The sequence below is a fragment of the Leucopleurus acutus genome (genome assembly GCF_964270905.1).
Source record: "Leucopleurus acutus genome assembly, chromosome: 20".
In the NCBI taxonomy this organism is placed as follows: Eukaryota; Metazoa; Chordata; class Mammalia; order Artiodactyla; family Delphinidae; genus Leucopleurus; species Leucopleurus acutus.
In genome coordinates this window covers 51595637-51650235 of record NC_139162.1, presented here as the reverse complement: position 1 = coordinate 51650235, position 54599 = coordinate 51595637, and the positions used below count along the sequence as shown (strand labels likewise).

Below are 54599 nucleotides of genomic sequence, written 5' to 3'. Positions count from 1 at the left end.
TTTTTTTTTTTTTGCGGTACGCGGGCCTCTCACTGTTGTGGCCTCTTCCGTTTTGGAGCACAGGCTCCGGACGCGCAGGCTCAGCGGCCATGGCTCACGGGCCCAGCCGCTCCGCAGCATGTGGGATCTTCCCGGACCGGGGCACGAACCCGCATCCCCTACATCGGCAGGCGGACTCCCAACCACTGCACCACCAGGGAAGCCCCAAAACCCACAACTTTTCATTCTCTGCATTCAGAGGGTAGACTCTGCCTCATTTAAATTAATAGCAGACGTGAAGACACACAAGCTCAAAGCCAGATGACATGGGGACAGCCAGATGGATGTAGAAAGGGCATCAAGGTCACGGGAAAAGAGCAGGTCCCCCGGGGGTTGTCAGGAGTGTCACTGGCCACTGGGAACATTTCAGCCATAGGTCTGAAAGCTGAGTGTCACAGACAAACAGGGCTGGATAATATTCAGTCATTTGCACCCCATGTGATATTGGTCCCAGATTGCAGCAGGCAGCCTCCAAGACGGCCCCCAAGAATGTTTGCTGTGTTGGGTCTTCGTTTCTGTGCGAGGGCTTTCTCTAGTTGTGGCAAGCGGGGGCCACTCTTCATCGCGGTGCGCGGGCCTCTCACTATCGCGGCCTCTCTTGTTGAGGAGCACAGGCTCCAGACGCGCAGGCTCAGTAGTTGTGGCTCACGGGCCTTGTCGCTCCGCGGCATGTGGGATCTTCCCAGACCAGGGCTCGAACCCGTGTCCCCTGCATTAGCAGGCAGATTCTCAACCACTGCGCCACCAGGGAAGCCCTCTGAAGCAATTTTCAACAGCTTTATTGAGACAAAATTCACATACCATGCAATTCACCCATTTAAATTGTATAGTTCTTGGACTTCCCTGGAACTGGAACACAGACATGCAACTTCTAACAGTGCTAAATGCAATAAGAAAGAGGATGGGAGGGATGTAATTTAGGTTGGGGGAGGAGTCAGGGAAGGCTTTCCTTGAAAGGTGACAGTAAAGCCCAGATATGTGAGGGGAAGGAAAGAGGTAGGAGGAGAGCAAGGCAAAGAGTACTAGGGCAAAAAAAAAAAAAAAGAGTACTAGGGCAGAGGGAATAGCACTGGGGGTGGCTCTGAGGCTGGACAGCCCTTCGGGTCTCAAGAAGTGAATAGGAGGCTGGTGTGTTTGGGTCTGCCTCCATCTTAGGAAGGGGCCGGTGAGGGCGGGTGTGCATCAGTGTCTGGCCTGCGATGAGAACAAACTAAATATTTGTGCTCATTCCTCCCCCTCCCCAATAGCCACCTCCTACCTTCCTCTTTGCACTTGCAGTTCCCTCTGCCCAAACACACTGTTCCCTCTCCTTTTCTCTGGCTCATTCCCACGGGCCTCAGTTTCATGTCACTTTCTCTCAGATGGTATTTCAGCTATTATCGTGTACTCTCTTGTTTCTTTTCCTGTGACCAATGGAGGGGCGGGGGGAGGGGGGCAGGAGGAATATATATATATTTCCTCCAGATGTTCTAGATTATTCTATCTTATTTTTCAAAAAACTTTGGTCACAACCCAAGAGCTTGATGCCAGCCCTCGGTAATGGCTTACTGTTCTTAGTTTGAAAAACTCTAGAGGACTTTCCACAAGTCCCTGTGACATGCACCTACCCACACCCAAAGTCAACGCAGGGAAGGGGTTGACTTCTTCCGTGCTGCACCCCCAAATTCTGGCATAGGGTCTGGCTGAGCACAGTGGGTTTAATGAACGTCTGTTGAGTGAATAAATGAACTAACAGCAAACCAGGGACAGAGTTAGGACTTCAACCCCACCTGTGCCGTTCCCTAGGACCCAAGAGTTCTGCCCACGTCATTTCCAAAGACTCAGGGAGCTGTGACCCGCCTCCTGCTACCTTCACCTACCCGCTGCTTCCTCTGGGTGGGGCGCGGGCGGGGGAAGGTGACGATTAACCCGAGCCTCCCTTCTGGATGAACCAGAACTCCATTTCCCACAAGTCTCAGGGCTGGGACTACATTTCCCATGAGCCTCTGCTTTCTCCAGGGTCTGTGCCCTTCAGCCACCCTGGCAGATAATTGCATCTTTCCTTATCCCCCAGCCCCCACTTCCGTACTCTTTACCTGCGTATGATAAGTCCACCCTGCAGCCCTGGTCCCGGCACCCCCTCCCTACCACCCCTCCTGGTTTGATGAACCTGCCTCAGTTTCTCCAATGAGCCTCACTGAACCTCTCTCCCTCCCCCTCCCCTCGGGTCGCCTGTTCTGAGCGCGCCGGCTGCGCGTTTTGGACCCGGTGGGTCCTCGACCCCTACTGGGGGCGGGGGGCGGGGGTGGGCCTTCTGGGGATGGGGTGTCTGGGTCGCCTCCGCTGTGTGTAGTGAGACTGCGCCTGAGATGCGCAGCTCCCGCCCAGCCTCAGCCGGGAGGGACGCATCGCAGGGGCTCACTGACTACAGAGACGTCCGCGCGCAGGGTGGGCGTCCGTGCTTCCGGTGTGTCTGCAGCTCGGGGTGCTGTGCGGGGGCGGGGGTGGGGGAGGGTGACCCCGAGACGGCGGCGGCCTGGCACGTGATGTGTGCGTCCTTGTCTGTTTTGTCTGTGTCCCTGACGGACCGAGTTCCAGTCCCCAATCTGCCACTTCCCGGCTGCCTTGGGGCAGATGTCTGCTCCTCGCTGTGCCTGTTTCCTCATCTGTACGATGGGAATGATAAAAGAACCTGTCTCGGAGGCAGATGTCAGGATTTAAAAGTAATATGTGTAAAGCGCTGAGAACAATGCCTGGCTCGCAGTAAATGCTCATAAAATAAATAAATAAACTATGATCATGTTATCTTTTGTATGAGGCAAGTGCCTATGTTGTGTAATGGCTATGTAACCTCATAGGAAATGTGGGTATTTGTGATGCGTGTGTCTGTGTGTATCTTTGTATGTGTTCTGTATGCCTGTGTGTATGTGACCACGGTGGGGTACTGTGTCTTTGTAACCTTGTGTGAAATTTGTGTACATCTGTGATGTGTGTGCCCAGGTATGTTGAGGTACGCAATGTGTGTATCTGTGTGTTCAATGTGTGTGCTTGTGTTGTGTGTGTCTGCATGTTTCTTGTATGTAAAATGTGTGTCACTGTGTATATGTGTATGTAATATGGATGTATCAGTGTAATATATTTATGTGTTTTTTTGTAGGTGACTTTTATAGCTTTGTATAGTCTTTGAATGTGCCGTGCGTCTATATCCATGTGTGAGTTGTGCTTGTACATGTGTATCTGGGTGTGTGACATGTGTCTCTGTGTATTCATGTGAGTGAAATGGGTCTGTGTGAGACGTGTGTGTCTTTGATGTATCTGTATCTATATATGTGTGTGTGTTGTGTGTGTGTAGTTGCATATGTGATGTGCGGGTCTCTCCATGTATCTGCTGTGTGTCTGTGTATATTCGTGCATGGTATACTTGTGTCTGTGTTAGTGTGTGTCACGTGTATGTCTCCGTGCAAGTGATGTCTGCGTGTTTGTATGATGTGCATGTGTGTGTTTATCTGTGTATGTGATGCGTGTGTCTGTGGGTCTTCTTTGTTGCCCATTTGTCTGTGGAATGTCTGTGTTCGTGACTTTGTACCTTGACACGTCACCGTGGTGTCTGTGTGGATCTTTGTCTGTGGCGTGTGTGTCTGTGGATTTGGGCTTTACTTTGTCTGTGGCATGTGTGGGTCTTTGTGATGCATTTGACGTTCCTGCGTGGCCGGGTGCATCTGTGCAGGGGGCCGGCCTGCCTGTGCGTTCTTAGTGCAGCCTATCATCCCTGCGTCTTTGTGTGTGACGTGTACGTGTCCCCGTCTGCCGATAGCTGTCCACCTTTGTATGTGATGTGCTTGTCTATGAGGGTCTCTGCGACGTGTGTCAGCCGTGTGTGGGCTGTGTGTGCCTGCCTGACATCTGCATCGTGGCGCGGAGCACACGTGTCCCTGCTGGTAGCATGTCACAGCAGTGTCCAGGCCAGGCACTGTGGGCCCTGTGTCCCCCCCACACAAGGGTCTGCTGGTCCCTGTCTGTCCCTCCCCCTCCCCTCCCTCCTGGCAGCCAATGCTACTGGGGAGCCAGTTGCCATGACGACGCTCCATCCTCCCTCCATCCTCCCTCCTCCCACCCTTCCTCTGACAGGCTCTCTGCTCCCCCAATCCCGGCTGCCCTCGGGGGCGGGGCCCTCATTCTCCCCCCCATCCTACCCTCTCCCCCCCAGCAACCCCGGCTCCCCAGCTCCTCTCCTCTGTCCGCCTCTCCATCCCTTCATCTGTCTGTCCCTTCAAAGAGGGGGAGGGGGGTACCTGAGCCAGTAAGCAGCCCCTCCCTCCCCCTGTCCTGAGTCTCCTGCCCCTCTCCTGGGCTGGGGGGAGGCCAGGGTCGCGCGGGTCCCCATGGCTGGGGGCTGAGGGCCCGCCCCCCCCTCCTCCCCAGCCGCCACCACCTCCACCTCCCTTCCATCCTCGACAAGATGCCTGCCCCCGGCGCCCTCATCCTCCTCGCGGCCGTCTCCACCTCCGGCTGCCTGGCGTCCCCGGCCCACCCAGGTAAGTCTGTCCGGCCATCCGGCTGTCCAGCGGCCCCCACCCCCACCCCGGCCTGCCCTGGAGGTCTGTCTGCGGGGCTCTGGCCCCATCACCTGTGTGGCGTCTTCCCGCAGCGAGCCAGGGCCTGGGGAGCCGCGGGGACGGTGCCTGTGTTAGCAGGGCCTGTGGGAGGAAGGCTGGGGGCTGGGTGGGGAGGGGGTCCGTTCGGGCAACATGTGTGTGTGCACACGCATGTGTGCAGGTGTGTGCAGGGAGCCCGGGAAGGACAGGGCCTCTGGGAGAATTGGGGACAGAGGGGAGGAATACTGTTTCTAAGGGGGACACAGCATTGGAGGCTGTCTCTAGCTTTGGGGGAGACCCAAGGCTTGCGGAGCTGCCTTCGCAGGGGTTTGGGTTGGGAACAGAGGACATGTGTGTGCTCCAAGCGTCCCTAAAAGAAACAAGCCTCAACCCCCGTAACTAGGAGGTTCCGGCATGGGGCAAGAATCTTCTCCCAGCCTGCAGTTGGGGGCTCATCCTCTTCCCCAAACAGGGGGTAAGAAGGCTGTTGTGGGAGCGTATTTTAAATTCTGAGAGCTCCAGGCTCCACTATTACTCCTCCTTCCCTCAATCCTCACTGAAATTCATCCAAGCCTGGGGGTGAGGTGATGGGGGGGAGTCCCAGGTTGGGGCGAGAGGAGGGACCCCACCCCCAACCCAACCACTTGAGAAGGCCCCAAACTACAACTCCCACAATGCCCTGGGCCATCCGGCTCCTCTGCCAAGGGGCCCTGGTTGCAGAGCATCATGGGAGTTGTAGTGAAGACTAGCTAGATGAGGAGAGGCAAGGAATCCGGGAACCAGGGCCTTGAAGCCGGGACCCCAGCCCAGTCCTGTGCCCACAGATGGATTCGCCCTGGGCCGGGCCCCTCTGGCTCCTCCCTATGCCGTGGTCCTCATTTCCTGCTCTGGCCTGCTGGCCTTCATCTTCCTCCTCCTCACCTGTCTGTGCTGCAAACGGGGCGATGTCGGCTTCAAGGTGAGGTGCACGAGGGGATTCAAGGTCGGGAGGAAGACGCCAGCAAGTCCTTTCCCCCTCAATCCAGGTGGTAGGAGGGAGAGCGGCGTAGCGAGGCTGAGAGCCCTTCAGGCCTGAAGTTATGGCAAGGTCCAGAGCCTTGGGATGGGAATTGGACTGGGATTGGGGGACAGTTATGAGAAAGATGGGGATAGTATTGATGAGAAGGACCATGGCATGTCTCAGCCCTGTGTTCTCCCCCCCTCCCCCTCCCGGCCCCAGGAGTTTGAGAACCCAGAAGGGGAGGATTGCTCCGGAGAGTACACTCCCCCCGCCGAAGAGACCTCCTCTTCACAGTCGCTGCCTGATGTCTACATTCTCCCTCTGGCCGAGGTCTCCCTGCCGATGCCTGCCCCGCAGCCATCACACTCAGGTACTGCCCCGCACCCTGACTAGGGCCTCATGGCCCCACGGGACAGGGTGGAAGGCCCTGAGAGTTTTCCCTCAGGGAACAGGGAGCAGAGGCCCAAGGCAGCCAAGGGGAAAGGCAGAGGTGGGAGCCCCGGAATCTTGGAAGCAGCCTGAAGGAAGTCAGAGAACATCTTGGTAGAAGCCATTGCTTCATCCACAACCAGATTTGGGGATTCTTGTGGGGCAATCAATGGTAAGGTCAGCCTAGATCTTAATGTCAGAGGTAGCCGATGGCAGGCTGAAGTCATGTCATAGGAGCTTGGGATGCCAAAGGGAAGGACAGATTGGACGTTGGAACCTTGTGGGCAGCCAATGAGGAGGCAGAGATCCCATCGTGGAATGTTGGGGCAGCCAATGAAAACAGATTTGTTGTGTCTGCTTTGACCCCAGTCCCCACTGAATTGAGGGGTGTTGTTGGCACTTGGGAGGGGAGAGAGGCTCAGGTGCCTCTCCCTTTTGCCCCCCACCAGACATGACCACCCCCCTGGGCCTTAGCCGCCAGCACCTCAGCTACCTGCAAGAGATTGGGAGTGGCTGGTTCGGGAAGGTAATTAAGTGGGGCTGGGGGTGGGCGGCGGAGGGTGCATACGATCCAGGGCGATGCTCCTGTTCTGTGTCATCCCCCCTGCTCCCACCACTACTCATCTGCCCCCTGCCTCGTCCCCCTGCCCCCCTCAGCCCACCCATTGCCCTCCCCTCTGTTCACCTCTCACCCACTCCCGTCCACTCCATCCCCCCGCCACCTGTCGGTCAGCGCCTCCCTCCTCACTCCATTGACCACTCCGCCTCGCCATCCGGCTCTCCACGCGTCCGTCTGTCCATCCTTCCACCCGTCCCTGCGTCCATCGGACTCTGGGCCTGTGAGTCTCTAACCCCGCGTCTGGTGGGAGTACGAGGGTGGTGGGATTTGAAGGAAGAGGCTGGAAAGAGGGGGAAGATGGGAGCCTTACAGTGGGGTGGAGGGTGGTCCCTGGGATGGGGCTGGGGAAACCACAGGCGCTGCCTCCTGGGTCCCCCTTGATCAGGTGATCCTGGGAGAGATTTTCTCGGACTACACCCCAGCCCAGGTGGTGGTAAAGGAGCTCCGAGCCAGCGCAGGGCCCCTGGAGCAGCGCAAGTTCATCTCAGAAGCACAGCCGTACAGGTATGGGGACTTCTCGCTGGATGTGGGGCTCGGAAGGCCCAAATATCTGAGTTTGTGCCTCAGGGAGGTAACATTGGGAAGTGGGAGGAGTGCAGTGTGGGGTCAGATCTGGATTCGAATCGTCCATCTACCTTTTCCTGGCTGTGCCACTCAGTCCAGAGAGTTTCCCTCCCTGAGCCTCAGGTTCTTCCTTGGGACAGAGCCGGGGAAATGAAGGCAGTGTGATGAAGGCGAGGGGACAGCACAGAAGCTGAGCTGGAGACCTGCCCCTCTCCACTCTGAACCTCAGTATTTTCATCTGGAAAGTGAGTCCAGGAAGTCTGAGCAGCCTCATGTAGAGGGCAGCTGAGAGGATGCGAGATGACCCTGTGTTAGGCACTGGGTACCTCATGGTGGTTCCCTTCCTCAGGCCCCTGCTTGTGCGTGAGGAAGGACCGAATCAGAATCACAGACCAGGGTCCTCCCACCTCTGCCCCCATTTGACTGGGAGGTCTGGGAAGGCCGGACCCTGTCCCTCCCTTGCCTGGTCTCCCCTCCACTCTAAGGGCTTCTAGACAAGAATTAAATAAACATTTGTTACATGAATGCCCTGTGGGGTAGTGAGTGCCCTGTCATGGAAAGGGCGCATACACGGGGACCTCTTATCAGAGGGTTGTAAAAGTGAGCTTTGCCCAGAGATTTTCTTAGCCCCTTCCTCTGAAACCTCCCATGGTTTTCTGTGGCCTGCAGGACAAAATCCCACTGGTCCCTACAGCCCACAAGCCCTGTTCCCTTCCTGCCACCAGCCCTCTCACCCCCTGCCACGCGGTCTCCCCACTGACCCTCCCACATGCCAGCTTCTTTCCTGCCACAGGACCGCCGTCCTGCTGTTCCCTCTGTCTAGAATATCACTCCTGCCTCACCCAGCCCCAGTTTCAGATGGTGGGAACCCTCGCCCTTCCTGGGTCTCAGAACAGAAAGGCCTTCCCTTACACATACACACTCACACACACACACTCCCTTTCTCCCTCCCCCACCTAAGGAGGACCCTGGAATGCTCCGTCCCGAACCAGCCCGAACCAGCCACTCCCAATCAACTTGTGTATTTTCTGCATAACACGTATCCTAGTTTGTCATTATTTCATCCTTTTACTTGCTTCCTTGCCTGTCTCTCTCTAGGCCCGTGCTGGCAAGCACTAGCCACCTATGGCTATTTAAATTCGTCTTAAATAAAATGTAACCAAGTTCAAAATGTCTTTCCTCAGCTACCTCTGTCACATTTCGAGAGCTCAGTTGTCACATATGGCCGGTGGCTCCCGTGTTAGATCAGATCTAGAGGTGAAATGACTTCTGTGAGGTTACACACTTGGGAAAGAAGGAGACAGGATTCAGACCCCCAAGCCTGACTCTTGCCCACAATGTGAGGATAAAAGAGGGGTATCCCCCAGTGTTGGAGGGGACAGTGACAATTCTTGAGGAAATGATGTTGAAACTAAGGGATGAGGAGGACTTTGATGAGAGGAGAGTGTTCTCCACAGAGAGAAGCGTACATGCAAAAGGCCTGGAGCCTAAGCAGGCACCTGTGAGTTTGGAGAGCGGTACACAGGCGTGAAGAATGATACTGGGGAAGGCAGAGGGGCAGGAAAGACCAAGGAGTGAGCCAGGCTCTGTCCCAGGGTACCAGGGAGCCATGGAGGGTCATAAGCAGGTGGGCATCGGGTCAGGGACAGACTGGAAGGGAGAGACTGGAGGCAGGGAGGCCGGCAGGAGGCTGAGAAGAGAGTCCAGGAGGTGAGGAGGCTTGAGCTGGGGCTGTAGGGAGGGCAGGGGAGGGGGAAGAGTCAGGGGGCAGGAAGAAAGGCTGAGGGGGTGGTGAGCCAGAAGGAGGGGCAAGGAGGTGCCTGGGGGTCTGGCTCAGGGACTGGGAGACAGTGGGGTGGTCCTGAGGTGGGGATGTGGGGAAGGAGTAAGGAAACTGAGACCAAAGAGGTTGAAGCAACAGTTTGGTTTTGCTGGGAGGTTGGGGTGGGACAGAGGGCTGGGGTGGGATGGAAGGGGCTGTTTCCTGACCCAGGCAACCCCTTCCCCTCGCAGGAGCCTGCAGCACCCCAACGTCCTTCAGTGCCTGGGCGTCTGCGTGGAGACACTGCCCTTTCTGCTGATTATGGAGTTCTGTCAACTGGTGAGGGTCTGGGGCAGGGGAGGCAGAGCCGGGAGCTGGGCGGGGTGAGGACTCAGGGCAGTTCCTAGGGATCTGCAGCAGTGACATCATCATCATCATCATCATAGCAACACCTGTGACCAGCACTGCCATCTCTGTAGATGAGTACTCACTCCCCAGGTGGTGCACCCTGAACTAGCGCATGAGGTGGGTGGGTGCTGTTCCTGTGCGCTTCTAAGCAGCAGGGGAAACTGAGGCCCAGAGGGGGCTGCCCACTGAGGGCAGAGGTCATCCCATCCTCGCCTCGGATTGCCTGGTGTGGGTGCCTGGGAGGGGGCGGTGGTGCTGACCCCTCCCTGCCCTCTCTCCCAGGGGGACCTGAAGCGTTACCTCCGGGCCCAGCGGCCCCCCGAGGGCCTGTCCCCTGAGCTGCCCCCTCGAGACCTGCGGACACTGCAGAGGATGGGCCTGGAGATCGCCCGCGGGCTGGCACATCTCCACTCCCACAACTATGTGCACAGGTGGCAGCCTGGGAGCCACCGGGAGGAATAGGGGGGAGGGGACTACTTAGGGGAAAGAGGCCAGGCTACGGGGGTGGATGGTGAGGCCACAGGGGAGGGGTTTAAGGATGGAAGGAGGCCTGAGTGGGAGACACAAAAAGGGGGGAAAGCCCAGGAGGGTCAGGGGGAAGAGGCGGAGTCAGGAGAGTAGGGGAGGAGTCAGGAAGGGAAGAGGGGGTCACAGAAGAGAGGGAGGAGTCAGGGGAGGGGGAGGAGTCAAGGTAGGAGAGGAGGAGGGAGGAAAAGAAGAGGGAAGGGGAGCAGTGCGGGAAAGTGGGCGGGGTCTAGGAAGGGGGGGCGGGCTTCCCCAAGCTACCCCCTTCTTACTTCGCCCCTCTCGCCCGCCCCCAGCGACCTGGCCCTGCGCAACTGCCTGCTGACCTCCGACCTCACCGTGCGCATCGGAGACTACGGGCTGGCGCACAGCAACTACAAGGTGAGGGCTGGCCTCCATCAGAGCTGGGAGGGGACGGGGGGCGTTCCGGCCTGCTTGACCGCGCCCCGTGCCGCCCACACCCAGGAGGACTACTACCTGACCCCCGAACGCCTGTGGATCCCGCTGCGCTGGGCAGCGCCCGAGCTCCTCGGGGAGCTGCACGGGACCTTCATGGTGGTGGACCAGAGCCGCGAGAGCAACATCTGGTGAGGGGCCCGGGCCGGGGACGGGGGGGGCCGAGGAGGGCAAGGAAGGCAGAAGGGTCACAGGTTCTACGGATGGGGCAACTGAGGCCTGGAGGGCAGGCCCCCTGGCCCGTCAGGGCAGGGCTCTGACCTTCCTCTGCCCTTTGCTCCCCGCAGGTCCCTAGGGGTGACCCTATGGGAGCTGTTTGAGTTTGGGGCACAGCCCTACCGCCACCTATCAGACGAGGAGGTCCTCGCCTTCGTCGTCCGTCAGCAGCACGTCAAGCTGGCCAGGCCGAGGCTCAAGCTGCCCTACGGGGACTACTGGTGAGGGCGGGGCCTGACCCCGGACCCCTGACCTTCCACCTCCCACCCCAGGATGATCCCAGAATCCCCTGCGTCATTTCACACTCTCCCCCCTCCACAATTGCACCACTTGCTGCCAGCCCTAGAATGGAGTGGGGACGTCCCCACCCCTTCCGCCAGCATCTGCTACTTGGAACGGGGAAACTGAGGCATGGAGTGACAGCTGGTGTTTGAACCTAGTTTCTCCAACCCTAGAAGACCCCTGCTGCTTGCTTGTCTCTGATTCCACAACTTGTAACCCAAACGCGAAGGCCACCTTAACCCTCATTTCTGCACATGTGCCTTGCTGTCCTCTCCTCTTCTAGGTCTCTGTCTCCCTCTCTCTGGTTTCTGTTCCCCCCTCTCTCTGGGTCTTGGTCCTCTTCTCCCTGGGTCTCTGCCCCCCACTTTCTCCTGGTCTCTGCCCACCCCCAGTGACCCCCCGCCCCCCAGGACTCTGCCCTACTCACTCTTGCCTCCTCCCCCTCCCCCAGGTACGACATCCTGCAGTCCTGCTGGCGGCCGCCTGCCCAGCGCCCCTCGGCCTCTGATCTGCAACTGCAGCTCACCTACCTGCTCTCCGAGCGGCCCCCAAGGCCCCCGCCGCCGCCGCCACCCCCCCGAGATGGTCCCTTCCCCTGGCCCTGGCCCCCGCAGCACAGCGTGCCCCGCCCGGGGACCCTGTCCTCTCCGTTCCCCCTTCTGGATGGCTTCCCTGGGGCTGACCCGGACGACGTGCTCACGGTCACCGAGAGTAGCCGTGGCCTCAACCTTGAGTGCCTGTGGGAGAAGGCGCGGCGGGGGGCCGGTCGGGGCGGGGGGGCACCCACCTGGCAGCCGGCGTCCGCACCCCCGGCCCCCCACGCCAACCCCTCCAACCCCTTCTACGAGGCGCTGTCCACGCCCAGCGTGCTGCCGGTCATCAGCGCCCGCAGCCCCTCCGTGAGCAGCGAATACTACATCCGCCTCGAGGAGCATGGCTCCCCGCCAGAGCCCCTCTTCCCCAATGACTGGGACCCCCTGGACCCAGGAGTGCCTGCCCCCCAGGCCCCCCAGGCCCCCCCCGAGGTCCCCCAGCTGGTGTCCGAGACCTGGGCCTCCCCCCTCTTCCCGGCGGCCCGGCCCTTCCCGGCCCAGTCCTCAGCCTCCGGCAGCTTCCTCCTGAGCGGCTGGGACCCCGAGGGCCGGGGCGCCGGGGAGACCCTGGCAGGAGACCCCGCCGAGGTGCTGGGGGAGCGGGGGGCCACCCCGTGGGCCGAAGAGGAGGAGGAGGAGGAGGAAGGCAGCTCCCCGGGGGAAGACAGCAGCAGCCTTGGGGGGGGCCCCAGCCGCCGGGGCCCCCTACCCTGTCCCCTGTGCAGCCGCGAGGGGGCCTGCTCCTGCCTGCCCCTGGAGCGGGGGGACGCCGTCGCCGGCTGGGGCGGCCACCCTGCTCTTGGCTGCCCCCATCCCCCCGAGGACGACTCGTCCCTGCGGGCGGAGCGGGGCTCCCTGGCCGACCTGCCCCTGAACCCCCCCGCCTCGGCCCCCCCCGAGTTTCTGGACCCCCTCATGGGGGCGGCGGCGCCCCAGTACCCCGGGCGGGGGCCACCTCCCGCTCCCCCCCCGCCGCCACCACCTCCTCGGGCCCCCGCGGACCCGGCCGTGTCCCCCGACCCCCCCTCGGCCGTGGCCAGTCCTGGCTCAGGCCTGTCGTCTCCGGGCCCCAAACCGGGCGACAGCGGCTACGAGACCGAGACCCCTTTTTCCCCCGAGGGAGCCTTCCCCGGTGGGGGGGCAGCAGAGGAGGAAGGGGTCCCTCGACCACGGGCTCCCCCCGAGCCCCCCGACCCGGGAGCGCCCCGGCCACCCCCAGACCCGGGTCCCCTCCCGCTCCCGGGGGCCCGGGAGAAGCCGACCTTCGTAGTTCAAGTGAGCACCGAGCAGTTGCTGATGTCCCTGCGGGAGGACGTGACAAGGAAGCTCCTGGGGGAGAAGGGGGCAGCCGCCCGCGAGACAGGGCCCAGGAGGGCGGCGAGAGGCCCCGGGAACCGAGAGAAAGCCCCGGGCCCAAGCAGGGGCCCCACAGTCCTGGACAGCGGGAAGCAAGCCCCAAGCCCGCAAGAGGGCCCGAGCCTCCCCGTGAACGGGGTGACAGTGCTGGAGAACGGGGAACAGAGAGCCCTGGGCGTCGAGGAGAAGGTGGCGGAGAATGGGAGCCCGGGGTCCCCAGAGAGAGAAGAGCAAGTGCTGGCGAATGGGGAGCTGCCACCCCCAAGGAGGGAGGAGAAAGTGCTGGAGAATGGGGGCCCGGGGTCCCCGGCGAGAGAAGAGCAAGTGCTGGTGAATGGGGGCCTGACACCCCCAAAGATCGAGGAGGTGTCAGAGAATGGGGGCCTGAGACTCCCCAGGAACCCGGAGAGGCTGCCAGAGACTGGGCCTTGGAGAGCCCCAGGGCCCTGGGAGAAGATGCCCGAGAGTGGGGCTCCAGCCCCCATGAACGGGGAGCCAGCCCCAGAGACCTCGCTGGAGAGAGCCCTGGCACCTGGCGCAGTGGTCTTGGCCCTGAACGGCGGGGAGACAGCCCCTGGCCCCACTGGCCTAGCCCCCAGGAGCGGGGTGCTGGAACCCGGGACCGAGAGGAGAGCCCCCGAGACTGGGGGGGCACCGAGAGCCCCCGGGGCTGGGAGGCTGGACCTCGGGAGTGGGGTCCGAGCCCCAGTGGGCATGGGGATGGCCCCCGGCGGCGGCCTCGGAAGCGGCGTGGACGCAAAGGCCGGATGGGTCGACAGCACGAGGCCACAGCCGCCTCCACCGCCACTGGAAGCACAGCCGACGAGGCCGGAGCCAGCGCCCCAGAGAGCCAGGCCGGAGGCAGCCTCCGAGGGAGAGCCCGGGGTCCCAGACAGCAGAGCCGGCGGAGACACAGCACCCAACGAAGACGGGGACCCCCCCAAGCCCGAGAGGAAGGGCCCCGAGATGCCACGACTGTTCTTGGACTTGGGACCCCCTCAGGGGAACAGCGAGCAGATCAAAGGTGAGCAGGCTGCTGGGAGCACGGGAGCGCGGTTGGGGGCCGAGGCCCAGCTCCTTCCAAGATGTAGGGTGCAGTTGAGAAGCTCAGGCTCCCAGGTACCAGACAGGTCAGCCTGATGGTGACAAGTGCAGACCCTAGAGCCACACTCCCTGGGCTCAAATCCTGGCTTTGCCCCTTCCTAGCTGTGATCTTGGACAGGAGACCTTCTCTGTGCCTCAGTTTCCCCATCTGCCAAAAACGGATGACAAGGATAGCGCCTACCTAATAGGATTGTGAGGGTTAAACGAGTTAGGACTTCCAAAGCCTTTGGCCCAATGCCTGGCACTTCTAAGCACCTGCTGTTACATCACAATTCACATCAACTAGGGGATGCAAACTCAGATGCCCACAGGGGTCAGACAGTATAAGGGAATGAATGACAGGTGGGAATGAATGAATGAATGAGAGCTGGGAGACGTGGGGTAGGAGTTAGGGAGGAAATGCAGCTACTTCTCAGCTCCATTCAGGAATGCCCACCTGGTGTTGCCAAATCTGCTGCTTTCCCCCTTTAAGCCAGAGTTCTGGGTGTATTAATGGTTGAAACCACTCAAAAGAAGCCTTTCTGTGGGCTGGGCTGCCAGTGCGTGATCTCTGGTTTAAACTTTCCAACAAGCTGAGGCATCTATTCATTGTGCCAGGCCTCCTGTGCACCAGGCCCTGAGCTGTCCAGGGCTGAGACCCAGGGAGCCTCAGACCCTGCCCTGCCCACCCCAGTACTGGTGGCTTGAAAGCCTAGTAGAAAGGCCTTTTCTGGAAACTGAGTTTTGATAGGAACACAGGAAATAGTTTGTCATAGAGAGGGGACAATTTAAGAGAAGATAAATGGAGAGTAAAATAAACAGCCCCTGCTTAGATGTGGACATAGGGACTGTGGTTCCACTGGAATCATCCAGAGGCCTGATTTCCTTAAATACTGGTATGAAAGTTATAAATGACTGGGCCTGTTTTATATTGGCAACCTCACAGCCACACTTGAGGGAAGGGTTATTCTCTCTGTTTGCCAGAGGAGCCTGAGGCTGAAGAGGGAAAGGTCAGGAAGGGGACTGAGCACAGAACCTTCCTTCCTCAAACCCATGGCATTAGAACACTACCACTTCCTCAAGGTTGTTGTGGGGAGTTTGCAACCAGCTGTGTCAGGAAAGACCCTGGGCAGCATGAAAATGACAGGGGATGAGCAACTAAGATGCCTCAGAGGATCTGAAGCGGGGGTGGGGTGGGTCGGTGTTGTTGGGTGCGAAGAGCATGCTTTTCTTTCTTTTTTTTTTAAATCCAGTGAACTCCTACTCATCCTTCATGACCCCACTCAAATTCCCCCTTCCCTGGGAAGCCTTCCTGATTTCGAAAGACTGTCACCCTGTCCTTCCTCTGGGTATCCACAGCCCTTGATAGCTTCCTCTATAAAGCCCCACTCCACCCCATCACCTTGAGATGGGTGGTCAGGGAAGGCCTCAATGAGGAGGTGACTTCTGAGCAGACATGAAGGAAGTGAGCCAGGTTGACATCTGGGAGAAGGATGTTTCAGGTAGAGGACACTGAGATGGGCATTAACTTGGCATGTTCATGGAATAGCAAAAGGCTGGTGAAGCTGGAGTTGAGTGAATGAGGGGTGGAGAGTGACTCGGTCCACATACATCTTTCTCCTTGCCCTGCCCTGACCCTCTTCTCATCCCCACCATCGCCCCCCACAGGGCCTGGCACACAGCTCACTTATGCAGTAATGGAGGAATGAGTGGCCCCTCCATTTACCAGTGAGGAAACAGAGGCTCAGAGAGGTGGATCTGCTTGCCCAGGGACACACAGCAAGAGAGCAGGGTAGGCTTGGGATTTGAAGTGAGGTTTCCTCCTCCAGGGACCTGAAGTCCTTCCCCCCCCAGCAGGCTGAGATCAAGGAGTCTTAGGGCAGGGAAAGGACCTGGAGATGGCTAGACACCCCAATTTTCTGGCGATTGAGGGCCAAAAAGGGAAAGAAAGTACCTTGGTCAACATTGTCTAGCAGGGAACATTTATTCACAAATATTGACTGAGTACTTCTATGTGCTTGGGGTTTGGGGACGCAGCCAGAATGAGCCCAACTCAGTCTCTGTTCTGTGGCAAGGCAAACATTAATCACACTGCCACAGAATTACAGTTCTATACTGAGATCAACCGCTAGGAAGGCGAGGTGCTTGGTACTATGGGGTGCAGAGCGGGTTGCCTGGCCTGACCTCTTGGTAGATCTCCAAAGGCTTTGAAAGTCCAGACAGAGCTGGACGATGAATAGGACTTGAGTTAGATAAGGAAGTTCCAGGCAGAGGGAACAGCCTATGCAAAGGCTCAGAGGTGGGAGGAATGGGGATGTGGCCCATGTGGTTGGATGGAGGTCAAGCCAGAATGAGGTGGGGACAGAACCAGGAGAGGTCAGCACAGCCAGGGCACTCGGGCCTGGTGGCCCCGGGAGAAACTGGGGCTTTGTGCTGTGGGAACTGGGGAGCCACGGGGAGGGTTAAGCACTGGAGTAGGGGGAAGACCGCTACCCTTCTGCTTGGAGACCCCCAGTGCAGCCTTTTGGTTCACAAGGGTGGAAACAGGCCCAGACTGTGGCTGAGATTACCTAAGGACACAGAGTTAGGCGGGAGGGCATGCCTCAGTTTCCCCAGGAACAGGAGCTCACCGGGTGTCTCCCCTCGCAGCCAAGCTCTCGCGGCTCTCGCTGGCGCTGCCGCCGCTCACGCTCACGCCGTTCCCGGGGCCGGGCCCGCGGCGACCCCCGTGGGAGGGCGTGGACGCCGGGGCAGCTGGCGGGGAGGCCGGCGGGGCGGGGGCGTCGGGGCCGTCGGAGGAGGACGGGGAGGACGAGGACGAGGACGAGGAGGAGGACGAGGAGGCGGCAGCGGCGGGCGCGCTGGCGGGGCCGCGGGGCCCCGGGAGAGCGCGGGCAGCCCCGGTGCCCGTCGTGGTGAGCAGCGCCGACACGGACGCGGCCCGCCCGTTGCGGGGGCTGCTCAAGTCTCCACGCGGGGCCGACGAACCCGAGGACAGCGAGCTGGAGAGGAAGCGCAAGATGGTCTCCTTCCACGGGGACGTGACCGTCTACCTCTTCGACCAGGTGGGCTGCCCCCGCGCAGGACCCCGGGGCTAGGTCTAGGGAGGGGCGGGGCCTGGATGAAGACCACGCCTAGATTGGGGGCGGGGTCTACAGGGTGAGGGCGGGCCAGGGAATGGGGCGGGACTTGAAGGACCAGATGAGGCCTTGAGTGTAAGGGCGGGGCCAGGGAACGGGGCTGGGCCTGGAGGAAGGCCGCGCCTCAAGTAGGGGCGGGGCCTGCAGGGTGAGGGCGGAGCCTGGGGAGAGGCTGGCTAGGGAAATAGGGCAGGATGAGTCCTTGAGTGTGAGGGCGGGGCCTGGGGATGGGGCGGGGCCAGGGGAAGGGCCGAGTCCAGAGCAGAGGTGGGGCCTGGGGTGGGGGAAGGTGCTGGAGGGCTAGGGAGAGGCCTGGACATGAGAACGGATCCGGAAGGAAAGCGCGGTACCTGGTGGTCAGAGGCTAAGGAGAAAGTGAGAGGATTAGGGCGTGGTCTGTAAGTGGGGGCGGAGCCTAGTGAAGTTCGGGATGAGGTTTCTGCACCAGCGCTCTAATGTTGTGGAGGCCGAGGGGCCGGCTCAGGATGGAGGGGATCTTATCCACTAGGGGTGGGCCATGGATAAGCTGCAGGTAGGGCTTAAAGAGATGCTGCTTGTGTAGTGTTAAGATACTAAGTGCAGTAGTGGGTTCAGGGATGGGACACAGCTAATGAACTGGGGCGGGGCTAAGAGAGATGGGTTGGGGATTGTGTTAAAAGTAACTAGCCTGGGAGGTTAGTGTTGAAGAGAAAAACAGGGCGGTGTAGTGCTTGTGGACTGGGGCCGTGTCTAGATGAACCTGGGGCAGGGCATACTAAGGTTCTGAGATGAGTGAGAACAGGGTCAAGAGCTGAGGCCTAGGGCACTGAAACAAACTGGAGCGGGGCCTCTTCAGAGGGCGGGGCTTAGGGGCTCGCGGGAGGGTCCGGAGATGCTCAAAATGGGTTAAGGGTTTGGAGGACCATAGGAGCAGGTAGTTGTGGGGCCCGCACTTGGACGCCTGTGGCCGAGATCTAGGACGTGAGTAAGGGTCATGGAGACGGGACGGGACTTACGGAGACAGTCCTGGGTTAGGGGCTTCCGTGGAGGCAGCGCGTTAAGGAGCCGGGAGAGAATTCCTGCAGTGGACTGCTTAGCTGTGGGCGGGACTCCGTGGTCGGGGGAGGAGCTTCAGGCCGGGGGAGGTTAAAGCTGGCCTGAGGCTTCGAAGGCAGATTAGGGGATCTTCAGAGAGAACGATTGTAAATTGGGATGCCTGAAGCCCCAGAAATGTTAGCGGGGTTTGTTGCTTGTTGGGATGTAGTGAGTGCGATGTGACGGTTCGCCCCCTCTTGCCTCCCCTAATATGCCTTCATAGGAGACGCCAACCAACGAGCTGAGTGTCCAGGGCCCCCCCGAGGGGGACACGGACCCGTCAACGCCCCCAGCGCCCCCGACGCTTCCCCACTCCGCCACCCCCGGAGATGGGTTTCCCAGCAACGACAGCGGCTTTGGTGAGGGCCGGGGCGGGGCAGAGTTGGGGGCGGGGTCTATGGGAAGGGCAGCGTCGGGGCGGGGCCTGCTGAGGGGCGGGGTCGGAGGGCTGAAGAAGTGACTGAGAGTCTGACCGCGTCCTCTCCTCTCCCTCCTCACCCGCCCCCGCCCCCAATGCTAGGAGGCAGTTTCGAGTGGGCGGAGGATTTCCCCCTCCTCCCCCCTCCAGGCCCCCCCCTGTGCTTCTCCCGCTTCTCCGTCTCGCCTGCGCTGGAGACCCCGGGGCCCCCCGCCCGGGCCCCCGACGCCCGGCCCGCAGGTATCGTGCTTCAGACCCTTGGTCCTGCCCCACGTCTGCCAATCTCTCCCCATCTGTCTCTCCCACTTTCTTGTCCCCATCTCTCTGAATTTCTTTGCCTCTCTCCCAGTTTCTTCCTTCCCCTCTCTCAGTCTGGCTGCTCACCAGTGAAACCTCACCCACCTCTGGAACCCGCTCAGACCAAGAGGTGTCCATCAGATGGGCTTGGGCAATCACGCCCTTCCCTGAGCCTCAGTTTCCCTTCTGTAAGGATCCCCTCTGAGTCTTGCCCATCTTTTTTTTTTTTTTTTTGGCCACGTCCCTTGGCATGTGGAATCTTAGTTCACCGACCAGGGATGAAACCCGCGTCCCCTTAACCACTGGACCGCCAGGGAAGCCCCAAATCATTTCTTTCTTTCTTTTCTTTTCTTTCTTTCTTTTCTTTTTTCTTTTCTGTCTGTCTGTCTTTCTTTCTCCCTCTCTCTCTCCCTGCCTCCCTCCCTCCCCCTCTTTCTTTCTTTTTCTTTCCGCTCTTTGCCCCATCTTTGTGCTAAGATTCCTGTCTGGTACCTGATGGATCTTGATCCCATCTCCTCTGGGGGGCATAGGTTGATCAGAGGCAGACAAGAAGCCAGAGGAAACCAGGGGGCTCAAAGCTGGTTAGTATGAACCAGAGCAGAGAGGACATGGCCAGGGAGCACCATAGCAATAACAGCCAGCACTCTCACAGACCCTAGAATGTGCTTGCAACATCTTACCCCATTTAATCCTCCCTATGATTCCATGGGGTGTATTCTAGTCTCATCTCCATTTTACAGAAGAGAAAACTGAGGCACAGAGAGGCATGAGGAGCCGGGGCACAAACCCTGGCTGCCTGGCCTCTGAGTCTGTGTCCACTCCAGTAGTCAGCATTTGTCAGGTACCTTTCTTGCGTTTCACTTACGCCATAATGCTAATCCTCACCACCACCTTAGGAGAACATCCCTGCATACAGGGCTTGCACTGGGCCAGGCGGGTGGAGGTGTTCCCAGAGGACAGAACTAAGTAGAGGGAAGGTGCAACTGGCTCTTTTCAGGGGGGACTCCGTACCTGCTCCCCTACACTGTGCCCGAGTTCAGGTGTTAGCCCTGCCACTTCTTGGCTGGGTGACCTAGGGCAAGTCGCTTTCCCTCTCTGTACCTCAGTTTCTGTAGAACGAGGAGGATAACAGGATCTAACTCCTAAGTTTGTTAACGGGATTGAATGGCTTAATCGTCCCCTTGCACGCTGCAGTGGTCTTTAACTGGTAGCTGTTACTGCGTTTAATGAAGTAGATGCTTGCATCGGCTATACTGGGCTCGTGGGATTCCGTGCTGGGCAAGATCAGTGAGCCCCCCTCCGCCCTACCCACAGCACTGCCCCACAGTCCCACAGTAAGTGAATAAGTGCCAACTCAGGGTTGCTGAGAAAGCAGATGACAAGAGGAAAGGGCTTTGTGTCCTCGGTGATAGAAGGGTCCTTTAACCGGGGACTTGAAGGGTTGGTTGTCGTTAACTAGGTGAAGGGGAAGGGGACAGCGTGCTAGCAGACAGGACAGCTTGCAGAGGGCCTGAGGCAGGAGAGAGCTTGGCTGATTCATGGAACAGAAGGGAAGCGGGTGTGTCTGGAGGTTACTTGCAGAGTTGGGTGGAGGGGGGTGGGTGTGGGAAGTGAGAGAGAGCAGGACAGACCCCACAGGGCTTGAGGGTAAGCTGAGGGGCGGGGACTTTGTCCTGGAGGCACTAGGGAGCCACGGGAGGAGTGTGAGCTGGGGAGGGGCAGCATCAGCCCCGGGTGTAGGAAGACTTCTCCCGGGCCTTGTGGGGGCCAGTGGAGGCAGGGAGGCTGGGGAGGAGGCCAGGCAAGGCTCCAGGGGGGAGAGGAGAGGACATACAGAGTCAAGGGCAGGAGGGATGGGCTGAGGGTTGACCCTTCACTTGACAACATCCTCAGATTTCACCCCCAAATGTCACTTCCTCCCAGAGGTCTTCTCAGAGGCCCCCAAGAGGACAGGGTGAGGTGGGTTCCAGGGCGTGGGGACACCAGCCAAGTGTTGAGTCAGGGCTGAGGCCCATAGGGCCAGCAATCCAGGATGACTTCACCTTTGTTCACCTGGAGAGGAGAGGGAGGGCCCGATCACACAAAATCCCAAATCCCTTTACTCAGTCCTTAGCTATTCCGCAGCTGGGCTGGGAAGCTGCTGAGCCGGTTTCAAGACCACGGCTGGGGGGTGGCTCTGCCCACTTCACACACGTTCCCTGGGTGCTGAGTGATGCCAGGAATCTCAGAGTTTCCCTACTCCTTTGAAAAGGACACGAGGGTCATGCTCCCCATTTAAAGGGAGGGAAACCGAGGCTCAGGGACTGGAAGTGAGGGCAATGACTTGACCCAGGCCACTCAGGTGAGGAGTGGGAGGTGGAGTGGGAGGGTGCCCGGTGGGTAGCCCTGGTTGAGAGTCTCCACCCCACAGACCTTGGTTTTCTGGATCTGTTGTATGGGTGGGAGGCTCTCCTTCTGCCGGGAGAGAAGGGATCATGGTGGGAAAGTCTGGTGGGACGGCACTTTCTGCAGGGCCTCTACTGGGCGCTGGGGATGCAGCAGTGACCAAATGCAGTCCCATCCTCTCTGATCTTCCAGTCTAGAGGGGCAAGCAGACAGGAAGCTAGCTCTTGGACAATGACTGAGATTATCCCAGAGGAGAAATGTGTAAGAAAATAACTATAGTGGAAGGGAATTCTCTGGCAGTCCAGTGGTTAGGACTCAGTGCTTTCACGGCCGAGGTGAAATCCCTGGTTGGGGAACTAAGATCCCACAAGCCATGCGGCGCCGCCAAAAAAAAACAAACAACCCCTGTCCCCACTATAGTGCAGTGAGATAGAATGACCTTGGGGGGTGAGAGGGACGACTGCTTGACTGAGAATGGCCCGGAGAAGACCCCTGAAGAGGGGGCATGGCGACGGAGGCCTGAGTTCTATGGGAAGGGCTAAGGGCATGCTAGGCAGTTGGAACAGCCAGTGCAAAGGCCCTGGGGTAGGACTGTGCTTGGAGGAACAGCAAGGAAGCAGAGCACTGTGGCTGGAGCAGAGTGAGTCGGGGGCGGGAGTAAATGACAGAAAAAGGACAGAGCAGATCAGGTGGGGTGCTCCCCATGGTGAGGGCTTGGTTTTCACTCCGATCGGCAAGCCAGAAGCCATGAGCCTTTCTGCCCAGTAATTCCATTTCTCTCTCCTCTCCCTCCATCCTCAGGCCCCGTGGAGAACTGACTCCCCGAAGACTTGACCCCCCTGCACCCCCAGAAGAGGGGTTGAGAGTAGAATCCTCTGTGGACGATGGAGCCACTGCCACCACCACAGACGCCGCCTCCGGGGAGGCCCCCGAGACCGGGCCCTCCCCCTCCCCCACCATGTGCCAAACAGGAGGCCCTGGCCCTCCGCCCCCCAGCCCCCCGGACGGCTCCCCTGAGCCCCTTGACCCCCTCGGTGCCAAATGAGGCAGGAAGCCCCTCACCCCTCCCTGGAGAGCCGCCTTTCTCGGAACTGAACTGAACTCTTTAGGGCCTGGAGCCCCTCTGCACAGTGGAGGCCCCTCCTCACCCACTCCCAGCCCCAGACAGGGGCCGAAGGCTTCAGGGACCTGGACCCCCCCATCTCGCGTCTCCCCTTTCCCACCCCAGCCTGGCCCCTGGAGGGGCCTCTGGTTCAAACCTTCGCGTGGCATTTTCACATTATTTAAAAAAGACAAAAAACAACTTTTTGGAGGAACGTGGGGCATGTGTGTGTTTCGGGAGATGAAGAGGGGAGGCTGCAGGGACCGGGTGCTGTCCAGGAGATATGGCCATCCTCACAGCCCCATCTGACAGGAACATCGAGGCTCAGAAAGGCAGAAATGCCTGTGTGGCAGCGAGACCCCCGGCTTCTCCACTTCTCTGGATCTCAGTCTGGTGTCGGCATCACCAACTTCTGCTGCAGCCTCAACTTACAGTTCAGGAGGTGACGAGGAGCCGGCGAGGGTTCGGGAAGGTGGCAGGTTATGGTCAGAGCTGGGTTTCTGCAAGGTGGCCAGAAGCTGTCCCAGGGCCGGTGCTGGTGAGGAAAATGCTCAGAAATGACCTGCCAGCACCCACACTGGATCATGGCCACATCCCACACACCTCAGAACGGCACTGCCTGTGCCTCGAGGCACAGACCCTCTGCCTCGAGGGTCAGAATCTATCTCCCTGCCCATGGTAACTGTGCCTCAGTTTACCTGTTTCTTCATGTGACCACCCACCTGTCTGACATTCTCTTGCCTTCCACCTAATTGAACCTCTCCATTCAAATTTCTCTGTTTTTTGTCCCTTTATCTCCCTATTTCACCCGGTCCCAGTTCTGTCTTTGTTTTCCCATCCCATGTCTTCAGCCTCTTTCTTCTCATCTATTTCTTCATCTGAGTATCACCCCATCTCTACTTCTTTCTCCTTGTCTGCGTGTCCCCGTCACCTTCCTGTCTCTATTATGTCTTTCTGCCACGGGTTTTTGTCTCGATTTCTTTTTTCTCAATTTGTCCTGGTCTCTTGACTGATTCTGTCTCCATCTTTGTCTTTTTTTCTTCTGACTGGGTCTGTCATTGCACCTCTGATCTCCTGGCTTCAACCTGTCTTCCTCCCACCCCCACCCGCCGTCACCTTGGTACCAGATTCATTTGTGTATAGGAAGGAAGCAGTTTGGATGAGGGAGGAGGGAAGGGGTCAGGAGTGGGGACCCAGCTGGGATGCTGTGTGGACTCCTGGCTTAGGAATTAAGATGATGAGAGCATTAGGGTCACACGTAAGTTGTGGGCGATGGAGAAAGAGCGAATGAGAGGATTAGGTTTTGCCTCTGTCCCCTACTGCCACTTCTGATAGATCTGGTGGTTCTTGAACTGATCTTGTAACATGTCTGCCCAGGGTGGGTGCTGCATGGAACCCAGCCAGGTTAGGCAGTGAGAGCCTAGGCTCCTGGGTCTGAGGGAGGAGGGGGCTGGGCGCCTGGACTTCCTGGGTCTGAGGGTGAAGGGGTGTATTAGCTCACTAGGGCTGCTGTAACAAAGTTCCACAAATTGAGTGGCTTAAACCAGACTTTATTGTGTCAGTTCTGGAGGCTAGATGTCCAAGATCAAGGTGTCGGCAGAGTTGGTTCCTTCTAAGGGAGAATCTGTTCCAGGCCTGTCTCCTAGCTTCCAGTGGCTGTCTGGCAATCTTTGGTGTTCCTTGGCTTGCAGAAGCATCACCCCGATCTCTGCCTTCGTCATCACATGGCCTTCTCTCCTTGCATGTGTGTCTCTGTGTCCAAAATGTCCCTTTGTATAAGGACGCCAATCAAGTTGGATTAGGGCCCACACTAATGACCTCATCTTAACTAATTGTATCTGCAATGCTTCTATTTTGGAATAAGATCACATTTTGAGGTTTTGGGAGTTAGGACTTCAATATATGGATTTGTGGGGGACACGGTTCAACCCGTAACAAGGGGGTTGGGAGTATGGGGTCCTGGGAGAGGAGGGAGCTGAAAGCCAGAATTCTCCATCCTTGGGGAGAAGACGGATTGGGGGCAAAACTGAAGGACAATTCTGAGGAGACTGGAGTCTGATTTTAATGTTCCACAGGCATCTCCAGCTTAATTTGGCTAAAACAGAACCACTGATTTCTCCCCCCATAAATCCCCTCTTTAGCCATCTCAGTAAATGACATTACCATTCACCAGCTGCTCAAGCTAGAATCCCAGAGTTGACCCAGCCCTCAGCAAGTCTTGCTGGCTCCTCTTCCAAGAGGACTCTTGCGGGTCCGGGTCTCTCCAAGTCTATGGCCACACCCTCTTACACCAGAATGACGGCACAGCCTCCTAACTTACCTCCCTGCTACTGCCCCTGCTCACCTCCAAGTTACTCTCCTGCAACAGCCAAAGGCCCCCTCCTGCAACATCAACCCAAATACATCACTCTCCTGTGTCATGACCTTGGATGGCTTCCCATCAGCTAAGAGGACAAAGTGCTAACATGGCTGTCCAGGCCCCAAATGATTGGGCCCAGGCATTTCCTCCATTTCCCATCACCCCAGCCCCACTCCACCAGCACCGTACAGGCACACCAACATGCTGTCAGCTACTCGGGCACAATGTGCCTTTTCCTGCCCTGGCACATGCCGTTGCCTTTGCCTGGAATGCTCTTCTGGGGCATCTCCACTGAGCCAGCTACTTACCCACAACAGGCACTCGGTACCTATGGGCTCGTTCCATGGAGGAGAGCAACACAGGGGGAGACCCTCCATCTCCCCCTGGTGGAGATGGTGGGACTCTCCATCGACCCAGGACCTCATTTCCCATGACTTTCTTGGGTCAATGACTCCATTTCCGTGGAATTTTTGAGGAGTTGGGAATTCCATTTCCTCATTTGGGAACTTCATTCCCCATCAGCCCCTGGGGTGGAAGAGGTCAGGCAGGGCCTTGTTTCCCAACCTGAGGAAGTGGGGGGCAGGGGATCAGCCGAAGGGAAACCCAACATGGGAGTCTTAAGAAACTACATTTCCCAGGAGACCTCCAGAATGGCTCTCCCGACAGTGGGGCGGCCAGCGCCGCATAGCTTGCTGGGAATTGTAGTCTGGCAGTCTCCCGGGAGGGCTGGGTGCACCACCTTGGAGTTGTTAAGCGATTAGGAGCTTTCACACCCGCTGATGTCTGTGGCCAAGGGCGGGGCCGGGTCAACGCCCGAGACCCGGGATCTTCCACACCCCACTGGCAGCACTCAACAATTAGGAGTTAGATCCCTTGGGGACACGGAGGATAACTGCAGTTCAGGCACGCCCTGGGACGACAGGCTTCCCTTCCAGCAGGGGCTTGGTCCTGGGCCTGTCTGGAGTTGTGGTTTCTCGTACTAAATCCTCCTCAGCTGCAGATCTGGACGTAGGAGAGAGACGGGGTCTCCCGACACCCTTCTCGGGATCCACGTGCTTTTGTTCCTTGGGGACACCACGCACACCCCAAGCTGGAAGGCAAAGGGGGACAAGCCTGGACCTGGGGCTCAAGGGTACCCCACCCCCAAGGTTTCACCCTCAAAGAATGCGGTCCTTACACTTCTGTAAGCTGTCAGATTCCCGGGAAAGGAGATGTTATAAAAATGCCGGTTCTCAGCACTACCCCTGCGCGGTGTAAAATGTCTTCCAAAGGATGATCCTCTAGTGGCTGAGAAACCCGGTTCAATTGGCCCAGAGTCCCACCCTCTTGGCCTCAAAGCCCCGCCCCACCTACACTGGTCCCAACCTATTCCCGACACCACTGACCTCTAGCCCAGCCGATCAGATATTATCTGTTGCCCCTCAAAGACCACAAGCCCATGAGAGCAAAGGTGGGATGAGTGTCTGCCCGGCGCCTGGCTGTCAAGTAATGTCTAGAATGAATGGCAGACCTCGTCCCGGAAGCTCTGCATACCTGCATTCTCAGCACCCTTCAGTTCTAATGCAACGCTCACGCCAACCCAGTTAAACTTCTTCCTTTACTCCACCCCCGCGGGCTATGGGTGAAACCAGAACTGAGCCATCCAGGAGACGCCGGCTCGTTCAGCTGCACGGACAGCACCCTTGCTTCACGCGTTACCAGGCCAGCTCCACCAAGCACCTCAGCTCCACCAACCCCAAGAGATGAGGGGTCCGCAGGCCGCGAATGGTTAAATAATTCATAAGATTACCAACAGCGTATTAATTACAAATAATGAAAGAGGAGCTAGAGGAGATGAGTTTTCCAAACGGGGAACCGGGATCCGCAGCCCCAGGGCCCGGGGGTCCGGCCACCCGGGCAGGGCAGCTCCGTAATAAATAATAGAGTTGGGGGCAGGGGGTCAGGGCTGCTCCTGCTTCTTCTTGACGGAAATCCGCTTCTTCCTCGCAGCCAACATCTCATAGAACGGGTCCACGCTCACGGCGGCCCTGCAGAAGGGGCGGGATCCCAGGGTGAGGGCCGAGGGGCCTGGGCCCCCAGCCACCCCCTCCCCAAGGACTCCGGGGCGCAGGCTCACTGGATGGACTTGATCCACTCGTCCTTCTCCTCCTGCGTGGGGGCCGAGATCCGGTACACCATGTGGTTCCCCTCAACCACCCGGCCATCTGCCTCTGTCTTGCAGGCTTTGATGAGCTGCCCCTTGTTGTTGCGGATGTAGAGCTCGAAGCAGTTCTGGGTAGACACGAGACGATGGGCAGCTGGGAAGAGCCAGCCCTGGGGCCAGGGGAGACCCCCCGACACGGCAGGACGGGATACAGGGAGGGTCTTACTGGTTTCCGGGGGTCGTCCACCTCGCGGATGCTCAGATTCTCCAAGGGGATGATTCCTCGGGGCTCCTTGTCCTGAGACAACGAGTTTGACCGGATTCAGACTTCCAGTCTCCCCCCCACCCCCCAGCCCCTGCCTCCCGCAGACTCAGGAGTCCGGCCCCCTGCCCCTTGGCCCCGCCCTCACCGTCGTGTACTCAAAATAGTACAGGCAGTTGTCCGTGAGGATAAACCAGCGCCGCTTCCACGTCTTCACCCGGCCCCCTGGAAGGGAAGGGGGGTAGGGGGCCTGGGCTCAACAGGGGGATGGGGCCTCTGGGAGGGCGGGGACGGGGGCGGGTGGGGGGTGAGAGACAGAGCGAGCACAGGGAAGGTGGGGCTGTCAGGGCCTCGGACAGAGCGATGCGTGGGAAGACGAGCAGGACAAGGCGTGATGTCTGGGCCCCGGGAACCGGTCCACCCCCAGCCTGCGGCTCTACACTCTCTAAGCCTGTCTGTCGACTCGGGTCAGGGCCCTCAGCCCCCCAGCTATGGGCCCGAGGCCAGGGCAGCCCCCTCCCCTGTGTCATGTCGGGGAGCAAGGACGGGCCGGCCTTGTACCTACCTCCTGGGGCAGACAGCGAGAAAGCAGGCAGGACCAGGCGAGAAGGGAAGGCGGAAGAATGGGGTGCCCCCGAGAGCCGCAGGGTTGGGGAGGGAAGGGATGCGCAGGGGGTGGCACAGAGATTGACAGAAACAGCAGAGAAACACGCAGAGAAGGAGGGAGGGAGGGAGAGAGAGGGAAGAAAACCAGTTACATCCACATGAGGGAGGAATGGCCTGACCCTCTCCCACCCCGGGAGGCTGAGGATGCTGAACCGCACTGAGGCGGCCAAGAGCACCTCCCTGCGCTCCGGCCCAACCCCTAGGGTGTATCCCAGGCCAGGAGGGCCTTCCACTGCCACGGTGAAGATGTCTCTGTAGGGAAGTCATCCCCACGAGGCAGAAGACAAAACCCCCAGTCAGTGGGCCAAGGTGGGCTTGGGGACTCATGTCAGCACCAGTACAAACTGGCTGTGTGACCTTAGGACAACCACTTGCCCTCTGTGGACTCCAGTCTAGAGACCCACTCCAGCCCACACCTTCCTGCTTCAAAGTGACCTGCTTCTGGGCTCCCTGTGATCCCACAGGATTAAACTGCAGTAATAATGACTTCTATTAACCATCTTTGTGAATATAACCACCACAGATTCCCTTTCCTGTATTTCAGTGTTTAAGAGGTGCCTTCTTCTAATGACCTTGTGACGTGCTCTGGTCAGAGATCTGCGTCCAAGCCCACCTCTGCCCCGTGGCTGCTGGACAGTGACCAAGCCTCAATCTCCTCATCCAAGAAATGGGAAGGATTCCTACTGCTGGGCGCGGTGTGGAAGAGAACCAGTTCCTCAGGAAGCTGCCCCTCCTGCTTTTCCTTCCCACCCACTCACTGCCAGGGGCACCATTTGGCCTTCCTTGAAGAATCTAAATTCCTCCCAGACTCCGCAGACCTGTCGGCCTCCTTCGGAGCTGATTCAGGAATCCATCCACCCCAGCAAGTTGTCTGGAAGGAGTGATTCGCATTTTTTATGCACCAGGGACCTGCTACTGTGGCTGGAGAAGCGATTCCTCCATTTAGGAGCAGAATTCCATGCGGCGGGGGAGGCAGTGTGGATGATGAGATGTGAACGGAGCAAAGTCCTGCCCTGACCCTGTGCCAGGCTGGAAGCTTCCTCTGGGCCCTCCCACTGTCTGGGCTGCCTTCAGTCGACGCCGGGACTATAATTCCTCACCAGATTCTCTGTCTCCCTGGGGCAGTCACTCACTGCTCCTCCATTAAAAAGCCACCGCTGGGACTTCCCTGGTGGTGCAGTGGATAAGACTCCGTGCTCCCAATGCAAGGGGCCCGGGTTCCATCCCTGGTCAGGGAACTAGATCCCACATGCATGCCGCAACTAAGGAGCTCGCCTGGCGCAGCCAAATTTAAAAAAAAAAAGCCACCGCTGACCCTCCCAGGGCACCTACTACAACCAGGCCCAGCTCCGAGTCAATGGGCCATGCACTGGAACCACCTGGAGAGCTTTCAACATGACTGATGGCCTATCCTGCCCCCAGCGACCCGACTTCACAAGTCTGTGGACTGGCCATTGAGGTTTTCGGGTGAATCTCTGGGCAGCCAGGGTTGAGAACCACTCCAGTCCTCAGCCAGCTGTACCTGTCAGACCTCCGCTAACTAACCCTGAATTTGCCGGTGCCACGTGTTCCAAGGGTCGCTGGCCCCTGCCCCAGCCATCCCATCGTGGCCAGGGGCTCTCGATTCACCTAAGCCAGCCTGGGTGCGCCCCCGCCCCCCACCAGGAACCAATCCAACCAGCTGAGAAGTCCACCGGGGTACTCTGAGACCCTTTTCCTCATTTCTGCAGGCTCTTTTCTGACTAAGGGAGATGTTCTGGGGAGGTACGACGCCCCTAGAACAGCCACTACGCTACTGGGCTGATGAGGAGGTGACATACCGTGGGGATAAATGCAAGGGTGTCATAGTCGGTTTGCCTCGGACCCCCAAGAGTTCCCTCCAAGTGAGGTAGCAGGCTCCCAGGCATCCCAACCCCTTGGGCTATTTTCTGTTCACTACAGCTGTGAGCATCCTGAGTGAACACTCTCCCCCCAGATGGGGACCGGGCGATCTGGTTCTCGGCTGCGTCCTCAGTGCCTAAACCAGGGCCTGGCACAAAGAAGGGGTTCCGTAAACATGTATGGGTGAACACAAGGGGTTAGGGAGCGCTGAATACAAGCCCGGCCCTGGGCTTGGGCCCAGCACACAGGGCTGAACTCATTTTCGGCCCATTTTTCAGATGTGGAAACTGAGGTTCAGAGAGGTGGAATCGCTGGCCTAAGGTCACATAGCGGGTATGTGAGAAGCTGAGTCCACAGCCTGGGGCCCACTAACCTCCCCCCTGCAAAGGCAGCCAGCAGAGTCAGCAAGGGACGTACCCAGCTTAAGGAGCCAGCCCTCCCGGTCCGGGTTGAAGAAGGTGTGGGTCAGATCATTCCCATCATCCTCAGGAATCTTGAAGGGCTCATTTCGGATGCTGTCGTAGAGGTTCTGAGGGGCAAAGGCATGGTCAGCAATTCCAGGCTTCTGGGACCCTCCCAGGGCTACCTGGCAGTGGGGAGGGGGCTCCAGCAACCAGGGAGCCAATGAGACCATGGGTGGGACGGCAGATGGGATGGTGCAGGGAGGGAGGAGGCCGGGAGAAAAGGGAAGCAGAGGCAGAAGAGTGGAGGGAGCCCCAGGGAGGAGAAAGAGGAGGAAAGATTAAAAAAATATGTGGAAACACAGACATAGGAAAAGCTGCTAGGTTCTGAGCGAGACCGACAGGCAGGTGGAGAATGGGACACACCAAGACCCTGAAAGAGTCGCAGAGCCAGAGAGAGACAGAAAAGAGAAAGAAAGAGACAAGACAGCCAGCCAGAAAGAGAGAAAGAGGAAAGAAATGGACATGCTGGCATGACCACGCTGTCCACGGGCGACGCGATGATCCCGGGCGGGGAGTTCAGGCACTAGGAGACCCGCAGGGAGGAGGGTCTGCGGCAGGAAGAGGGACAGGGCTGAGGGCGCTGGGGGAGGGGGGGCCTGACCCTGAGCAGCTCCTCAGGCAGGTCCCCGCCCTCATTGATGCCCCGGTTCATGGCCACGAAGCGCTCCAGGCCCGGCTTGTCCCGGACGTTGGGGTTGTGAAGGCTGGTGTTCAGCATGATCACAGCGAAGGACAGCACGTAGCACGTGTCTGCATTGGACAGTCAGGGGGTGATGACTGGGGCATATGGGCCCCCAGGACCTGAGAGGTCAAGCCCCCAGCTCCCTCCTTCCCCAGGACCCAGGAGCCTGCACCCCCACCTGTGGACTGGAAAACCCCCGGGTTGCACAGGCAGTAGCGCTGGGCAAAGGCTTCCATCATCCGATCAATCTTCTGGGCTTCTCCAGGGAGGCGGAAGCTCCAGAGGAACTGCCTGCGTCAGAGAGGGGCCGGGTGTCGATGCCAGGACTGGCAGGACCCGCTCCCCACTCTCAGTCCCCGTGATAGGAACTGGCCAATGAGAGCTCCACGCTTGTGGCCAATCTGACCACTGAGCATCGGCCATGAGACTTTTGGTGGATTTATATGGAAACACCCTCCTTCTTTCTACTAAGGTTGCTGAACGGGTCTGATGGTTGCTAGGGCCTTCTGCTATCATGTGGGAGGAGGGTCTGTGGCGAGCAATGCCCACACCATGGGGAGCACAATCAAGAGAAAGAGAAAGTTGTCCTTCTGACAGCATTTGAGCACCTGGATACAGGTATGCCGGGAGGAAGCCCCACCGTGGACTTTGGTGTCATGTAAAGGCAATCCATTCCCTAATTTTTGTTGCTGTTTTGTTTTGAGTAGGGATCATCACTTGGAAAGAAAGCCCTGACAGGTACCTTCCTGCCCTTCCAGCCTCGTCCCTCTCACCTGAGGGCCTGCACCAGATTGAGGTCGGTGAACTCATGCAGATCCACGAAGGCGTGGAGCACTGCCAGGTTCAGCTCTTCCCTGGGAGGACAGGGACAAAGTCACGTGCAGGAAGGGGATGGGGAGGTGGGCGTGGGAGTGGACAGGAGGCGAAGGAGTGGGGAGGCTGCGCCCCCTCTTCTGCACAGAGGCTACCCCTGTAGCCGGTGAAAGTTTTGGCCAAGCCCCCGTCACAGGCCTGGCACCAGGGCAGGGATACTCAGAAGGCTCTTGGGAGGACTGTCTGCCTCGAGAACCCTGGTGTGGCTGGACCTCTATTCAGTGGGGAGAAATGCAGCAAACACGTGCTCTGCTGGCCATCACCTCTCTCTGATGAGCCCCAGGTTCCACAGATGCCCTGTGGAGATGGTCCCCCATCCCCCATAGGTCCATGGACAATCCCAGTGCACTACAGATGTCCACAAAACAATCCCCACAATGCCAGATATCCGGACCATCTCCATGCAGTCCAGATGTCCACAGACAATCCCCAGAAATCTAGAGGTGACCCCCAGACTCCCCAAATAGTCCCTATGCACCCCAGATGCCCACAGACGGTCTCTGTACTGCAGATATCCAGAAAGTTCCACACACCCTAGATGTCCACACAATCCCTAAGCATCCCAAACGTCCACAGATGGTCCTGTGCACCTCAGACAGTCTCTACACACCCCAGACGCTCACAGATGGTCCTGTGCACCTCAGACGTTCAGACAGTCTCTACACACCCCAGACGCTCACAGATAGGAGGTCCCCATGCACCCTGGATGTCTAGACGGTCCCCGCACATTCCCAACATCCAGATGATCTCCATGTACCCCAGATGTCCATAAATCCCTAGGTACCCCCGGATATCCACAGTTGGTCCCCATACACTCCCAACATCCAATCTCAGGCACCCTACCCTTCTAGGTGGTCCCGACACACCCTGGACGTCCACATATGGCCCTCATGCTCTCAGATGTCCATGGGCCCCCTGTGCTCCCTAGATATCCACTGATGACCCCCCCACTTCCTAGCGGTCCACATCATTCCCATGCACACCAGTTGTCTACACACCATTCTCACGCTCCCACGCCACCCACAGATGTTCTCCACTGTCCCCAGACCTAAATGGAAGGTCCCCACATTGCCCAGATGTCCACAAAGGTCCCACACCCCCCAGATGCTCACAGATGGTCCCCAGGTTCCCCAGAAGGTCCCAGGCTCCCCCAGACTCCTGTCAGCCCATTTTGTCAAAATCCAGTCATAAGGCTGATCTATCAGGGCCTCTTCTCGGGAGGAGTTGGGTGCATGGGGCCGAGGTGAGAAGCCAAGCAGGAGGTGGTGGGGGGGCGGGGGGGGAAGGGGGCAGGTCTCACCTCTCCCCCAGGTAGTCCCCGATGGCCGTCTTGTTCAGGCCTTCGCCCTTGTACAGGAAGCGGGCGATCTCCTCGGGTGTGTTCTGCAGAAGTTCATTCTCCACCAGGAACTGGATCCCCTGGGGGGTGGGAGCTGGGTCTCAGGGCTGGGTACTCAGAAAGCCACGCTCCTCCCCCCACATCCTCAGAAACCAGAGCCTCCAAAGCCACCCCCACCCTCAACGGAGTAGGGCCGAGTTTTACTTTCAGGCTTTTCCCAGGTCCTTAAATACCATCCGTCCCACGTCTTAGCCTTTGCATCTACTGTTCCCTCTGCCTTTGCCTGGTTAATTCCAGCGCCCCCCGGAAGCAGGGTCTGGCAAGGAACAGCAGCTCCATGAATGTTTGCTGAATGATTGAACTACCATTGCTTTGGACAAGAAGAATAAAGTTGGAAACTGTTAGTAGACAGCAGTCCACCAAGGGCTGTGAGGGCCAAGCCTCAGGCTGGACTAAGGCTTTCTCAGGCTCTCCTGATGCCACGAGGACCACCACTGCGGCTATCTCACTCTGGATCATGGTATCCATGTCTAGGGGCTCCCTGAGGGCAAGGCAGGGTCAAACTCTTCTCTGGGTCCTCAGCATTGCCTAGCAGAGGGGCAGGCCCGAGGGAGGCCTCAGGAAATGGGTGTAAAATGAATGACTGAATGAACGAACAAACATCTTCCCTCCACCTGGTGAACACTAACTCATCCTTCAAACCTGACCCGAATATACCCTCCTCAGGGAAGCCCTCCTTGATGCCACCAGGCTTGCTGCCCTGAGTGTCCACAGCCCTGGTACCTCTCTCTCTCTCTCTGTCATGGCACTCGTCAACCCTCTTCTGTACACGTCTCTGTCCATATTCCCTACCAGACTCAAGCGAGCTCCACCTGGGGACTCCAGGCGACAAAAGAAGTGGGCCCTAGAATATGAGCAAAAAGGGGAAGAAGACCCCCCCAGGCGGAAGCTCCAGCCCAGGAACAAATGCAGCCAATATCTGAATCCAGGGATCAGGACCAAGTCCGTGCACCTAAGGTAGACCTTTAACCACCACACTTCTGAACAGAGATGCCAGAATCCCCCGTCTGGATGTCTGCCTGGCTGATCCCAGCCCTGTGGCCCCAAGCACCTTTTTGGGGTCCATATTGAACTTCTTCCTGCCCATTGCCATCTTCCGGTTCCGTTGCAAGGTCTTGCTGCAGGGACAGAGAACGGAGGGTGGAGGGTCAATGCCTGGGCATCCCTGGCCCTGGCCTGGCCTCGTGACCCCCAGGTTCCCTGCCCCAGCCCTCACCTGCCCTCATTGGCCTCCAGACCCTCCACCTCGCTCATGGCTTCGCTGAGCTCCTCGCGCAGGCGCTGGATCTCCACCAGCAGCTCCTGCTTCCGCCGCCGGATGTTCTCCAGCTCCATCCGCTCCTCCGGAGTCAGGTCCGGTGGTTCTGGAGGAGGGGATCAGGGGTGGGAGGTCAGTTCTGGGGACTGGGAGCGTGGACTTCTGAAATCTGGGGGAGGACAGGGCTCCTAGGTTCAGGGGCAGGAGGAGAATGAGAGTCCAGCCTCCTGTCTACTGGAAGACGGGGTACAGCCTGGACTCCTCAGTCCAGGGGACGAAGGGCTAGGAACCTAGACTCTTTAGTCCTGGGGGAGAAGGGGACTGGGAGCCTGAACTCTTAGGTCTGTGGGGAAAAAAGGGCTGGAAGCTTGAACTTCGGTCCATTACTTGAAAGGAGGCTGAGGCCTTGGTTTTCTGCCTCCATTCTTGGCGAGGTAGCTGTGGATCTGGGTGTCCGGACTCCTGGGTCCATGGAAAGTAACTATGGCAGGCGAAGCTGATGACAGCTTGCAAGAGTTGAGGAAGGGGGCGGGGCATCGAAGGCCCCCGTCCGCCCCTTAGCGGAATCTGTAGCCCCCAAGATCTCTCCTCACCCCAGCGTCCCCAAAAGCCCCCTTCCCTCTCCCAGCAGGCACTGGGCTCGTCCGGCCCCTCCAGAGGGAATGGTTCCTCCCCGGCCTCGCCTCCGCCGCTCCCACCCCCTCCCGCTGCCACCGGAAACAGGCTCGGCCCAAACAATGGCCTGGAACGCCCCACTCTCCTGCCCCGCCGGAAGCCCGTCCCGTGCCCCACAAAAGCGAAGTGACGACGGAGCCGAACAGCTTCGCAGGGCGCGCGCCGGGAAGAACGCTCGCGGCAGAATGCTGGGGCCGAAACGCTCCATCCGCTCCCAGACGGCCCCGCCCCTCCCCGACTTACCATAGACACCGTCCTCCATGGCGGCTAGGAAGGCCCGCGGGGAGTCCGGGGCGGTCCCGCCGGTCGGGCCTGGATCCGCGTTGGCCCGCGGGCTCGGGTGAGCCCGCTCAAACGCCCCGGGAGCCACCGCCGCCTCCTCAGCGCCAGTCCTCAGCGCTGAAAAGACTCTCCCTTCGCCTCCCAACCGCCCCGCCAGTAGGGACCGCCCCTCGTTTTGACACCGCCAAATCCACGGCGGGCCCTCTCGTCTGCTCCGCCTCCGATACCGAAGAATCGTCCTCCAGGGCCAATAGACGCGCAAGGAGTAGACGTAGCAATGTCCGGCCGGAGGTAGACGGTCTGTGGGGCCAATCGAAGTGCGAGCAGGGGCCGGGCCCCGCCTCCGAAACTAAAGAAGGCTCTTGGCTGGCTTGCTTACCAATGAGAAGCCTCGGAAAGGAGTTGCGTGGAGGTGGGACTAAGCAGAAGCAGAGAGAACTACGCCTGCGCAAGGGCTCTGGGCCCTAGGATACCAGGTCAACCGAGCCCCGCCTCTAGCAATACGTTGCTAGGGGGCGGTCCTTTGTTGGGCTTGTTGCCAGGGGGCGGGGCCACGACCCTCGGTTATTTCCGTGAGCCACACCTCCTAGCCGGCCCAGCTGGCTTTTGACTGCAGCGGTTGCCACGCAACCGGGAGTAGCTTTGGCTCAGCTTTCTTTTGGCTTCCTTCCTCCGGGTACTGGCTCCTCCGATCTCCAGACCCATTTCTTACCCTCTCCCTTGACCTCCCCATCCACCTCAGCCTCTTCAGAGTCAAGGAGTGGTGAAACAAAAGACTTATTTTTTTCTTCCAAATGCTGCGCTTTTTAGTCTCAGTCGTGGAGAACGGGACAACAGAGGAAGGCCAAATACAGTGAAAGCACAGGCTCCGCCTTCCTGCCTCAGGCTGCCTCTCAGTCTCCTCTCTCTCCCCCCAAAAGTCCTCCCCTTATTTTAGCATCCTTCTCCGCTACAATTCCCCTTTCCTCAGCATCCTCCCACCTCTGATTCCTTCCCTCTTCTCAGAGTCCTTTCTGTCTTCTGTGACTCGCTTCCCCCTCCTCTCATACTCTTGCTCTTAAAATCCTCCCTCCTCTCCAAGTTCTCTTGCATCTGAGGACATTTCCCCTCCCCCACCTTTCATTCCCATTCCTTGCAGGCAAAGCGCGTGCAGGGGTCTGGCTCGGAAGGAGATATTGGGCACCCCCGAAAGGGGCAGGTCCCTTATCAGGTCTGAGGTGGTGTCTGGGCCTGGTCGTCACTCGCCTTCCCTGAGCTAGGCAGGTGGGGACACATTCCGGGCCAGGACCTGGTTAAGCTGACAGATTAGCCACGGAGCCTCCTAATCCCCTCAGTGACCTTTATGAGTGGCTCAAGCTCTGCCCTCCCTAGCAGGAACCCAGGTTGCACCAGCCCTGACCCCACTCTCTCTCCTTCCAAACAGAACCCTTTTCCTGTCCCTTCACCCCCAACCTAACACCCTTCTTCATGCCTGGGTTTCCTTTGCCCCCGATACCTACCCCAGCCACCCTGAGCTGGGGTAGCAGCCAGTTAATTAATCCCATCCGGTTATTATGTGGGGATTCTTCAGGATAAAGGGAGGTGGGGAAACCAGAAGGGGGACCTGGGTTGATGCAGCACTGGGGCAGGCTGATGGGTAATGACAGTGCCTGCCCTCAATCCTGGGACACAGGGGTGGGAACGTGTCCTCCCTGGCACTGGCTCCTTCTGCGGCTGGCTTCTAGCCTGCTGGGCACTTAGGTAGATAGCAGCATGGGGCAGGGGCCAGATCCAAGGACCTGTATGTACCCCAGAAGCACACTCCCAGACACACCATTCCATCACAGGGCTCCCAACGATCTAATCTGGGGGACAAGTCTCCCCCTAAACACATACATTCCCCTGACATTCAGAGGTACCTCCTCCTTCCCCTGCCCCCAAGCTGGACCAGAGAGGAGCTGATTCTGGCCCTGAGCCACAACCCTCCCTCCCCCTTGCCTGCCCTGTCATTCAGACATCCAGGTTCAGACCTGGCCTCTGAGAGCATCTCCCATCCCTGTTGCCCCCAGAAGACCAGGCATTCCAGCACCAGGGAGAGCTAGGGTATCTCTAGGACCCTCACCCCCATCCAACGCTCAGTGAAGTGAGGAATCATCCTCGGGGAAAGGCCCTTGGAGAACTTCAAGTTCCAATACCTCGTTTTTACAGATGGGGAAACTGAGATGAGGAGAAGGGCGTGATTTGCTCAAAGTCACACAGTTAGTTGAGGCAGAGCTGGGGTCTAGAGCAAAGCTTCCTGGATCCTTGCAAAGCACTCCATTCCACTAACTCAAGCTCAATTTCTAACCCTACTGTAGGAACACAGGAAAAAATAGATAGATATCTTTATTTATATTATATATATATAATACACATATGTATAACATCTTTAAGAAATAGACACACATCACTAGGTGGAAGATTCCAGAGCACTGCAGACTCACCAGCCTTGGGCCTCTCCCTTCCCTTGCCCAATAACTAGCCCTGTCACCCACAGGGTCTCACCCGAGCCCTCACCTTCTAGGTCAGCCCAGCAATGCTGCCCGTCAAGTCCCGAGTCCACCTCCTCAAACTGCCAAGTTCTAGGAGCTGATTAGAATTTCCGGGTTTTGATAACGGACAACTCTGGATCCCTGGAGCCTTGATTCCTTTTGGCATTACAGAACCACAAAGCAGTCATCTATCCTCATTGAGAGTCTCCCCTCCACTGGGCAAACTGCAACCAGCACACCTCAGACATCAGAATTGCCAATCCTTCCCTGACTCTGTGATCAATCTAGAGCCACAGAATCTTGATTCCTCTGGACATTCTAGAATGGCACTTAAAAAAGACACAAAGCCTGTGGATCATGTAGAGCGTTGATTCTCCCCCTCGGTTCGATGTTCTAGAGCCAGTGGTCTGGAGTTATCGCCTATCAAGAACTCCCAATCTGTCACTTTAGTCCTTCTAGACCTACAGACTCTCCAACTGTTTTGTGCATTCTAGAAACATAACTCTTTAGTTTCTGGAGTAGTCCAATCTCTGGTCACAGCTGTTCTAGAATCCCCAGTGCTTGCCTCTGTGGTCAATCTGTATTCACAGAATCTCAACACTGGGGTTTTCTGCAACCGCAAAGTCTTTTCCTGACTTGCAGTCAACATTCCTTGTCATTGGTCAATCAATATAGCCTTGAATTCTTGGGGCATTCCATAACTTTCCCTCCTTAGGTCGTCTAGAAAAAATGACTTGCTATGTGGTTGGCTGAGTCGAGAAGAAACAGTCCCTTGAATCTGAGGTCAATTCAGACCAACAAATTCTTCATCTCTGCTGCTGCTTGAGAACAGATGACTTCTTCCCCTGGAGGTGGGCTGTACGATCATTTCATGATCCTGCTTGACAAACCAAACCAGCCACCTAGAGGAATCTAGAAATACCAGTCCTTGCCTCTTCGGTGGTCTAGAATTCTGGATCCCTTACCTCTGGGGAGACTCAGGAATTGGGCTGACAAAGGGGTCTCAGGAGGGAGCACAGAATTCAGAGGAATTAAGGTCCAGTATGTTCATTGGTAGGTCCACTAGATGTGGCAGAATATCACCAGCTAATAATTTACCCAGCAGGCCTGTTGGTCTTAGGAAACACCTGCCCTCATCCCAGGAGAGGGCCCAATCTCTCCATCTTGCTACCTCTGGGAAAGGGGTACAAATAGGGGGGTACCAGCTTGTATCATGGGGGCAAGGTCAGCGCCAGGGTTGGTGTGAGTACTCGGGGGCTGGCAGCCCTGTCTTCTGCCTCTGCCGCATCCCCCTCCTCTTCCTCCTCTTCCTCGTGGCAGCAACTCAGAGCAAGTTCATTCTCATAGCAAAATGCTGCCAGAGAGCCGGGGAAGCCAGACTTGGGGCTGTGGGAAGCACGCTCTGCCCGTTCGTCCAGCTCCTTGGCGCTGCAGACAGGTGTCCCTGGGACTTCGTAAGTGCGATGGAAGTGGCGATAGTCAACCTCGTACTGGGAGCCACGCTGGAAGAGGACCGGCTCAAAACGATGTCCCCAGAGCAGCTCACCAGGGAGGTAGGAAGAGCGACACTGTGTGGTCATAGCTGTGGCCTCGACCATGCCCTCGAGAATGACCACCAGCTCAAAGTCAGCCCGGGCCAGCTCGGCGCGCCCTAGTTCATACAGAGGACTGGCGGAGTCGATCTCATGCACGATGGTGATGGGAGACACAAGGAAGATGCGATCGGTACCACCATCAAAGCCCACGTCCACATCCTGGTGGTCCAGCGGTATGTACTCACCCTCCGGGGTCACGCGAGGCTGTAGCAAAAGGCGAGTGGCCAAAGACAGACATTAGGGAGCAGAGAGATAAATGGAGACAGAGACAGCGAGAGGAGGGGAGAGAGATGCAGAGAAAGAGGAGGGCAGAGACCAGTAGGTGTTGGGGTGTGGGGAGAACATGGACCCAGAGAGAGGGGGATGGTAAGCCAGAAAGAGAGAAGGACAGAGACCCAGAGAGAGGGAGATGGAGGTCCAGGGAGGAGAGGACGGAGGCCCAGAGACTCAGACAGGGATTGAGGAAAGAAATCCGAGAAAGACAGGGGAGAGAAAAAGAGAGGGAAAGAATGACATTCACACAGAAATCAGCAAGACAGAAACGGAGTTAAAGAGACAACAGAAGATAAGAATGACATCCAACCAGCAACTGGAGAAGGAGGAGAGGGATAGAGAAATGGCTTTCAATATATGGCCAGAGAAAGATAAACCAGGATGGCAATCTAGGTCCAACAGCCTATGTCTCACCACTGCCTCAGGCTGGCCTCTGGGCTATCTACCCACACCCCCAAACCAACTGCCTCCATCCCCTTGTGTGTCTGTGTATTTGTGTGGGGTGGGGGCCTAAGCCCAGGCCAGGTGTTGGCAGTTTCACCCCATCTACCCACTGGTTCCATACCCACTTCCCAGGCCATGTCAGCACCCCAAAGACTTCTGGGAGAGACAGTGTCCCTCCTGGTCGTGAATCCTGGTGTTTCAGTCAAGCAGCAGACAGAGGTGGGGGGGCTGGGGACTCATTCTCTTGCCACTGTCTCCGAGAGCCCCCAGAGGCTGCTGGGAGTTGTAGTTCCCACCACAACCCCGTCCTCCCTCTCACCCGAGTCCAGCCCCAGACCAGAGTTCTTAAGTGTCTTTACTTGCAAGGCAAGGGCAGCTGCTGCCCCAGAATTTGCTTGGGCAGTTTGACCACAATTCTAGAAACACAATTCTAAGACACCTTTATCAGGGCGCTGGAAGGAGTCGCTGCCCCAGGGACCAATGGGAATTGTAGTTTTTTGTTTGTTTTGGGTTTTTTTTGTTTGGTGAGACGCTAAAATTCAAGAGTTTCCCAAACACTGCCCTGTACTTCTCTGAGCAGGAGTCTGGTGGGAGAGTCTAGGCCCCTGAGGTGGGGAATGAAGTCTCTCACAAATGATGCCCAGAGGCCATGGAGAATTGTGTTCCCTGACTCTGCAGGTGTGAGTTGAGTTGCACCCCGTCCTCGGGCCTACATCTCCCACAAGCCCATAGGGGTCTGGCCTCAGTCACAGGTCTCTCTCTGTACCACAATATCTGCTGAGAATCGTAAACCTGAGCCGTGGCTTACACCACCACAAAACTACAACGCCTCCTCAGACCACCCCAGGTGGGCAATTTCCCTGCCCCCAGAAGTTTCTGGGAATTGTAGTTCAGAGCCTTTACCGTCCAGGCGTGGACCTCGCAGATCTGGATTTCCCACAATTCGATAGAGGGCCCATCGTCAATCCACAGGGAGCTCCATACGTCTCAAAATCTGTCTGAAGTCTAGGCCTCCAGGAAGAAATGATCAGAGACCTTTCCCTTGGGTTTACATCTACAACATCTCGGGGAGCCATCCTCAGCCCACAAGGTGGGGCGGAAGGGGCCCTGCCCCCAGGAGGCTGCTGGGAATTGTAGTCCAGATCCCCTCCAGGCTCCACGCACACCTGTCCCTTAGACCTACAACTCCCACCATCCCCCAGGACACCTACCCCCTGAACTCGTGAAAGGGCCCGCCCACCAGGGGGCGTGGTCTCCCGCCGGGACTGTCTCGCACCTGCAGCAGCTGGGCCCGCACGTGGGCCTCGACGAGGTGGCTGCGGCGCAGGTTGCCGACGCGCCACATGAGGCAGAGGCGGCGGTCGCGCAGCGCCACGACGGCGTTCTCGCTGAAGATCAGTGTCTCGTTGCGCTTCTTGGGCTTGGCCATCTTGGCCATGACGGCGCCCACGACAAAGGCGTCCAGCACGCAACCGGCGATGCACTGCAGCACCACAGCGGCCACGGCGGCCGGACACTCCTCGGTGACGCTGCGCACGCCGTAGCCAATGGACGTCTGCGTCTCCAGCGCGAAGAGGAAGGCGGCCAAGAAGCTAGCCACCTGCGAGAAGCAGGGGGCGGTTGGCGGGGGGGCTGCCAGGTCGCCGTGCAGGGAGGCGATGAGCCAGAAGGCCAGGCCGAAGAGCAGCCAGGAGGCGAGGAAGGAGCAGGAGAAGAGCAGGCACATCCAGCGCCAGCGCACGTCCACGCACGTGGTGAACAGGTCGCTCAGGTAGCGCGCGCCCTGGCCGCCCAGGTTCACGAAGCGCACGTTGCAGTGCCCGTCCTTCTTGACGAAGCGCCCGCGGCGCCGCCCCACTTGCGACTGCGCTGGCGCCCACCCGTTGCGGCACAACTCGGGCCCGGCCTGCTCCTCATCTCCCGCCCGATTGTTCGCCGACTCCAGGGCGCCGCTCAGGCGGCGCAGGGCCCTGGCCAGGCCCATTGGGCGGGGACACCCCCTCCACTTGGCCTAGCGGGGGGCGGGCGCCCCGAACCTGCGGGGACAAGAAACGGGCAGCCACGTCAGGGCTGCCGGAAATGGGGGAGCTCATTGGCCATCATGCTCCCTGGGCCTTAGTGGCCTCATCTGGCAAATGGGTGGAAAATCAGAACAGTACAGCATCAACACTGGTGGGGGAATTCCCTGGCAGTCCAGTGGTTAGGACCGTGCGCCTTCACTGCCAAGGGCGCAGGTTCCATCCCTGGTCGAGGAACTAAGATCCCGGAGGCCGCACAGCGCGGCCAAAGCAAACAAACAAAAACACTGATGGTAATACTATAGGAGATGGTTGTGTAGCAACAACAGGAACACAACTATAGCCATAGCAGTACTGTGTTACAGCAAGCACTACAGTAACTAGAGCGGACATTTATACAGCACCAGACACTGTTGTGAGCACTTTATATAAATTTAGATATTTGAACCTCAACAATGTAGACGTTATCACCCCCATTTTACAGATGAGGAAACAGAGGTACAGAAATAAGCTGGGATTTGAGTGCTAGCAGTCCAGCTCTGGAGTCCATGCTCATAAAATAAAGACTAAGCGGTCACAAAGAAAACAAACTTACGGTTACCAAAGGGGAAAGGGGCGGGTGGGGGTGGTGGATAAAATAGGAGTTTGGGATTAACAGATACACACTACTATATATAAAAGAGATAAACAACAAGGACCTACTATATAGCACAGGGAACTATATTCAATATCTTATAATAACCTACAATGGAAAAGAATCTGAAAAACTATACATATATAACTGAATCACGGCTGTACATCTGAAACTAACACAATATTGTAAATCAACTATACTGCAATAAAAATTTTAAAAATTAAAAAAAAAAAAAAAAGGGCTTCCCTGGTGGCGCAGTGGTTGGGAGTCCGATGGCCGATGCAGGGGACGTGGGTTCGTGCCCCGGTCCGGGAGGATACCACATGCCGCGGAGCGGCTGGGCCCGTGGGCTATGGCCGCTGAGCCTGTGCGTCCAGGGCCTGTGCTCCGCAACGGGAGAGGCCACAGCAGTGAGAGGCCCGCGTACCGCAAAAAAAATAAAAAATAAAAAGACTAAGTGGTAACTGCAGCTGTGACTCCAGCTTGGAGAGATGAGACCAGGCTCTGAGGTCACCTATAGCTCAAAAGCTCAGAAGGCACAAGCAACAGAAGGGAAAAAAAAAGATAACTTGAACTTCATCAAAATTAAAAACTCTTGTGCTTCCAAGGACACTAAGATGAAAGTGAAAAGACAACCCACTAATGGGAAAAAATAGTTGCAAATCGTATCTAAGAAATTTGTATCTAAAACATACAAAGAGCCCTTATAACTCAATAAGAAAAAGACAGCCCAATTTTAAAATGGCCAAAGGATCTGAATAGGCATTTTTCCAAAAAGATATACAGTTGACCCTTGAACAACATAGGTTTGAACTGCAAGGGTCCACTTATACACAGATTTTTTTCAATAAATACTACAATAGTACTACATGGTCTGCAGTTTGTTGAATCCTTGGATTCAGAACCATGGATACAGAGGACCAACTCTAAAGTTATATTTTCTACTGTGCAGAGGGTCAGCACCCCTAACCTCCATGTTTTTCAAGGTTCAACTGTACAAATAGTCAATAAGTATAGGAAAAGATAATTGACAACATTATGCCATCAGGGAAATGCAAATCAAAACCACAGTGAGATACCACTTCATACCCATTTAGGATGGCTATAAAAATTAGAAAAAACAAAACCAGAAAAGCATTAACAAAGATGTGGAGAAATTGGCACCTTCCTATGCTACTGGTGGAATGTAAAATTACACAGCTGGTGTGGAAAATAGTCTGGCAGTTCCTTAAATGGTTAAACATAGAGTTACCAATTCCACGCCTAAGTATCTACCCAAGAGAATTAAAAATAAGTGTCCAGGGGACTTCCCTCATGGTCCAGTGGTTGGGACTGTGCTTCCACTGCAGGGGCCTCAAGTTCGATCCCTGGTCGGGGAACTAGGATCCCGCATGCCGTGCAGTGCAGCCAAAAATTAAGAATAAAAACCAAAACACAACAAAGTGTCTACACAAACACTGTTCACAGATATTCATAGCAGTATTATTCACAATAGCCAAAAGATGGAAACACCCAAACATCCATCAGTTGATGAATGAATGAATAAAATGTGGTCTATCCACACAGTGGAATACTACCCAGTAATTTTTAAAAAATGGCATGATAGATGCTACAAGATGGATGAACCTTGAAAACACCATGCAAAGTGAAAGAAGCCAATCACTAAAGACCATATATTGTGTAATACCATTTATATGAAATATCCAAAATGGGCAAATCTGTAAACTGAGAAATAAGACTAGTGGTGCCCAGGACTGGGGAGATGGGGGGATGGGGGAGGGATAGCCAGAGGAATGGGGTTTCTTAGTGGGGTGATGAAAATGTTCTAAAATTGATTGTGGTGATGGTTACACAACTCTGAATATACCAAAAAAACACTGAATTGTACACTTTAATGTGTGAATTGTATGGTATGTGGGTTATATTTCAATGAAGCTGTTACAAAAAAACAAAAACATACAGTAAAACCCAGGCTTGGCCCTGACTCTCAAATCGTGAGGAAACCTTTCTAAACCTGTTTCCTCAGCTGTAAAACGGGGAAATTGGATTTCATCAAGGTCAGGAAAGGTCTTTCAGTCATATAGACCCAGGGCTCAACCTTGACTCAGTTGCTGACCCACTGTGTGCCTTGGGACCACTGGCTTCATTTTCTGGAGCCTCAGTTTGCTCATCTGTGGAATGGGGATTTAAAAAACAAAAAACAAAAAAAAACCTTGAAAGGAAGAGGAATCCAGAAGAAAGAACTTGGGCTTTTGAATCAGGCAGTTGTAGGTTGAATCCCAGCTCGGGCACTTACTAGCTATATGACTGGTGGCAAGTCACATCCCTTTCTGAGCCTCAGTCGCCTCATCTGAGAAATGGAGGGAATCTTAGCAGCTGAACTAGGAGGAGGGAGAGGAAGAGGGGAGGGGCCAGGCATGAACCTGCAGACCTCACTGCCCTCCAGCAGCTGCAGGGTTAACATCTGGCCCTGTGGTGGAGGGATTTCTGGGACCTGTCTGGGCTAGGGGTTAAATGTTTTGCACATCAGTTCCATCAATACCTACCAAGCACCTAGGTACTATAAGCCCCCTGTGCCAGGCTCTGGGGATCCTCATGGGCTTCTTAGCAGGGCTGGGGGCACTCACTCCAAGGAAAGCGAGTTGTTAGTTGATGTCAAGTTCAACATTGACAGGTACCCACTCCCCTGCCCAGAGCTCTGCACTTGCTGTCCTTGACCACCCAGACAGCTCCGCCACGTGGGATTTTCTTAGGCCCATACTGCAGAGGCAAAGCTGAGGCTCACGTCAGAGTGGACCGCGCCTGGCTGTGTTCAGCGCCCATGATGTGCCCCAACTCTCTTCTTTTCAGCCTCAACTATTCTGGGCATTAGAGATCGTTCTTCCAGAAACGGGAAACCGAGGCTCGTCGCTGAAGGGGGCAGGTCTGAGGTCAGAATCCAGGCTCTGACCTCGACATTTGCAGCCCTCTCCTGCCTGGAAGTCCCCACTATGCACTAGTCTCCTCTCAGGGGCCACCTGATGGATGACATGATGGGGGAGGGGCCGCGGGGGACCGGAGGGGCCTCCTCACACGCAGTCACCCATCTCTGACCACAACCCTTGGATGCGGGGACTTTGCTTCTCACAGTAAAGCAAACTGAGGCGCCGAGGTCCATCCCTCGTGCCAGGTCCCTCAGCCAAGGAACAGCAAACCCTGAACTCCCATCCAGCCTTCTCGGTGCCAAAGCCTGAGTGACAGACCGGACCGCAGACTACCCGATCGCACGCTCCTATTTCCTGAGCACCGATGTCCCGGGCCTCGCCAAGCTCACCAGGTATCTGCAGCCCGCCCACTGCACTCCACCAGACCCCGCCGCTCACCTTGGCTGCTCAGGATTCTGGGAGGTCAGGATCATCACTCCGGTTCACAGGCTGGGGAGTGGGCTCAGAGACCTGGCCAGACCCACAAAGTGCCAGGGGTGGGCTGCTGCTTTGGTCCTGAGCCTTTCCAACCCAGGACTCTGCTTTCCTAAATCCTCCTGTGCCACCCTCAGCCCCGTGAGGCAGATGTGATCTCGTCCATTTCATAAAGCAGACAGGAGGGGCCTTCACCTCTGGGGGGGTCCTGTCTGCATCCAACGCGGCCCAGTTCACAGGCAGCACGTGGGACTCGGCCTCAGGGCACACACACCTCCCACCAGCAACGGCAGGACCCCAGAGAAGAGGACCCAGAGCTTGAAGTCCTCCCCCCCACCTCCCCCTGACCTGGGAGAGCAGCTTAATGTTTCCATATAAAGGCGACACGGGGCTTAAGGTGCATCAACTTCACGTCAAAGTCACTGTCTAATCTGGGGCTGAGAAGCCCCGCCCCAGGTGCCACCCCCCTCCGCCCAGAAGCACTTTCACACGCTCCCTGAGACCCTGGCTGTCCCCTCACAAGCCCCCCACCCCCCGCTCACTAGTGGGGTCTGGGCAGCAGGTTGGAGGGTAGAGATGGACAGGAGGGGATGTGGTGTGGAGACTGAAGACAGACGAGGGTACAGAGGCTCAGAGATGGGCAGGGAGGGCGAGTGTGGAGGGGCAGCCCTGAGATGGAGGGAAGGACAGAGACCCCCCCCAGGGGGTCACAGGAACCCAGAGGGGACAGAGGCCCGGAGAGAGAGGGGGACAGAAAAGAGGCAGGCAGCCTAGGAGCAACCGAGCAAAGAGAAGTGGAGACACAGGAGCTGTGGTGACAGAGCCAGATGGGGGACAGAGATGGGACGAGACGAGACGCAGGATGGGGGGGACGGGGGAGACAGTGAAAACAGGCAGAAAACGGAGGTGGGCTCAGAGCTGGGGGGAGTGAAGCTGGGCGGGGGAGATCGCTCTGGGGCTGGAACGTGTCACTGAGTGGGGAACGGTGAGGACGGGCTGCAGGTGCCGGGGCAGACCCCCGAGCAAGGAAGGTGGGGGCGGGGACGGCTCTCCGAGCCAGGACCCCGGCCCTGGGGCTCTGTGCAGAGACACGTACCTGATGGGGCAGCCCACCCCCATGCCCTCTGCCGGGGGCTCTTCTGTTCGGGCCGACGCGAGCCTCTGTGGGTGCTGAGGTGCTGCGGCCCGTCCTCGGCCCCAGGGGCCTTGTGCCGGGTGCCGACCTCTGTGTCCACAGGAGGATCAGAGGCCTGGCCCGAGGGGGGGCAGGGGGTGGGGCCAGCTCCGAGCCGCAGAGGGGGAGCCAGGGAGGATGGCCAGGCAGGGCGGCTGGGCCTCGGCCCAAGCAGGCTGGAGAGGAGGCGGTGGCAGAGGAAAGACACAGCGGGAGGGGGCATGGAGACAGAGCTTGGGGGCCAGGAGATGCGGGAAGATGGGGACACAGATGAGGGAACAAAGAGATGGTGAGAAAGCAATCATGAGGGCAGTGGTGTAAAGACAAGAGACACGGGGGGCGTTCCGCCTGAGGTGAAGCCTTAAAAAGTTGGGAGGCACACCTGAGATCCCCCCCAGAGACCTAGAGTGAGTTCCAGACGGAATAAGACATCGGGAAGGCAGGACCGGATAGCACCCAATGGGCTGGGGGTCGGACCCAGTGGCCTAGGGACAGCTGGGGGCCAGGTCCTCCGTCCTCCTCATGAGGCAGCGGGCAGAAGGACGAGTCTCACACACTCCAGGCCTCATTCTGGTCCTTTATTGCCCCTCAGGAGCCCCCAACTCTTCCCCCCTGCACGGTGCCTGCCTTTGGGAGGAGGGGAGAAGGCCCCACGCGGCCTCTCCCTGGGAAGTCGTGGCCAAACCCAGTTGGCAGGAAGCCAAGGGCCAACTTCTGCTGGAGGAACCCACTCCTTGAATTTGGTCCAGCCACTGTAAAGCAGCTGAGTTCCCTGGGGGAGGCCAGTGGCAGAGGTCAAAGGGTCACGCCAAGTGCTGCAGCTGACTAAGTGTCCACAGCAGCACAGGCCACGCCAGGCCCGTCAGGGAAAAAGCCAATGGATTCTTCTGACAGGTCGTGGGGGACGGGGTCACTGGGCTAAACCAAGGTTTGGGGCAAGAGGGGTCACCAGAGTCAAGCCCACTGGTCTTATAGGGCCATGGGTCAAACCCAGTCCTTTGGTTGGAGGAATCGTGGGAGCAAACCAAGCCCTAGTTTTAGAGCCACGGATCAAACCATATCCTTTGGCAAGGGGGGCACCGGACCAAACCGCGTCCTTTCAAAGAACAATAAGTCAGACAGAATCCATCACGGCAGCCGATGGGCCAAACTAAGTCCTGCTGGAGAAGCGCTGGCCAACGGATCTGAACGAGTCCCTTCCAGGGGAATGAACTTCAACTTCAGTCCCCAAGTGGAGGGCCAGATAGATGCGGCCCGGCTGGCCTCAGACGCTGATGGTGCGGAAGACGGTGAAGCCTGACAGGGCGGTGCTGACCAGGAGCCCAGGGCACTGCGGGTGCCAGTGCAGCTCCTTCAGAGCCGTCTCGCCCTGGTGCACGAACAACAGCTGCTGGGGAAGGTCTGCCAGCGCAGGGTCAGTCTCTGCGTCGCCGGCCTCGGGGTCCCGCTCCACCGCCAGGTCCCACTGTGTGATCTGGTCGTCTGCACCCGAGGCCGCGAAGACCCCACTGTCCTGGGGGTGCCACTCGACTGAGGTCACGGGGGCCACATGCTGCTTGAAGGTGGCCACCGGGGAGCCAGACTACGGGAAGATGGGAGTCAGGGCCTCTGAGCCCCTCAGCCTGATGCCTGGGGTGACCCAGGCAGAGACTCCCACCCCTCTCCAGCCTTAGGGTTCAACCAGGGCTCCACCCCTTAAGCCCCCCACAAACCCACGTTCTCTGAAAGGGACAGAGCGCAAAGTACAGCTGGTAGTAAAGCTGTGATGTCCCAGGGGCTGCTGGGAGTTTGGTTTCACCTGCAAAGAAGCCCCTCCCAGCTCCAGGCCACAAAACCCCAACCCTTGCTCCTCCCTGGGCCTGCCTCAGTTTCCTTCCCTATAAAAGGAAGGCGTGGTTCTGCAAGTGCTCTCTGCCTGCTGGTTCTAGAAGGCCTTAAAGGGGGCAGCGGCATGACTCCCAGGCTCCAGAGAGAGCTGAGGCACAGAACGACACTTTTACTAAAGCGAAGGTGCTGGTGGGGATTGGTGTCTCTCTCATTTGGAGAAATGGTTCCAATGTTCCAGTGGCCAATCCACTTTGGCCCTGTGACCTGGCCATGCACCTGCCTGGGGGGCTGGAATCCATTTCTAGAAACTTCCCCAGGGCTGATTCTGTAGAACTCATTACACTGGGGGGAGTAAAAAGACAATCCCGGGAAGGCCCAGAGGTGTACGAAGTCACGGCTTTGTCCAGAGGGAGGGCAGGAGCTGCAACTTCTCCTGCCTGGAGACCCTCTCAGCTCTGCAGAGTCAAAGCTTAGCTGGGTGGTCACATCCTCCCTGCTCCCGTCCTTTCTGGCCCTCAGTTCCCCCTCCCAAAATGAGTGAGCTGGGCTCTGCTCTCAGCTATAAAATCCACGGAAAGAAAAATGACCGTCTTCTGAAGCCCTTGAGTCCCTGGGCAGCACGGCCGGCGCATGGCTCCCTGCGGGCAGATGAGAACCGTAGTCTCCGCCACCCAGCCCCTTCCCTCGTGTCAGATCTCCAGATGGTAGAGGGAGCGACTCCACAGCAGCCCCAAGCCTTCCTCTCGCTGAGCCTGTTTCCTCATCTGGACCCCAATTCAGAGGGCCTTCCCAGCTCTCGTGTATAAACCATCTCAGGGGGGAAAACCCACAAATCCTAGTGGCCTCCGGTAGCAGGAGCTTCTCCCGCCCCAGGTGTCCAGCTGGGACAGTACCTTGAACTGCCGCAGGTCCCAGACCTTGAGGGCTCCGTCATCCCCGCCGCTGAGCAGGAAGGGCTCCCGGCGGCTCCAGCTGATGACGTTGACATCCCCATCGTGGGCGGTGGCGGTGGTGAGCATGCAGGCCTTGCTGGGGGCGGCCCGGATGTCCCAGATGCGGACGGAGGCATCGGCTGAGCAAGAGGCATATACCTGCACGAGGGAGAGTCGGAGGCAAGCTGGCGCGCCCGCCCCACTCTGGAGACCGGGGTCCAGTGGTGGGCTACCCTCTCTTTCAGTGACCCCCTCATTAGGACCTGCCCCCCTCCCCACGCCAGGAGTCCAGACCCTGGCCCTCCCTCACCGTGTCCTCGGTTGGAGACCACTGCAGGTCCTCCACGGAGCGTGTGTGGCCCACGAATGGCCGCTGGTCCACATGCCAAGAACCGCCGTCCGTAGGCGTCCAGAGGTGGATGTTCTTCTGACAGTCACCGGTCAGCAGGCGCCCTGTGAAGGGGAGTCAGGACACGACCCTGTCCCGCCTGGCCACAGCTCACTCCCACCTTAGCACCCACCCCTGCTGTAGACCCTGCTCCTACCCAGCCCTCAGGGCTAACTGCACACCCCAGGGACTCACCAGGCACACGAGGGGACCAGTCGAGTGCAAAGCCCTCACCCATGTGGCCAGAGAAGGCGAAGATGGGCTTCACGCGGGCCTGCTCATCCCGGAGGAAGGTCGCTAGGGCCTGGTGGTCATCCACCACCTGCAGAAGCCGCCGCAGTGCAAACACCTCCACCTGGCCCTTCTCTGACCACACCCCAGCCACTGGCTCCTCACCCAGCCACGACACCTGGAGGGGAGGGAGAAGGGGAGCGGAGGTGAGAGGGACAGGAGGCTCCAGGTGGCAAGCACAGCCCCTAACATCCCCCAGAACCAGAACTGCAGCTCCTCAGACCCGCCCCCCACCCAGGGCTGGGACTACAACTCCCAGAAACCTCTGCGGGAATGCAATCAGGGCCTGCAAGAGCAGTTTGGTACCCGGGACAACTCCCCACCCTGCGGTAGAGATGATGGTGTGGGGAGGACAAAACTCCTTCCGGACTCCCAGGAATCGAGGCTGTTATTCCACTAGCCCCCAGAAGTGTGTTCAGGCTCCTGGTCTCTGTAACTGTCTAAATTCAGGCTGCTCACAGGCCTGTCTCCGGATCTCTCTGCCTCTTTACCTTTGCTCACTAGGAGATCCTGTTCAGCCTCAAGGCTTCCAGTAGCCCCTAGCCCTGACCTCTCTCCTCAACTCCAGGCTCACATCGAACTGACTGTTTAGACATCACAAGGCCAAAGCCAAGTTCCTAAATGCCCACTCCTACCTACTCCTTCCTGGAGGTCCCACCTTGGGCCCCAAACGGCAGGACTCATTCCCCACTTGTCTCTCCTTCCTTACACCCACCACCTATGCTGGCTCCACCCAAAATGCCACACTTCCAATCCTTCCTCAGTACCTCTGCTGCTGTCACTCGTGTTACTACCAAAGTCACCCTTCCCTGCATTCCTGTACTGGCCTCCTCACAGGACTGTCCTTCTGCCCTTGCCTCCCTGCAGTCTATTCTCAATACAGCAGTAAGAGGGATCCCTTTAAAACACAAGTCAGATCCCTGCCATCCTTCACTCTAAACCCTCCAACGGTTCCCAATTTCTCCCCAAGTAAAAGCCAAGTCCTTACACTGGCCTACAAGGCCCTAAACAATGTCTCCTCTGTGCCCACCTGCCAAACCCTGTCACTCTCCCCCTCATCCATTCAGCACTGTTCTCCCCAGCTTCCCTCAAAACTCCTCAGTATGCCCCAGGGCCTTTGCACTTATTTCCTTGCCCGCAAACCTCTTCCCACAGATATCCTTGCCTCACTCCCTCATTTCCTGTGGGTCTCTGTTCAAATGGCACCTTATCAGTGAATGCTTCCTTGACCACACTATTTAAAGGGGCAACCCCACTCCAGAAGACCCTAACTCCCTTACCTTGTTTCATTTTTCTCCACAACACTTAGCATCTTTGGACATACACACATATGCTTAGTTTCTTCTTGTTCCCTTTCCCACTGCTATGTAAGTTTCAAGGAGCCAGAGACCTTTTGCACCCCGTTAACTCCCCACGGTCTAAAACAGTACCCGAGACACGGTAACACTTTAATGGAAATACTTCTCAAGAACTATGAGCCCAGCACTGCTCCAAGTACTGTACACGCAGCATCTCATTTCATTCTCACATCAACCTGATTAGAAGGGGTTGTAACTCGGAAGCACAAAAGTAACCCCCAAGCCCACAAGAGTCCCTGAGCAATAACAGAAAACATATATCTCAAGTTATAGCCAAGTGCTGTTTCTAGACACCTGAATAACTTTCAGTTATTGAAATAACGCTTTATGTCATTTCAGTTTATCCTCACACCGGCCCCATCAAGTAAGCTTTGTGACTCTCACCGTTTTACAGAAGAGAAAAGAACATTAAAAAATACCCCTCTATTAAGAATCTGCCTTCCAATGCAGGGGACACAGGTTCGATCCCTGGTCGGGGAACTAAGATCCCCGTGCCGCGGGGCAACTAAGCCCCCGCGCTTGCTCTACAGAGCCCACGCGCCTCAACTGGAGAGCCTGCCTGCTGCAACTACTGAGCCCGCGTGCTCTACAGCCCGCGCCACAACTAGAGAGAGGCCCTCGCGCCACAATGAAGGATCCCGTGTGCCGCAACTAAGACCCAACACAGCCAAATAAATAAGTAAATAAATAATAAATTTAGTACAAATAATGTTTGCTGAAAAAAAAACACCTTATAGCATCTAGCACATAATGACAATTACTATAATATATAAAACTATGTGCCAGGGCTTCCCTGGTGGTGCAGTGGTCGAGAGTCTGCCTGCTGATGCAGGGGACACGGGTTCGTGCCCCGTTCCGGGTGGATCCCACATGCCGTGGAGTGGCTGGGCCCGTGAGCCATGGCCGCTGAGCCTGTGCATCCGGAGCCTGTGCTCCGCAACGGGAGAGGCCACAACAGTGAGAGGCCCGCGTACCGCAAAAAAACAAAAACAAAAACAAAAACAAAAAACCTATGTGCCAGGTGCTTTTCTAAGAGCTGAAGGGCGTGGGTGCGCGGGGGCGTGCTCCAGAGAACGCAGGGCAGGCTGCTGGTGCTGTATTTACCCGAACTCTGTTGATGCCGCCATAATGGGGCACCATCGCCAGCTCCAACTGAGGCTTCCGCTCTTCTTCATCCTCTTCATCGTCCTCCTCCTCCTCCTCGTCACTGCTCTCGGATGGCGGGGGCTTTGTCCCATGCAGATTGTGCATCCGAAGCATCATCAATCTGGGGGAAGTGTGGCATGAATGCGGCACCGGGTGCCAGGATCCTTAGTAAGGAGGATGGGAGGAGGCTGGAAACCCCGACTTCTAGGTCCTGAGGAAGAGGGAGCTGGAGGCTCAGGTCACTGGTCCTGGGAAAGCGTCAGTTCTTACTCACCTGTTGCTTTGGGCACTCTCGGCCTGGGTCCCAGCACACAGATAAAGTGTAAGAGGAAGCTCGGTCCGGTTGTCTCCCAGCTGATCCCGGACTATGTCGAAGCTGAGACAGGGGGCGCCTGGGGATGGAAGGAGAAGTTGGAAAATTAGGATGGGACAGAGGGATCTCAGTCCTCTTGAGTGTGATGTCAACTGTCTTACACCCCAATCTTCTCTTTCAGAGTGCCTCTTAAGTTAAAGGCTCAGGACCAACTGCCCCCTCAGGACCCAGGATTCCAGTCCCCTCCTTCCCCGGGACCCAGGATTCCAGGTGCCCAGGCCTACCAGTCTGTGCTCGGTGGTACAGCACGTAGGCCTCCTCGTCCATGACCAGCTCCTCGCCTTCGCGCAGCGGAGGTCCCCGGCCGGGTAGGTAGACCTGGGCCGGGCCCTTGGACCCTGCGTCGTGGGACTCGGCGTCCATAGGCTCCCCGGTTTCACACGTGCGCCGCCGACCCTTGCGCGCAGCCATCTTTGGAACCTCCCGCCGCCGGCGCGAGGTAAGAGCGTCACTTCCGGGTCTCTCTTCCCTTCTTGTGAGGATCCTCCCTACTGCGCGGTTACCTTGGAAACCTCCTCGTTCACCAATTAGAGAGGGCAATGGGGAGAAGGGTGAAGGAGAGCTAAGGTAACTGCGTCCTGGCCTGGATAGCGAGGCCTGCAGATCCGGGGAAACTATACCCTCCCCATGACTTTGGGGCGCTCTGCCGCAGAGCAGCGGCAAGGCCTCCTGGGAGTTGTAGTTCTGCAGGAGGCCTGTTTTCCTCATCAACTAGAGGAGCTCCAAGCCCCGACTCTCTCCTCCACCTTTGACTCCCAGCCCCTTCTTTCCACTTAATTAATTATTCGTGTATGCAAATAAGAGCCCTTACTGGCAAGGAGACTAGGTTTCTGCTTCCTGAGGACCCATAAAGCCGGTTTCTTCTCCCCTCCTTGTTATGAAGGCTTTAATTTACTTCAAAATGATTAAGTGTAGACAGGATGATATGTGTAAATCAGCTGGTTGAATCTACCCTCTAGGGGCAGTCAGTTG

General features: G+C 57.5%; 4 protein-coding genes across 4 annotated transcripts; 1 reads left to right on the top strand and 3 right to left on the bottom strand.

Annotated features, from left to right (window-relative positions):
- Positions 1 to 2419: 2419 nt before the first annotated feature.
- LMTK3 (lemur tyrosine kinase 3) lies at positions 2420 to 22265 on the top strand (the record flags this gene model as incomplete). Its single annotated transcript, XM_082861920.1, has 16 exons — positions 2420 to 2466; positions 4441 to 4553; positions 5438 to 5571; positions 5833 to 5983; positions 6492 to 6568; positions 7047 to 7165; positions 9239 to 9326; positions 9678 to 9826; positions 10217 to 10301; positions 10386 to 10507; positions 10664 to 10813; positions 11326 to 13847; positions 16556 to 16971; positions 18344 to 18479; positions 18641 to 18778; positions 22072 to 22265. The coding sequence occupies exons 2-16, from the start codon at positions 4478 to 4480 to the stop codon at positions 22263 to 22265; spliced, it is 4557 nt and encodes a 1518-aa protein (XP_082718046.1). The 5' UTR covers positions 2420 to 2466; positions 4441 to 4477.
- A 4194-nt stretch (positions 22266 to 26459) lies between these two features.
- On the bottom strand, positions 26460 to 35363 carry CYTH2 (cytohesin 2). The gene is made up of 12 exons (XM_082862530.1): positions 35228 to 35363; positions 34268 to 34415; positions 34103 to 34169; positions 32953 to 33071; positions 31553 to 31633; positions 30958 to 31070; positions 30699 to 30847; positions 30051 to 30162; positions 27235 to 27311; positions 27051 to 27122; positions 26798 to 26952; positions 26460 to 26708 (listed from the first exon to the last, which is right to left on the bottom strand). Exons 1-12 carry the CDS (start codon positions 35244 to 35246, stop codon positions 26621 to 26623), a joined length of 1200 nt encoding a protein of 399 aa, XP_082718656.1. The 5' UTR covers positions 35247 to 35363; the 3' UTR covers positions 26460 to 26620.
- A 3624-nt stretch (positions 35364 to 38987) lies between these two features.
- Positions 38988 to 42072, bottom strand: KCNJ14 (potassium inwardly rectifying channel subfamily J member 14; the record flags this gene model as incomplete). Its single annotated transcript, XM_082862261.1, has 2 exons — positions 38988 to 39575; positions 41365 to 42072. 2 exons carry the CDS (start codon positions 42070 to 42072, stop codon positions 38988 to 38990), a joined length of 1296 nt encoding a protein of 431 aa, XP_082718387.1.
- Positions 42073 to 47888: 5816 nt separating this feature from the next.
- Positions 47889 to 54038, bottom strand: GRWD1 (glutamate rich WD repeat containing 1; the record flags this gene model as incomplete). The annotated part of the gene is made up of 7 exons (XM_082863604.1): positions 47889 to 48894; positions 50033 to 50230; positions 50382 to 50524; positions 50655 to 50868; positions 53213 to 53375; positions 53529 to 53646; positions 53852 to 54038. The coding sequence occupies 7 exons, from the start codon at positions 54036 to 54038 to the stop codon at positions 48577 to 48579; spliced, it is 1341 nt and encodes a 446-aa protein (XP_082719730.1). The 3' UTR covers positions 47889 to 48576.
- Positions 54039 to 54599: the final 561 nt, after the last annotated feature.

Bases quoted from the DNA above. Each gene is read 5' to 3' on its own strand.
- CYTH2 (XM_082862530.1), bottom strand. The intron at 30,848-30,957 runs GTGGGGGTGCAG...TGTCCAATGCAG, and splicing joins GGGGGTTTTCCAGTCCACAG to ACACGTGCTACGTGCTGTCC. The intron at 27,312-30,050 runs GTACGTCCCTTG...CTTCCCTTCCAG, and splicing joins GGGCTGGCTCCTTAAGCTGG to GGGGCCGGGTGAAGACGTGG.